General features: G+C 40.9%; 1 protein-coding gene across 1 annotated transcript; it reads right to left on the bottom strand.

The window, feature by feature from the left end:
• Nucleotides 1–33,948: 33,948 nt before the first annotated feature.
• NPFFR2 (neuropeptide FF receptor 2) lies at nt 33,949–45,562 on the bottom strand. Its single transcript, XM_053594466.1, has 3 exons — nt 45,235–45,562; nt 40,932–41,031; nt 33,949–34,780 (listed from the first exon to the last, which is right to left on the bottom strand). The coding sequence occupies exons 1-3, from the start codon at nt 45,560–45,562 to the stop codon at nt 33,949–33,951; spliced, it is 1,260 nt and encodes a 419-aa protein (XP_053450441.1).
• Between the last annotated feature and the right edge of the window lie 26,527 nt (nt 45,563–72,089).

Raw genomic sequence — 72,089 nt, 5'->3', positions numbered from 1 at the left:
GAAACTCCAGAATGTGGCAGTGATGCACTGTCATGGACATCAAGGAGATGCTTCCACCAGGCAAAAGGGGCTGCATCCAAATGGTACCAGGTGTTGTGAGTGGCTCCCCTCATCCTGTGGGTTCCAGAGCTCTCATTTATCTACTCCTAGGAAGAGAAGAAATAGTTAGCAGCAGAGAAGAGGTCTTGGCCAGGAGCCAGGAAATGGAAGGAGGATGAATAAAAATGCCAGATGAATGAGTGGCAGTCCCCCAGCTTCTAGGAGCCACAGCCCATGACAGGAGTCTTTGATGAAGTTGCTGGGCCAGTACCTCTACATCTTCCACCTGGTAGCCCTGGCCAAAACCACCAGTCTACAGTGTGTCACCTGCAACCAGTTCAACACATGCCAAGGACCGAGGGTACCCCCAGGAATCCAGTCATATGGGAGCAATGCCCTACAAGGACTTCCAGGTAGACTTTAATGAAATGCCCAGGTTTAGAGGAAACAAGTACTTGCTGGTGATGGTCTACACATAGTTGGAGTAGATGGTCTACACATAGTTGAAGTAGTTGTTCCCCACTGGGATAAAAAAGAACTCCTAAAGTAGTAAAAGTATTACCCAGAGAAATCATCCCATGATTTAGGTTGCCATTCTGATTTAAATTTGACAATGGGCTAGCCTTCATAACAGAAATAGTGCAAATAAGAAGCTAAAGCTTTAAATATCACCTGAAAATCATATGTAATGTATAGGCCTCAAAGTCCATGAACAGTACCAAGAGAACAGAAATTGATAAACGGTTCCAGGAAGCAAAGCTTAATAGGATATGGGCCTTGCCACTGGTGTTGTTCAAAGAGACCTCTGTCAATCCTCTGAAATTTAGCAGGGACTACTAAAAGAACTGGGAAAGACTGAACTGAATAGACAAACACCCTAGAAAGAGTAGCAAGGAAAATCTCTGCTTGGGTAATTAACCATGTTCTGTTTAGTCCTTTGTATCTGTACATCCTTTCTCTCTGGAGGATCAAGAGGACCAAGTCTAGGTCCAGAATCAGGACCTGGTCTCCCTCAAACCAAGACAGAAAAAACTTTATACCATCATCCCAACCACACACATGACAGTGAAGGTGAAAGGAATCCTTACCTGGAGCCATCACAGCTGGCTGAGTAGAGCTTCACTGCCCCTTGGGAAGTAAAGGTAACTTTTAAGATGGTCAGCGTGCCCTGCTCCAGCCACATACTGGGAGATGGCTGGTCAAAGCATGGCTGAAGCCTGAGAAAACTCCTTGAGGGACTTGTCTTAATTGGACTTTGGACTTTGGGAAAAGGAGGGGAAGGATGTCACACAGGAAAAAGTAAAAACTCATATGTATACGAGCCCACCACGACGGTACTGTTAAGGCCTGAGTAGAGAACCCAACAAGAGTCACAGTCCCTAAAATCTCAGTGCTGAAAAGTCATTGATATTGGCACCTGCAGAAGCAAGCTGATATGGAGACCCCAAATTAAAATATATTGGCATCACAAAAGGTGGGAATGAGAGAAGGGTGAGGTCTAGGAGAACAGGTCTTCTCAAGAAGACCACAAGGATATACCTGTGGGGTCCTCTCCATGGTGACTCTGCTCTTGTGAATTTGTAAACATGAAATCCTATAGTTCTGTAGGGGCTGTAATAGCATCTCCTGCTTGATTCAAACTGGCCAGTAAGAACGGTACCTATGGGTTGGAACTTTTTGACTGTTGATAAAAAGAGAAAGACCAAGCCAGTTGGGGAGCATGGCCATTTGGAATTCTTCTATGCCATAGCTCCTGGCCCGTAAATAAAGTCCTTCCCCTTATAAACATGTTGTTTGGGTGCTCTTTCTCTCTGTTGAGCCTCATCTTCCTGCAACATTTACATTATGATCTATTCCTTTGAAGCTACTGCTTATATAAGTAAGAGTTCATTAACATTATTTGCAACAATCAAACTATACAGAACTTTTTTTTTTTTTACTTATTTGAAAAAGTATACTTATGTAGAGAACACACAAAAATCTTAATAAAAACAAGGTATTTTAGACATTGATGGTAGCAAATTTAAAATGTGTCTGATCCCCATAGGAATAGTATCACAGTGATAAAACAGAAACACAGGCCGACGCTGGCTCCCCGGGCCAGGACTGCAAGCTGGGCACTGTTCAGGCTTTGGAGACTTGGGCTTAATAGTGCAATGTGGGAATAAGTAAGTTCTAAATAAGTACAAGAAATAAAAGGGACAAAGCAAGAAATGCTTTGGAAAGAAAATTTCATTTGAACTGTTTCTTGAGAGATAAGAAGAACATGGTTAAGAATGAGGAATTACTGAGTCACTGGTAAGCAGCATACCCCTGTTTCTTTATGCACTTTATTTTATCAATAAAATAAAGGCGAATGGAGTATTTGTCGTCACATTGCCTTCCTCACCTCCTCCTGGAATACCTTCTTCCCACAGTTTTAAATTACCTCTAAGACACACCTAGGTTCAAATCTTGGTCGTGCCATATGCAAATGATACTGGAATTTTGCTCTTCAGCAGGTCCTTGGTCTCAGGGATTAGAAGAATGAACCCATGGACCACAAATCAGTAGTAATATGGGACTTTTGTAAGGTGTTAGAAAGGAATACAGAAGAAGTAAAAAGCACCAGAGCTTCTGGAAGGGGGAACAAATGGAAGAACTCACTGGGGAGTCTGCACATGGGCTCTGTTATCTAGGGGTCTTAAGTCTAGAGGATTACAAATGGCTGGCAGTTGGTAGATGGAAAAACATCTTTTCAAAGTTAATGAGTGCATTAACAAATGAATGAATACAGTTCCTACTTCACTAGAGCGAGGTTATCAGGTCCTTTACAGTCTTTGTCCCTGAGAAGGGATTAGGGTGTATGCTCCTACGCAAGTTGGAACTACCCAAAAAACCATCTCAGGCTGCTTTGTTCATGATCTTATCAGAGCCCAGAGGGTGTGTCCCGAAAAAGGCAGTCTGCTCGTGCCTGGAAATGGGGGTCTGACTTCTGAGCTCACCTGAGCCTAGAGAATTGGGGGCTCCCTGTCTAGTCCCAAGTGGCGTAATCCTGTATCATAAACATTGTCACCTTAGACAAATACTAACTTAATCCCTCAAGGTTCATTTTCCTCATTTTTCACTGGAGATAATAATTTCAATATCAAAGAGTTAGGATGAGGAATATACGAAATAATATAAGCCAAGAACTTGTCGCTGTGTCACACATAAGCACTCAGCAACACACAGTTCATTCTGCCTTTTCCTCTTTTTCTCTTTATTATGTTATTATGATTGCTAAGTCAAGTCTCACACAAGGTGTTATGAGCCACACAAATTATTCCCACTGCCAGAGATTCATAAACTCTACTGAATGTGAGGGTTTTGGATTTTACTATCACACTACAGAGTCCTTTTGGAGGAGATTTTGATAAATTGAATTCACTTGCCGTGACTGATCAACACTCTGCTCCGCCCTCTGCCTCATTTCAACCCACATGTGTTGAGAACCAGTGCAGCAAAGGGGAGCAAACCAGAGTGGAATTGGTGGGGAATGAGGAAAATACAGCATAAGAGAAGACACAGAAATGAAAGATGGGATCAGGAGGTCTGACGGAGCTGATGGCTGCAGCCAGCACCAAAGCACAAAATTAGCTTTATTTTATAGTATCTGTACAGGATTTTCCAGGGGGGAGTAGCATAAACAAAAGACATAATTTTGGTCTTACAGTACAATAGGAAAATGTAAATGACTTTAATAAAGAGAAATCATCTTGTTAATAGTTTCTATTCAACTTCATTAACATATGACAAGAAGCGAGAAGGGAAAGATCATGAGGATCTCAGCATAGTTAACAAAACAAAGGAGGAACTATGATTTAGTGGTTACTACTCAACTGTGTTAGCATATGACAAGGAGAAGGAAGGGAAAGATGACAAGGGTCTCTGCATAGTTAACTAGACAAAGAAAGAGTTAAGTGACTTCTGGCAGAGGAAGCATGAAGAAAGGAATATGGCTGTTTGAGGAATGGAGGAGAAGCAGTGGAGGTTCATTCCCTGAATGTTCCCGAGGCTGTGGGGGCCCTGCCAATCTCACAGCCTGCTCTCCGCATATGTGTCCTGCACCACATATTACAGTGAGTTGAGAGTGATTATTCAGTGCCTCCTAGTTATTCAAAACCTGTGACTTACTACTTTGTAATTTTTCACGGCATTATACTTCTCCATTGCTAAACACCTCTTAACTTCCGACCACGAACCATAGCTAACTCATCCCAGCTAATGAGAATGTGTTATGGGTACTGAACTGCAACTCCCCATCCCAATTATAACCAGTATTCACCTATTGAACTACAATGCTATTGGACACAATAAAAGATCAGTACGTACTGACAATTTTGAGTAAATCAAGAGTCCTCTTCAATCTATGATAGGCCAACATCAAGATTAGAATTGATAAGAAAAAAAAGTGTGGTGGGGTCATCAAATGATGATTTATTTAGTATCTGGAAACAGAAACTGTGTTTGTCTTTCTAGGTTTTGATTTCCAAGTCTCTGTAAAGATCCACATTATATTTAACTTTTAACATTTTCTGCACCTAATTTCTTTTTTTTGAAAATATAAAATTATTTTCATTTTGCCAGATACCTAGTAAGAACTCAACAATAATTGAGCTAATATTTATATAGTACTTTTTCTATACTATGCACTATTTTTACTTTTTTTTTAGTTTCTACTAAAGTATCTTTTATTATTCTTGTTATTTATTTTTATTTGGGGGGGTTGGAGGCCATTTATTTATTTAAGTTCAATATACAAATATCCATTGTATACCACTAACAATTAGAGAATTAAAGTTAAGATGACAACACAAAATATGAAATGCAGAAATAATTCTTCAAAAATATATAGTATTTCTACATGAAAAACTTCTAATTATTATTAAAAATAAAAAAAGACACATGCCTGTATATACTGCAAAATTGAGATTAATGATTTTTTACATGAGTTATTGTCTTTTTAGGGATATCAGTATACCACATACCAAATTCACTTTGCTCTGGAGGTTCAAAGGCTTGTAGCAAACAGTTGGCCCACTGGGGGGCACACACATCTGATATTGAGTGTTATTATATATGCAAGTTCCTTCAGGCTTTTCTGTACATTCATAGAGTAAACCAATAACACAGTTTTGACAGTTTGTCTATTTTGGGTTACCTTTTTGATACATTTTTCGCAATCTCCATCATGTCTTACACCTAAGATTAAAGGAGGAAGGTGAAAAAGTCCAAAGCAAAGAATCAGTAATCAGTCCCACATCACTGCTTATCCTCAAGCTTCTCCCATGCCTAGACCAGTCAGCTCCTGGTATGTGACCGGGGCAGGGTTGTAGTCTTCTTTTTCATGGTAAGATGGTGGAGATGCCCTGGGTGTTGTTGGGCTGTCCACTCCCCATCACTGGCTGGTTTCACACGAGTGATGCATCCAGGCAGGGATGCCATTCACCTTCACTGCTGTTGGTGTGGACAGGATCACCAAGGAGGGGCCTTTTCACTGTAGTTTCACAGGCTCAGGCTCCAATCTTTAATCCACACCTGGTTACCTGGAGAGTGGATATGGACTGGGGGTGATGAACTAACAGGATTTCTATCATTCACCCATTCTGAAATCTTTTTTGTTGTTGTTATTTTTCCCAGTGACATTAGCTGGTTGGTAAATTAATAAGTTTTGTTTCTTCTAGTTCTCTCAGGTGCCTGGTAAATTTCTTAAAATGGGAGGGGTCTTGTGATATAGTATTTTATAGGGTGAGTAACCTATTTATTTATTTATTTATTTTTAGTTTTTGGAACCAGGTTACATTGATTGCATTTGTTAGGTAAAGTCCCTCTTATAATTGTGTTCTGCCCCCAAAAGGTATGTCACACACCGTGACCCCCCAAATCCCTTCCCTCCTTCCCTCTCTCTGCTCTACCCTTCCCTCACCCCTCCATCCTGTATTAGGTCATTAATTGTCCTCATATTAGAATGGAGTCCATAGGATTCTTGCTTCTCCACTCCTGTGATGCTTTACTATGGTGAAAGTGTTGCACTCTCATCCAGGTTAATACAAAAGATATAAAGTCTCAGGTGGTGCCTGTGGCTCAAAGGAGTAGAGCACTGGCCCCATGTGCTGGAGGTGGCGGGTTCAAACCCAGCCCCGGCCAAAAACTGCAAAAAAAAAAAAAAAGTAAAGTCTCCATCTTTTTTAATGGCTGAACAGTATTCCAGGGTACACATATACCACAGCTTGTTAATCCAATTTCTTTTGATATGTGCCATTTCACTGGACCAAATTCCAATTCCCTGTTTGAAATGTGAGACGTCTTCTCCCTGTTTGCTCTCAGTGCCTGAGAGGGATCCAGGTGAGTGGGAGAGCAGAGAACATGTGGAAAAGGTGGTAGATGTCCTGGCTGAACTTCAACATTTTACCCTTTCATTGTAATTACTATTGGAAGGAAGTGAAATTATAGTATTATAATTACTATTATAAGGAAATGAAATCTTCTCTTGGTAGCTATAAAAAATATTTCTGTAAATAATCATTTGCATCCTTTATTGCTTTAGAAGAAAGGCTGGAATTTTGATGAATTAGCAGAATATTGGTAGTTACGTCTATCCTAGTATGAATTTTTTTGCACATATTCATCCCCACCCTGCTAGGACACCGATCAATTATTGGGGATTTTTGAAGAATACATGTTTAAGACCAATTAATTTTCAACAAATAACAGTCTTTAGATTAAGTATACGTCTTAAAAATGAGTTGTCCACAAGTTCCAAAATTCCTCTTTTACTTTCAGCAGATAAATTACATAAAGGCCAAAATTAAGTTGTAAAAATAAGATGAAAATTATAAGAATAAGTGACATTTGTGACTATCCTTCTTTTCCGTTGCAAGACCTAAGATTTATCCTATGTGATTGATCAACTGATGGATTTGCTCACCCAGTGTTTACTGCACACCTCACCGCACCGTGCGAGGCCAGCAGAAAGTAACAGTGATCCCAGCAGGCAGGCAAGGGCCCTCCACGCTCCCTCACTAACACATCTGAGTCAGTTGTTTAACCCTGGCCAGCTCAGCCACACCCGGGAGTGCAGGATCCTGTGATACAAACGTGATGAGACTTTAAAGAAATACACTTAGAGGCATGAACTGGACGGATGGTTCAAAAGATGCACTGAATTTCCCATGAGACACTGCGGCAGCCTTACATAAGAGTCTTGAGTTCCTGTTCACAAAATATAAATGTGTAAAATCATAAAGCTGGTAAGGCCAATACAATATTATGAGGCTCAAACATAATTTACACACTCCCGTAACGGCCGTGAACAACATCTGAGTCATCGATGCTCCGTTACAATGAGGCTGTGTGTTGCCCCTGCAGGTCTTCTGTGCCTAAATTAGTAAATTGCAGTTTTAGGGATACTTAGTTTTGGAATTTTAAGATTGTGAACAGTAAATAGTGAACATGCAGAGGAAGGAACATTAGACTCCTGAGTGAGCTTCTACAATTCCTAGACATGGTTAAAGTAATTTAACACACTTTTCCCTAGGAAAATGGAAGAAGTACAGAAATAGTGACTAAAACAGTGTTAGTCTGAACTTTAAGAATGCCTGGAAGTATTTCCTTATGACAGTTACTGTGGTGAACGAGAATCTTTCTTGATAAAGCATATATTATCAAAATTAAATATGTGGTTTTGTCCCCAAATTATGAGATTTTCTTACAGCTGATCATCACTGCTACAGAAGCTATACTTTTATATTCATAATGGTATTTTTCAGAGACAGAAAAATGTTTTATTATCTGTAATGAATAATTATAAAGTATTTAAAAAAATCTCTTCTGGCATTTAACGTTTCTTCCTTTCTATGAAATGTTATTCACTATTGTATTCTGACCTTTGTTGCTTTTAATTACTAAATGTAATCTCTATATTTTAAGTACTAAATGTATCTCTATATTTTAGAAAAATATATTTCTTCTAAAAGTTAGGTAAAGTTTCTAATGGATTTTTTCTTTCTTTCTTTTTGCAGTTTTTAGCTGGGGCTGGGTTTGAACCCGCCACCGGGGCTGCATATGGGGCCGGCGCCCCACTCCTTTGAGCCACAGGCACCGCCCCTCTAATGGATTTTTTCCACTAAACAAAATAGATCTCCTAGACTGTGGGAATGGACTTTTATTGTGTTTATGTAATTTTTTTTCTGTGTGAGAATGAAATATAAATTATCATTGAAGGCCATTCTTTCCCATCTCCTTTACCCATCAGACGTTCTTTCTGTTTCTGTCCTTTAATTACTTGGGACGTGCTCCTTGCTTTAAAGATGAAATCAGTCCCCGTTGGCTCCTCGAATGTATTCATCCGTGGAGTTCACATCCAGAGTTCTTCAAACTCTCATCACAGGGGTAGCTGCATATTTGTACGTTGGAATCTTACGTCCCTGGACGCAGCCAGCGCTGGACACCTGAGTCAGGGAGGATTAGCGAGGGAGCAGGGAAGGATGTGACAGATGTGAGGTGGCCATCACCCCTGTATTTTGAGCATGGTGCATCAGAGAAAAGAAATGCCTTGTTTTTATTTTGGCTTTTTGAGAGAAACACCATTTAAAGAAATATTTTATGACCCATGTTGGTATTCTCTTTTCCATATTAAACAATATCAATGCCCTAATTATTCTCCAAGTAAAGTGGTTTCATTGTTCTCATCACATTCTTTTGGATATTCTAAAGTAGGTTCATGTTCCCTATGCAAAATGTAAGTGTGATTTTCCTCGGTTTGGACACTGGGTAGCCTCAGCTTACCATTTACCCGTATAAGTACATATAGAGGCCATATTGACTGTGTGCTGAGCTATCCTGTATTCATGTAATTCATATTTGTGCCTTTGTTAAGCTAACATGCTTAACATGTTTGATGTAATTTGTTTACAACACAAACCATTCTTCTATTCTGTCAAGTTTCTCGGTCAGTGTTTGAATAACTTGCAGCAACCTAATCTGATAGCCCATGAACAATATATTCAATTCCCTGGTTTAGTCACACATATATTTAATAACATCTCCAATGTTGACTTCTGTGTGTAGTTTAAGACGTGATTGGCCATCGGATTAGCCTAGATACGTGTGAACATGCACAGATTCAGCACGGAAGACTCCAACTTGGTATATCTCAGGCAGGGCCCCCGACACACGTATTCTAATGAAAGTTCCCTGATAAACAACTGGCTGCATTTGTCATTACATCTGGATATAAATACTAAATATATTGAAGAGAAAACAACCTAATGATTGTTAATTCATCCTTTTATGTAACTAATGAGGGAGATGCCAAAAAAGCAGCTTTATAACTTGTGCTGGGCTGGGATGACGTGGGCAGAGCAGGCTCAGGCCTCCTCCTTGCTGCCCGCTGCACTGTCAGGTGGATGGTTGCCTCGTGGGTGGTTTGTCTGACTAAGTACTATTTACTGCAAAGTTCAATTATGGTCATAATAACTTATGGGACATGTGCACATCTTTGACAATCCTAATAAAATCACCACATTTTCAAGTATTATTTTATGACCTTGCTAATTGATTTTGATTTATATGCAAGTTCATTCTAATACGTGCTTTTAGAATCACAGCCTTATATTAGGAGGACAGGAAGGAGGTGGGTAGGCAACTGGTCTGTCCTCCATCCTCTCTCATTTCTGGAGGGACACTCCAGGGAAAGTGAGAAGGTAGCGCAATCAAATCTCCCTGTAAACATGCCAACATTAGGCCTCCAGGCAAACAATCAAAAGATATTCACCTGCGGAAAATATATTTGCATCTTTCTGTTAATGCACCTTGTTATCCAGGATTGCCTGCTCTGGGCAAGCCTAGACCACAGATTTGTGGGGTCAACTCCCTGGATAATGTGCCGTGAGGTACAGATCTGCATGAGTATAAATGGAGACGCTGCCTTCTTTGTGTAAATTGTTTGATTATAATCATCATGTAAGAGGCTTTATATCCTAATCTGAGATGGAGCGACGTGGGCTCCATTAGGGAGCCGGAGTTTCTCCCTGTCTACTTGTGCTTCTTAATGATTGTACCCCTGAGATAATTAGCAATTCTTGATTTGGGGCAAGATTTCTAACTTTGTTGGTATTTGATGACCCAATCCTCGGAGTTAGATCAGGTTGGCAGTGGGCATGATTGTCTTTCAGACACACAACTCATAATGGCTAACAACTTTCAGTAAGAAAGGCACCAGCCACACACACCTGAGTTGGTGGGTTCGAATCCAGCCCAGGCCTGCAAAACAAAAATGACGGCTGCAACCAATAAATAGCCTGGCGTTGTGGTGGGCGCCTGTAGTCCCAGCTGCTTGGGAGGTGGAGGCAGGAGAATCACTTGACCTCAGGAGTTGGAGGTTGCCGTGAGCTGTGATGCCACAACACTCTACCCAGGGTGACAGCTTGAGGCACTGTCTCAAAAAAAAGAAAAAGAAAAAAGGTTGAGAAAACAATCGTATGTAAAAACACTGCGAGCCTTTGATGCCAGGATAGCCACCTGTCGACCTTTGGAACAGAGAGAAACCTCAAGGCAGATTGCTGGGGATAAATCTCATTTAGGGGATTTGGAGAAACTAGACTTACATCTGAGTGAAAGAGAAGGAGGGAGACAGAGCAGTTTAAAGAAAACAAAGTGGGGGACTTATTGTGTGCTCATGTTAATCACCAGGTTTTATCGTGTTTAGCAGCCGTGACAGGCTGAGTTGTGAGTCATCAAGACAAGAAACAAGAGGGCTGTGTCACAAACAGCCATGCAGGAAAGAGCAGTGTGAGCAGACGAACGTGGGGTGCAGGGTACCACTTGCCAGCAACTCATGCCAGGACTAAAAAGGGACACCGAGGCAGCGGTGCACCCAACCAGTTTACAGCAGACCGCTATTCCCAGACATAATAAGGCTTTCTTTTCTTTTCTTTCTTTCTTTTTTTTTTTTTTTCTGGTTTTTGGAAGTCTTATAACGATTATCTTTATTGCTTGGAGGTAAAATTTTCATAAATGAGATTTAGGTTAACATTATTGGGTAGCATTTTTATAAACTAGCTTTACTAAAAGGCCTTCTTTTCAACCCCAATACTTGTGCATTGTGGAATCAGCAAATCTGGCTAATTAATCTATCCATCACCTAATTTCTTGGTGTCAAAAACGTTCAAAATCTACTCTTTCTGCAATTTTGAAATAAACAATGTATTATCATTAACTCCAGGACCTTGATGTGCAACAGAGCACCAGAATTGACTGCTTCTAACTGAAACCTTGCATCTGTGACCAACACCCCCTTGCCTGCTCTCCCCATGAAACCCCATGTCCCTGGTAACGGCCGTCCCACTCTCCACTTCTGTGGGTTTCCACTTTCAGCCTATTTCAGTCAGCATAGCATCCCCTAACTCCCCCGAGTTGTCAGGAATGGCAGAAAGTCATTTTTTTCTGTGGCTGCACGTACCCCATTGTGTGTTCATGCTGCTGTTTTTAATCCGTTCATCACTGATGGACACTTGGGTGGTTTCCATATCATGATCATTGTGAATTATGCAGCAATGAACTTGGGAATCACAGCCAGCTCTTCGACCTGCCGATTTTGTATTCTTTGGATATATTCCCAGAAGTGAGATGGCCGGATCATATAATAATTCCGTTTTTAGTTTTTTGAGGAACCTCAATATATTTTTCCAAAATGGCTATACTCACTTACAAACTTATCAATGATGTGCAAGGGTTACCTCTCCTCCATCCTCACAACATTTGTCTTTCGTCTTTTTGTTGATAATCATCTGACAGGTATGAGGTGATATCTCATTGTGGTTTTAATTTACATTTCCCTGATGATTAGCAATGTTGAGCATTTCTTTTTTCATATAGCTGTTGGCTATTGTATATCTTCTTTTGACAAGTGTCTCTTCAGGCCCTAAACATTTTTAATAGGGTTATTTATTTGCTTGTTATTAAACACTTTGAGTTTCTCATACATTTTGGATATGAGCCCCTTGTCTGATGAATGATTTGCAAATATTGTGTTCCATTCTCTGTCCGTCTCTTGACTCTGTAGATAACTGCACAGAAGCTTTCACTTCAATGCAACAACATTAGTCTATTTTTTATCTTGTTGCCCCTGCTTTTGGGATCATTGCTAAGCAATTATTGCACTGATGACGCTGTGGAGCTTTTTACCTGTGTTTTCTTCCAGTAGTTTTGCAGTTTTAGGTCTTGTATTTAATCTATTATGAGATGATTTTTGTATATGGAGTAAAATAAAGGCCTAGTTCAATGTTGTGCACATCAACACCCTGGAGGGCAGATAAAGGGGCAACACCAGGCTCTCTGTGAGGGCAGAGAATCAAAGCTGTGCCATGACATCTGACAGCTGGTGTCTGTGGGACGCCAGGTATGATACCCTGTGTAGTTTATAGTTATGGCTACAAACAGACAGAATGCAGAAATCACTGGACAACAGCTTCCTGTCCCTGCCCTGGTCACTCTGGTGTCTGTGGAAAGCTGTGTATGATATAACGTATTGTTAGTTATATATACAAATAGACAGAATTCAGAAATCACTGGACAACAGCTTCCTGTCCCTGCCCTGGTCACTTGGGTGTCTGTGGAAAGCTATGTATGGTATTATGTATAGTTAGTTATATGTACAAATAGACAAAATGCAGAAATCACTGGACAACCGTTTCCTGTCACTCCCTTGGTCACTCTGAATATGTCCTATGTGGAAAATATTGTTTATTTGAGAAATTAAAAGATAATTTTATTTGATTATGATATGTCAACCATGATTTTAATGTCTCTGCCACAGCCCTGTGGCATAACAGAAGCTTTGTAGACATATATGGACTACAGTTTTTCAGTATGACACAAGACTTGGACAGGTGATTTAAAGGCCCAATTGATGTAATACCCATGGAAATAGATCCAATCACAAACAGGAACAAATTTGGTCTTAGAAAACTTATGCACTTGATAAAATCTCTCAGTAATACGTGGGAAAAAATTCAAATTACTGTGGCTGATGGAGGAAAAAGAATAATTGAACTGGTAAAACCAAATCAAAAGAACCATGAAATGAACGGACGTGTCAGGCTTAGTACATTTTGTAGAAGAAACCCAATTTCAAGGAAATATTTTGAAATACGTTATACATGGTAGGACAAATAATGAAAATACACCAGAGAAATGTGTGGCAAGGAGCTGGTTATGACAGTAAGAGGCTGGCCTGGAAAGTAAGTGGTCAGAGGCCAGCCTGAATTCCATTACTCCCCAGAACCAGGTGAACTGAGGTGAACAGGGTCCCCCCAGAATTCATGTGTCCCTGGAACCTGTGAGCTTATATAGAAATAAGGGTCTTTGCAGATGTAATTGAGATGCAGATGAAGGCAACATCGTATTGGCTTAGGCTTGGACCTAAAACCATTACCTGATGTTCCTACCAGGGAAGAGGCAGAGACACACAAAAGGAGACCTTATGAGGACGACAGCAGGTCGGCGTTATACCGAGGATTTCCAGAAGTCCCCAGAAAGTAGGACGGAGGCAAGGAACAGATCCACCCCCCAAAGCATGCCGAGGAACCCACCTTGCCAACAACTTTATTTCAGCTCTGTAGGCTCGACAGCTGTGGGATGGGACATTTCTGTTGTTGTAAGCCACTTAGTCTGTGACACCTGGTGACAGCACCCGGGAAACTAAGCCACCAGAAGAAACTCCGGGACGGGCCGAGGCTGTCGAGTCTCGTTGTGCAACAGTCACGGCACAACTGTCAAGTCAATGTCTTTGCCAGTGAGAAGAGCCCTTAACTACAGCATGCTTTAGCGAGATGTGCACGGTTGCTTAGGATCGCTGAGGGTTAACAAACCAGCATTTCTAGATTCATGGGGCATGGGTCTCTGGAAAATATATTATAGGCTGTGTAACTCTCTGAATAAAAAATTGAGACTTTCACGATCTAAATCCTCCCCTCCATGTAAGGGATGTGGTCACCCACATACTTAAAGATCAGATGTGTTGGTCTGGGGCATGGCACATTTGGACACTGCAGTTGTGGCTGCAGCCCCCTCCTGGGCTTCCCCTGGACCTCCTGAGTCCTCGTGTCCCTGGAGCTATTAGAGAAACGTATCAGGAGGGCCTCAGATCCATGCATGGAATATTTGGTTTGACAATCCAATCTTTTGTGTTATCTCAGATCATATCTTAAAAATTATCTTGCTAAATTCATTTGGTTATAAATAAACAGAAGCAAGAATATTTCTTCTTTGCTGCGTTAGAACTTTAACCTCCAGATGCATTATTTGTTGTTGCACAGGAGTAATTTTATTTATTTCTTATAAACAACCTGTGTCTGACTGCCATTTTGTCAGTCCAATCTTGTCATCTTGGTGAGGCACTGACCAGTTGGCCACCAGGTGTAAAGGTTTAAAGTTCAAGTTTATTACCCACATTCTATAAATTTACACCTACATTATAGCAGGTGTGTGTGAGGTCAGCTCAGTGGGAGAGCACATAGCAGATATGTGCAGGGTGCTGTTGCCCATGGCAGTTTGAAATTGCCCACAGCCAGCTCTGTGGGAGAGCAGGTAGCAGGTGTGTGGGGCCAGTTTACTGAGAGAACACATAGCAGGTGTGTGCAGAGTCAGCTCAGGGGGAGAGCATGTAGCAGGTGTGTGCGGCCAGTTCACTGGGATAGTACAGTGTAGGTGTGTGGGGTCAGCTTACTGGGAGAGCATGTAGCAGGTGTGTGGGGGGTCAGTTCAGGGGGAGAGCACGTAGCAGGTGTGTGTGGGGTCAGTTCAGGGGGAGAGCACGTAGCAGGTGTGTGTGGGGTCAGTTCAGGGGAGAGCACGTAGCAGGTGTGTGTGGGGTCAGTTCAGGGGGAGAGCACGTAGCAGGTGTGTGTGGGGTCAGTTCAGGGGGAGAGCACGTAGCAGGTGTGTGTGGGGTCAGTTCAGGGGGAGAGCACGTAGCAGGTGTGTGTGGGGTCAGTTCAGGGGAGAGCACGTAGCAGGTGTGTATGGGGTCAGTTCAGGGGAGAGCACGTAGCAGGTGTGTGTGGGGTCAGTTCAGGGGGAGAGCACGTAGCAGGTGTGTGTGGGGTCAGCTCAGGGGGAGAGCACGTAGCAGGTGTGTATGGGGTCAGCTCAGGGGGACAGCACGTAGCAGGTATGTGTGGGGTCAGTTCAGGGGGAGAGCACATAGCAGGTGTGTACGTGGTGCTGTTGCCCATGGAAGTTTGACATTGCACACAGGGATTGAGTCACACAAGAATGAGACTCCAGGAGCCAGGGGCCCTCTCTCCATTATGTGAAAATTGAGCTACATGATTAGAGAACCAAGAGTTCCTGGTTATCATACCAATTGAGCCCAGTGGAGCTCTACCACCTCACGCTCATTTGTGAGGATCATCAACCCTTTGACGTGATTGGAGGTCAAGTCTTGCATTTTAAGCTATTCAGCACAGTGGGCCAGTGGCTGATAGGTCATCTCAGTGTTCTTCCTGAATTAATGGCCTTAAGGATTTGGCTGTAGTGAGTTTCCATGGAACCTCTCTGAGTGAGAAGCATGAAGGGAATCAGTCACAGACAATTAACCTTCATCCACACTTTAAAAAATCTGTCCTTTGTGAGATACACTTTATCCATGGCTAGCAGTGCATGCGTTTGTTTATATAACCCACAATCTAGTCATCAAAATCTTTAAAGCTATCTATAAAAGCCATCCATATCTTCATTTTTTATAGTTAATGTTTTATCCCCATCAGGCATCAATTTATTAGATGAAATTTGACACCTTCTGATAATTGCTTCATGGTGCCGACACACAGCCCACTGGGCCCTGTCAGATCGCTATAAAGTGACACATACACTTTTATCAGAGTGCCTCAGTCCTTAATTATAGTCCCTAGCTCTTCCCTGGGGGCCAGATTGAAATATGCTTTCTGTTTGTTTATGCCTGGGAGACTGTGTTTCCTTGAGTAGAGTGTTCTATTGCTTATTCAGAATGTTTTTAAATTCTGATTGTATATTTACATCGCCTAAAAACTGTGAAAAACTATTACTATCCCACTACAGGCTAATTAGGAGGAATATATGGGGATGGGCCAAATATCACTGTTTTGTAAAATTCTCCTGGTGATTCTAAGGGACAGCCAGCGTGAGACCCACTGCTTAAACTCAAACACAAAGATAAAGTGAATAGGGAACAGCAGGGACTACATGCACCTGCCACAATATCCAGCTAGTTTTTCTATTTTTAGTAGAAATAGGGTCTCTCCCTTCCTCAGGCTGGTCTTAAATTCCTGAGCTCAAGGGGTTCACTGGCCTTGGCCACACAGAGTGTCGGGACAAAGGCGGGAGTCACCACTCCCAGCCTTTGAAACGTGTTATTCTGATTTATTACTTTCGTCATCAATATTCATCAAGTGCAAATTTTAGAACATGATAATTTCTCTCCCTCTCACTCATTAGAGAGCAACATTGCCTTGAGCTTCCTGCCTTTACACTGCTTTAATTTTAGAGTCGAAAAGAACCGTAAGAGTTTACAAAGTGAAGAAATCATTTGTTCTGGGTTTCTTGGGAAAGGATTCAGATTGAATAGGGTTAGAGGGAGAGGATGTGACTAGACAGAGAAAGTGGGGGCCCGCTGTGAAAAGGGGAAGATCAGCCTGGATCCACAAAACATGTGTCAGCTGTGCACCCACATTAAGGGGAAAGAAATAATTTCTGTGTCACACCCAAGCGTTGCATTGCCTGAAGCTTAGAGGCAGCTGAAGCAGACGTCCAGTGGGACTGCACAGGCAATGGGTTCATGAAGGAGGGACAGAGAGAAGAGACCGCTGTCCCTGCACACCCTCCGGGACAACCACAGGCAGCCCCCCTTTCTTCATTCTCTAACTTAGAAACAGAGGTGTCGGCAGATAACCAATTTAATACACTTGGGAGTAAAAATAAATGGAAGTGATTTTTTAACATCCTCAATACTCATGTCAGTTTCAAAACTCTAATGTCCAACTTCCATTCTATACAGAAAGGCACCTGTGACTTCTATAATGCCCTCGATCTTGGCTTTGTCCTGACACAGCCCTGCCAGATGGCATCTTTCACCAACCACCTTCAGTTGAGAGCTGACGATTAAAAGCTTCTAATTAATTCCTCACAGAAAATGCAGAAAAGAAAAGCTGAGGCTCTCTGCTGTGTTTGCCCTGGAGCTCTACCCAGTGTTGGAGGTTGCCAAGAAAGTATACTGAGAAAATTTACAAAGGTAAATTGTACCATTCTTTTGAAAGTTATAACATCGAATGACTTGAGTTTACTGTATAATGATGGTATCAATGACTCTCTATATGTTATCACAAAAGTCAATCAAAATTTATAAACATTTTTCAAATTTTAATTTAAAACCTGACCTACAGGATCACCTAAACCCACGACAAACCTCATAGATGGAATTTTAGGGCTGCTTGTAACAGCATCAACACGTATTCTAACCCAGATGATGAGCTGAAACTGCATGTTTCCAAAATCCTGTCCACAGAGATCTAGCAAAAGTTTGCCAGGTGTGTTGATTTCTTGATGCTAACTAAATTAGTTAGATTATAAAAATGTTAAGATTTAGAATTAATATTTTCAGGATTGTGAATTGCCTGAAAAGTTATTTATCTTTCATAAATTATGACTAATAAAAAAACCCCACGTATCTGTAGATTTGTAAATAGAAATTCATTCTAATTTTTTCTCCTAAACGGAGAATGGCGTAGGTGTGATGTGCGGTAGCCACTCTGGGCCTGGTTCTACCTGAAGAGCTGTGGAAGGACACAGGCTGTTCATGACATTTACAAAGTCTCAACTGATGCTGAAATAAACTCATCTGGCTTATAAAAAAGCAAAAGAATCACTTTCTTTCTTAAACTTGTCACGGAAACATTTAAGATGAAAGGTACAAAAGGAGCCCTCGGTTCACACTGTTCATTTGCTAACTCAACAGAAACACGTCCTATGTTCATCTCTGTGGCGTTTCTGCAGAACTGTCACCAGGGCATGATAAAGGCTGAGCACTGATTCTGTGAGGAGGAGAGGTGAGTCCACAGGTCGCTGGTGGGCAGAGTCTTCCCTCGGTCCAGTCAGGGTCCAGCTTAGCAGGGGTACTCAACGATTCCAATTCTTTAGCAATTTTAGTATTTAGGGATTCTGCTATGAAACATGGAACTCAGTTTTGATATCCCCTAGAAAAGAGTGGCCGTGAGGAATTTCCTTAAAAGAGGAGGCAGCAAGCCCTGAGTTTGCAAGAGAGGGACAGAGAGGCAAAGGGAACAGAAAGTGGGGCAGGACCCTGGACATGTTTTTTTTTTTTTTTTTTTTTCCTTTCAAAATGTCCTCTAAGTCTATAAATATGAGTTTATACCCACACGCTTTGTATGAAGGTGATCTGTTTCAGTTTGACTCGACATGTGTCTGCTGAGCAGCATCACGCCTACTAATGCTTCCTACCAGGGCGGCCTCAGTGTGCAGGAGACTGGCTGTGCATGCTCAGAGCAGAAACTAGGGCATCACACAGGCGGCCAGAGGGGCAAGGCCTCACATCAGCTGGGGAACCCCCACCTGTGTTCCATCTGACTAGCCGAGGACGGCATACCTATCACAAGGAAGGCACCCAACACCAGGTGGCAGTGCCATCAGGTAAGAAGTGTGTGCTCCTTCCCTCTCCTCCATCTTCAGCATGCCGGTTCCTGCACACCTAAGCCTGGAGGAGTCACAAGTCACAGCTGACAAATGGGGGGAGGGGGGACGGAGGAGGGACGAGGTTGCCCGTGCTTCCCTTGCCCACTGCAGATTTCTCTGCCTTGGGGGAACTTGAGGTGGGAGGGGAGTGGTTCAATTTAAAAGGAACTTAAAGTTGCACTTGACTGGATTAAAATTTTAGTGGCTTGGTGCCTGTAGCTCAGTGGTGAGGGTGCCACATACACCGAGGCAGGCGGGTTTGAACTGGCCCGGCCCTGCTAAACAACAATGCCAACTGCAACAAAGAAATAGCCAGGTGTTGTGATGGGCATCTGTAGTCCCAGCTATTTGGGAGGCTGAGGCAAGAGAATTGCTTAAGCCCAAGAGTTTGAGGTTGCTGTGAGCTGTGATGCTACCGAGGGTGACATGTGAAACTCTGTCTCAAAAAAAAAAACACAAAAAACATTACATTCCCAGAAATATAATTATTTACTGAGACAAGACGAGAGACTGTGGCTATGTAATATTCTAGGTATAATTTTAATCTATATACATATGGTATTGCATCAAATTTCCAAATGATCCTATTATTACAACCATTTTACAGATGAGAAAACTGAAATATTGAGAGTTTTAGCACCTGAAGAGACTATGAAGGCACTCTGGTGTTTATTTCTATTATTTATTTATTTATTTATTTTTGCAGTTTTGGCCAAAGCTGGGTTTGAACCTGTCACCTCTGGCATATGGGGCCAGCACCCTACTCCTGTGAGCCACAGGTGCTGCCCTCTGGTGTTTATTTTTATTGTTTCTTTTTTCCATTTTTTTTTTTTTTTTAAATTAGAACATACCCACAAATTACTTTAAAACATATGGCAAAGTTCAGTAACTTTGGAAAGAGAACTTCAATATAATCCTACACCAATGAAAATTTATTCTGTTGATGAAAACTTCTTGTTTTCAATTCTAATTTAATAAACCTCAATATTTGGAAAGATTTCATTTAACTTAAATAAATTCTGGCCAGGCACAGTGATTCATGCCTATAATTCTAGCACTCTTGGAGGCCAAGGCAGGAGGATCCCCTGTGCTAAGGAGTTTGAGAACAACCTAATCAAGACCTGGTCACATTTCAACTAAAAATAGGAAACATTAGCCAGTGGTCCCAGCTACTCAAGAAGATGAGGCAGGAGGATTGCACAAACCTCGGACTCTGAGTGAGACTGAAGCCACAGCACTCTAGCCCAGGTGACAGTGAGACTTTGTCTTTCTTAAAAAATAAAATATAAAATAAAACAATAAAAAAATTAAAATAAAATAAAACAATGAATTCTGTCACAACTTAAAGTTTTTTCTTTTCCTATCTTTAAAGTCTATGCAGAAGTTAAACCATGGACAGTTTACTAGCCCTTTCCATAGGTCACAAGTAACTATTTCTGTACCTCTAAGCCTTGACTTACCTGTATAAACTAAAAGCCTGCCTTCATACTATTTTGGAAATAAAAAAATGTAAAATGCTTTTAGTACAGAAAATGCTGTAGGAAAGTAAATTGTGCTTAGTTCCATGGTCTTCTGAACTGACTAGAACTCAATAATGTGCTTTGAAAACTGAAGGGGCTATACTGGTGTTCCCTAAAGGTCCTGCAAACTCTACTATTCTATGACTCTGTTTTTATGATTCAACTAAAGAAGGCACTCATTATGCACAGTTGTGATGAACACCCCAGAGGGACAAACACCCACAAGGGCTGAGTCATTTGTGTGAAGTAAAGCAAGTTATGTTTTCACTTTGTGGCAAAGCTGGGATTTGAACTCAGTGTCACTACAACAGACCTTTATCCACCCTTGACTTTGTATCACTGAGGTATCTTGATTAAAGTTTCTTTTACATTATCCTCTGGAAAGTTTTTATTTTTCCTTTATGTTTGAAGGATAATTTTGCTGGGTATAATATTCTAGGTACAATTCTAATCTATTTACATATGGCATTGCATCAAATTGAGAAAACTGAGATACTGAGAGTTTTAGCACCTGATATCTAGCTGTCAGGGCCCAGATGAAAATTCAGGCAATCTGAATTTTCAGACAATCATTTTTAATTGCCTTACTACTTTTATACTTAATATTTCTAAGCTTCAGCTTCCATGTCTGTCTGAAAATGTGGCTAATGACAACATATACCTTATAAAATGGAAGGATTATGAGAAGTAGCTATAAAGATCTCAGCACAGTGTCTACCTCAGGTAAGCTCATTAACTGCTGGCGTGAGTTAGTTTGGTTCTGTAGCTGACATCGTTTGTGATTTTGGACAGTTTACCTTACATTTATGAGGTCAGTTCCTCCTCTATCAAATGTGGTTGTTAATGGCTACTACATGGTGATGCTGTGAAGATTTACAGAACATCAGCAGTTCACAGCTCACAGCTCACAGCTCACAGCTCACCATTCACAGCTCACTATTCACAGCTCACAGCTCACTGTTCACAACTCACAGCTCACCGTTCACAGCTCACAGCTCACCGTTCACAACTCACAGCTCACTGTTCACAGCTCACCGTTCACAACTGACAGCTCACCGTTCACGGCTCACAGCTCCGGTTCACAACTCACAGCTCACCGTTCACGGCTCACAGCTCACAGCTCACCGCTCACAGCTCACTCACCGCTCACGGCTCACCGTTCACAACTCACGGCTCACCATTCACGGCTCACGGCTCACCGTTCACAGCTCACAGCTCACCGTTCACAGCTCACCATTCACGGCTCACAGCTCACCGTTCACGACTCACAGCTCACCGTTCACTGCTCACAGCTCACCGTTCACAACTCACAGCTCACGGTTCACAACTCACAGCTCACCGTTCACGGCTCACAGCTCACCGTTCACAGCTCACCGTTCACAACTCACAGCTCACGGTTCACAACTCACAACTCACCGTTCACGGCTCACAGCTCACCATTCACAACTCACAGCTCACCATTCACGGCTCACAGCTCACCGTTCACAGCTTGTACTGAAAGTGGTGTTACTAAGGGGTTTGGCTTGATCTCCTTATTTCAGCAAACTTAATAAAACTACTTGGCTTTTCCAGGAAAAAAGTTGTGCAGAATAGTGGATATCTAATGGCTATAGCTTTAAAACCAGCAACTATTTTATTGGGGCATTTAAAAATAATTTTTTAGAAAATTGAAATCTGTATTATATAACTAATAAAATAAAAATGTTACTAATTGAATTTCTGGCAAAATCCTTTATCCAAAGTTTTACTCATTTTCATTATACTTTGTTTGTAAAAAAGAAAATGGTCTCCACCTTTTTAATAGCTGAATGGTATTTTGGACATATACCACAGTTAATCAATCCATTTGTGTGTAGATGGGCACTTGGGTTGGAGTTGAAACACATTCTTCTTAGTGAAGTATCACAAGAATGGAAGTCCAAGTATCCATGTACTCAGAACTAATATGAAACCAATAGAAATACAACTACACACCCACATGAGAGAAAAACACAAGTGTACACAAGTGGGGGAGGAAGGCAAGTGGAAAGGTGAGCAGGGGAGAGGGTCGGTGAGCTGCCCCCTAATGGGCACAGTAGTGGGGTAAACAGCACCCCACGGGTGAAGGCTCAGCTATAACTTGAACCTCACCCATTAGAAACACAAACTATGGAACTTAATCATTTGTACTCTCCTATTAAACTGAAATTAAAAAAAAGAAAAGCATCATTGTGAGTCCTTCAGCAATACAAATATATTTGTTTATTATAAACATGTAACAGAAAACCAAGAATTCATATTGGGGAAATGTTTTATTTATTTTACTGGAACTCACAATCACAATCCATCATGTTTTATCTAAGAGACATTGAAGATAATAGAGTAAAAGTTCACAAGTAAGAATATTTTTTCTGACATTCAATTTACTTAAAATCAACTATTATTCACTTACAGGTTCAGGGTAACATGCTGAGCCCTGAAGACACAAAGATTAAACAAGCAGATCCCTTGCCTGGGAAATCCCACCGCATGAGAGAGAAAAGCAGTCAAGGGATGACACCCCCCAGATGTACACACAACAGTGAGGCGTGGTCCTGGCCCATCTCACCCCACTGCCAGGACTTGAGACTTTCACTGGCATTTATTTTCTTTCCCATTTTGGCTTTAACCCGGATTTGCCTGCTGCATCTCTGCAGCTCCTTTGCTGTGTGCCATTGTGAAAGCTTATGCCAAGTCACAAGGCTAGTCGGTCAGCCAAAGACACTCACTTAATTTTCTTCTCTAATATTGTAAACTTTGAATTTCCCTGCCTGATGTGTGGCATGTGTGACAAACTGCAGACAAGATCACATGAAGAATGAACACTGTTTCAGATGCTGTACATGACATAACTCATTTAACAACAGCTTTGTGAACAGACACTAACTTACCCCATTTTACACCAAGAGCTGTGACCCACAGAGGGACTAAGCGCCTGGCACATAATCTGGGCTGGTAGCAAGCAGTGAATCCTGGATTTGGACCCATCTGTCCTGCTCTAATACCTTTGGTCCTAATTTCCACAGGCCACTGCTTCCGTGCCACGCTGGGCATTAATCACCGAAAAGCATGTGGTGATCCTTTTTCCATATTATAATCAAAAACTATAAAAACATAAGACTCTGAAATTCATGTAGCTTCCTGCATTCTTCAGATTGCAGCTGTCTCAATCAGTTCATTGAAGCTGATTTTCTTGTGTTTTGTTAATGTATTTATTTGTTTAATGTCTGTTTTGCTGAACTGAACATATGCTTTCTCTGAATATGGTAGAATCCACGTGGCACTCCCAACACGCGATGATCAAGGGAAGGGGAATGTTCCATAGCACAATCTCTAGGCCAGAGAGCAACCCAGCCGGTCAAAAGGTGGGGCTGGTGTAGCGGGCACTTACGAAATGTTACCCAAGGGAGACGCATTTTCTAACCAGAATTTCTTAACTAATTAGAACGCAAAGCAACCAGAGATATCATTAAATGGAAAAACTGATCAAATAGTATTAAAAAGTTGTACCTTTCCTTTACAAATGTACACTTCAATGGAAAGAATTAATTATTAATATAAAAAAGAAAACAAGGTGTATTAGTTTTGTATTGCTGCTGTGCAAAACGACCAAATAAATTAGTGTCAAGGAGTATCACAATTCCTCTGCACCTGTGCAACTGGGAAACTAAAGAAGTAGGTTGCCTGATTCAAGTGATTAAAAAAAAAAACAAAAACGGCAGCGCCTGTGGCTCAAAGGGGTAGGGCGCCAGCCCCATATGCTGGAGGTGGTGGGTTCAAACCCAGCCCCGGCCAAAAACTGCAAAAAAGAAAAAGAAAAGTTATTTGGGGTCCTTGGGTAATTTTTAAGAGGATGGGATTTGGGGAGAGAAGTAGGTTTCCTGGACCCAAAACACACCGGTAGGAGAGGCAAGGATAACAGTTACCGACATTCCTGCTAATAAAGGCAGAAAATGGAAGGAAAAAAGTCACCAATCCCAACTGATTTTTAATTCGGCCAGGCAAATTCCATCAGGTCTGAAGCCCTAGGAATAATGTTAAGTACCTTTTGGTTTTGACATCTAGGCTCTCAGCTCTGCCCTCTGAGCTCTCCCTCTACCCACTGGGCTCTTGGCTGAGCCCTCCTCCTCATCATTTCTTGTTCGTGAAAGGCACCATCGGTTGGTTTTAAAAAGTTTTGTGAGGCTGTTTCTTACCTATAGAATTTTGGGGGTCTGATAGCCTCGTCGACCCTTGCAGTCCACAGTGTTTAGTGTGGGTTTTCTGCCTATGCCTGGGATCCCTTCTCTTAGACAAGGAAGCAGCTCCTCCGCACACCTGCTCAGAGGTTGTTCTGTCTCCATGTTGGGCTTCTGTTTCTAGGGGCAGCTACAAGTCACAGGCTTCCGCTCCCAACACTTGGATCTTTTGCTTTTCTTTGAAATAGTTCTTGCCACATTCTAGGTTTTTTCTATAGAACATGATTTCGTGATAGTGAATCTCGTAATTTTATCATCTTTTGTAACCTGGACAAGGTGAGAATTTCCCATATCCTAAAAAAAAGTTCCCTCACTTTTAAAAACAGTTCTTTATTTTTCTCTTTCCTCTTTAATTTTACTACGAGCAGCAATAAGCCACCAGGTCACATCTACAAAACTTTGCTGAGAAATATCCTTAGCCAAACGTCAAAGTTCACTGTTTACAAGTTCTATCCCTACATACGCACAGGTCCCATCTGCTGCTGGATAAACAAGGTCTCTCCACATGGCAGAACCATTCCTCATTTCCTTCTGAGCCTGTAACAAGCAGTGTATTCAACATCTAATTTCTGCTGACGGTCTTTGTGGGATGGTCATCTCTAAGGCAGTGTTTTTCAACCCCTTTTATCTCATGACACGTTTGAACCTATAGTTAAACTTCCACAGCACACTTAAATTATGTTGATCAAAAAGAGTTAAAAAAATGAACATACTTACTGTGCTTTGAACTTCTTTCAAAAATAATGATTTTCTCTTTTTTTGAGACAGAGTCCCATTTAGTTGCCCTCGGTAGAGTGCCATGGCATCACAACTCACAGCAACCTCAAACCCTTGGACTCAAGTGATTCTCCTGCCTCAGCCTCCCAAGTAGCTGGGACTACAGGCACCTGCCACAGCACCCAGCTATTTTTTTTTTTTTTTAGAGACAAGGTCTTACTCTGGCTCAGGCTGGTCTCGAACCCGTGAGCTCAGGCAGTCCACCTGCCTAAGCCACCCAGAGTGCTGGGATTACAGGTGTGAGCCACTGCACCCCGCCTAATTAATGATCTTTAACATTTTTCATGGCACATCTACCGTCCTCTCACAGCACACCAGTGTGCCTCAGTGTACCAGGTGAAAATCACTGCTCTAAGGGGATGTTTGTCTCTGCCATTCCTCTAGTTTTCTCAGTCCTCACTAGTAGAATTGTGAATATTTTTACTAACAGTCTGTTCAATTCAAGGCAACCTGGGCTTATTTTATCAGGTCCTAACCATCCTTCTGACCCCTCTCCGGTGCTGTTTCAACCCACTTGGACACATGTGAAGTGTCTGCCACAGCAGTGCCTCACTTCCAGGCACTAAGAGCTTTGGTTTTCTCTTCTGATCACAAGTTCCACAAACCCAGTGGACTAAACAAGGCAGTGTATGTTCCTACAGTCCTGCAGCTCGTCTGTCCAATGCAGGTCTCTCGGGGCCAAAATCAGTCACCGGCAGGGCTATTTCTTGCTGTGACCTCTAGGGAAAACCCATCTCCTTCCCTTGCCCATGTCTACAGGCCACTCACATACCTTGGTTTATGCCCCCTTCCTCCAGCCTCGAAGACCGAGGTTCAGCCCTTGTCACATTGCATGACCCTGATTGGATTTCCCCCCCCTTCCCTGTCTCTCCTGTTCATAAGCACCTTTGTGATCATGCTGGGTCCTCCTGGGAAATCCAGAACCATCTCTCCATTTGTGGATTATCACTCACATCTGCCATGTGACCTTCGTCAAGTAAAGCAACAGATTCACCAGCCACAGGGATTCAGGCAAAGGTGTCTTGGGGGTGGGGTCACTATCATTCTGCTGTCCACAGAAGGCAAATATCTGTACACAGTCCTAAAAGTAATGTCTAAAATCAAAACTAAGAGTGATAGCAAAAATGAAAAAAAAAATTGTCTCTTTAACCATACAAAAATTGTGTTTCTTCCATAGTAGCAGAATTCGGCCCAGGCATATGGCTACACAGCTGAAGCCACATTTATCAGGAGGCCTTGAAGCTTGGTGTTGCTATGTGAGTGCATTCATCCAATTGTATACAAGTGGTGGTAACTTGTGTACCTTCCAGATGATCCCTAAATTAAATACAAGCTCGCTTCCCTAGAGCTCTGCCTCTTCCCTTCCTGTTTTGGATACTGGGATGTGCCCATCACAGCCGTGGCTGCAGAGACAGGACAGTGCTCTCCAGGGTGTTGGCCACTTTTGCAGAGCGGTTCAGCTACTAAGTATTTGAAGCTTTGTGAGCTCTGTGTTTCCTGCCTCAAATATTTGGCTCTTCCATTGTAGCACAAACATAGCCACAGACAATATGTGAAAAATGGGCAGAGCTGTATTCTAATAAAATTTTATTTACCAAAATAGGTGGTTGCCTGGATTTGATGACCTCTGCTTTAGAACAGTCGTAAGGAAGAAATCTGTGTTCTAGTTCTAACTAAAGTCTCCTCTAAACTGGACCACTGACATCAGGTATCATTTTAGGAGAAAAAAATAAAGTCTATCTCCTTTCTGCCATTGTCTTTTAAAACTATTCTATAGTATCTTAACCTTTGCTCTTATACACACACAAAACACACACACAGGCACATACTGGGGGGGCGGGGAGGGATGTTGTAATCTGCCAAAAATCAAATAATCTAATGAAAACACAGACAAAGGATGGACAGGGAATTGAGTAAGAAGAAAATGCAAGTGAATTCAAATGAAGATAAAAGAAAATTAATAGAATTCAATATAGATTATCTTTCTCTTTTTTTGCAGTTTTTTTGGCCACGGTTGGGTTTGAACCCACCACCCTCAGCATATGGGGCCAGCGCCCTACTCTTTGAGCCACAGGTGCCTCCCTAGATTATCTTTTAATTCTCACTTATGTAACAATGAAATGAAAACAGAGGTGGGGATATAAGTTCCCCTTTACCAACTGGCAGGAACAACTAGTTTTACAGAATGTGAAGTGTCCAGAAGTAAGTAACAAACTCTGACATCACTGAGCGAAGATGAGGAAGATTAACAATGCACATTGAAACACCAGAAATGAACATGCACTCCACCAAGCAACTGCAGCTCTGGGAAGTCTGTTTTAAGATGATTATAAATACACCCAGTATTATGTAAGGTGTAAATAACCACATCATTTTGTAAGGTATAAGAAATCACATTTCTAGCCCCAGAGAGGGTCAATAAACAATGGAATGACATTAAAATGAATAGAATATTTTGACAAGTATGGAAACATGTCCTTGAGAAGCAAAATGAATAGGAAGGTTATGAGGTGTGCACCCCAGAATCAAAACCTTATAAAGAAAGCATCACACCTGCCCAAAATGACAGCAAGAATGGTCATTACCAGGTGACAACAGGGGAAGAGATGACTTTCATTTATTTCACCTGCTTTTGTATATTAGCCAATGTTATTATATCCTAAATTGTCTTCAATATCTGAAAATAAAATAAGCCTCATACTCATAAAAAAATTATACTGCAAATTAAAACTGTAAAATATTTACAACCAGTTAATTAGTTAATAAATATTTACCATGAGTCCATTCTATGCCACAACAAAACTCTGGCCCTTATGGGGTTTGCTTTTTGGCAGGGGATATAGATACTAGACAAGTAAATAAACAAATCCTGAAAATAATTGTGGATAATGAAAATTGCTATGGAAGAAATAAGCAAGGCTCAGATGGGGTTTGCGGTGAGCCTGGAGAATGAGAGGGAGCCGGCATGTGAAGGGAGACAGGGAGAACATTCTGGGCAGACAGGACACGTGTGCAGAACCCAGAGGCAGGGAAGACCCTGCAGGTGACAGAGGAGCAGACAGACAGTGTGAACGTGGCACGGGGTGCCAGAGGAGGTGAAGAGGCAGGGAAGACCCTGCAGGTGACAGAGGAGCAGACAGACAGTGTGAACATGGCACGGGGTGCCAGAGGAGGTGAAGAGGCAGGGAAGACCCTGCAGGTGACAGAGGAGCAGACAGACAGTGTGAACGGTGGCACGGGGTGCCAGAGGAGGTGAAGAGGCAGGGAAGACCCTGCAGGTGACAGAGGAGCAGACAGACAGTGTGAACGTGGCACGGGGTGCCAGAGGAGGTGAAGAGGCAGGGAAGACCCTGCAGGTGACAGAGGAGCAGACAGACAGTGTGAACGTGGCACGGGGTGCCAGAGGAGGTGAAGAGGCAGGGAAGACCCTGCAGGTGACAGAGGAGCAGACAGACAGTGTGAACGTGGCACGGGGTGCCAGAGGAGGTGAAGAGGCAGGGAAGACCCTGCAGGTGACAGAGGAGCAGACAGACAGTGTGAACGTGGCACGGGGTGCCAGAGGAGGTGAAGAGGCAGGGAAGACCCTGCAGGTGACAGAGGAGCAGACAGACAGTGTGAACGTGGCACGGGGTGCCAGAGGAGGTGAAGAGGCAGGGAAGAGCAGAAAAAGTAAATGTTAATGAGAATTGAAGTTGGATTTTCCTATAAAGAGGAAACTTTTGATGGTTTTGGAACAGATGGGCTATATCTAACTTATTTTTTAAAAAGATCCAGGCTTCCTGGCTCACACCTGTAATCTCACAACACTGGGAGGTCAATGCAAGAAGGTGGCTTGAGGCCAGGAGTTTGAGACCAGCCTAGGGAATATAAAAAAATTAAAACTTAGCAATGAATCCCCAACAATACAAAAAAAAAAAAAAAAACTTAGCCAGGCCTGGTGGTGCACATCTGTAGTCCTAGCTACTTGGGAGATGCAGACAGGATTACTTGAGCCCAGGAATTTGAGACTGCAGTGAACTGTGAAGGCTCCACACACACCAGCCAACAGGGTAAGACCCTCTCTCAGAATGAATGAATGAAATCATTCTGTTACTGAGAGCTGATATGCCTAAAATACAAAAAGTGCATAGTAATGAATAAAAAGCAAAAGATAAAAAATTACTGGAAAAAAATGGCCACAGAATGACAAGAGGAAGAAATACAGATTAACAAGAAACAAAACGTTCATTGACACTAGCAATCAAAACAACAAATTTATTTATTTGACTTTGTTTTTAATTTGGTCTTCTGCACAGGAATCGGGACAGTGATCAGTTCTATGAGAAACAACTCTGACCCACAACAAATACATCCAAATTCTGCCTAACACCTTATGACCAGTCACTTTCCCTAAGAGGGAGGGAGTTGAAAAGAGACTGATTTAATTGACAATTAAACACTGAATTCCTCACTGAAATCCTTCTAATACAGTTACAGTGTTCAAAGTTCCAGGAAACAAAATCTGAAAGAGAAAAGCTGAACAAAGATCTAAAATTGAATCTTCCAGGAATTTATTTTCTACTCAGAAACCTGCCTAAAAAGTATTGATAATTACTAATGCTGGATGATGGTACATGGGGGTTAATTACACAATTTAATCAACTTTTGTAAACAACAAATTTAAATAATCTTTTACTTATTAAAGTAGCAAAGAAAGAAATTCATATGTGTTAAGGATATTCTAAGATAGGTGACCACAAAATTGGGATTATACTTTAATATATTTTTTAAAACAACTTACTGGGATATATCAAACGTGTTACAAAAATGCCCTTCCTGGTAATTTGCCCGTTAGAAATCTGCCTTAAGGAAATAATCATTAATGGAAAAAACGTATGTACAGAGTGTTGATGTGTTAGTTAAAATAAATATTTTCAGTGTTTATTTTTCTTCTTGGTAGAAGCATTATGCATAATTCTATTCTCTTCTTTGTACTATTCTCTACCTCTCAAAAATTCTACAGGAAGATGTTACTTTTATAATCAGTAAGATGATTATTAAAGAAGTAGTGAAGACATAGTTCAAAACAAATTCATTACGACACATCAATAATACGATGTAGAAAAAAGGAAAATTAAAATGTTTTGGAATTATACATATCTGAGTCCCAAATTTGTTTTTTTATCACTTTCAAGCTTTATTACTTGAGCAAACCAACTTTTTCTGAGGCTTGGTGCTCTCTTCCATCTACTGGGGATAATACAGGCCCCCAAGCCCTCTTTGGGAGTTGTCACCTAGTATGGTGCTGAGACTTTTATAACTATTACTTCCATTAATTCTTCCAGGTGAATTAAAATAGCAGCAACAATTTAGCCCTTAGCTAACCATAGTTACCCTGCTTTTCATCTTATAACATTCCCTTTCCCACTGTGTACACTCACACCCAATCCAGAGGAAGGGAGTATTATTGTTCCCATTTTACAGATGAGAAAATGTAGGCATAGGAAATGTATCTGTCCAAAGCATCAAGCTAGCAGGTGGTAAGTCCTGTCTGATGCGAGAATCAGAAATCTCAGTGACCACACATATTTTACAGACATTTTAACTTTCTTTGTCTTTTTCCTTTGTTGTTTCAGTTTACAGAACAGCTCCCTCTGTATGTAATAATGGTCTAGAACCAGTACACAGAAATCTACTCACTCAGCATTAGACTTTCCACAGAAGTGACCTGACAGGTGTCTTCTGCCTGTGGCAATTATCCAGCATATTTGTATGTTGCACATGACAGGAGAATCTAAAGAGAGTAAGACCTCAATCATCATTTCCTGAGAAATTTATCTTCTAGCTGCAAGGATTAGACAGACTAATAACAACACAAGTTAAGTTGTCATACAAGAAAAACACAGAGCTTAGGGAAGGAAGTGATCACTTCTGCAGTAAGAACACAGACAGGCTTTCTGAGGGAGGTGGCTTCTGAATAGCCCTTGGAAAGGAAGGATGGAAAAATGGGAGGGTGACACAGAGAGTGAGTAATATATGAAGAAAGGACACAGCATTGGCTGACCATCTCTGTTGGACTGGAGTTTAGAGAACAGTCTGGATCAGAGACATAACCCTGAGATGCCGAGTCAGGCCACGGCAGGCTTCAAGAGCCTTTGAATGTTTTAACGGCCAGAGAGCTTCCAAAGGCATATCACAAAGGAGTGAGAATTAGCCCTGTACTGCAGGAAGATGCCATTGACAACTGTGGGGAGAATCGAAAGACATAAGACTGAACATCAGGTTGTTCAGTGAAGGGAGTTTCGCAGCTATTAGGGAAGAGGTGATAAGGAGTTAGAGGTGATCCCAGGCAGGTGGAGGAAGGAACTGGTTAGGACGAGTTTCATTTGTGCGGAGAATGTTTATCCACATGAGGACGCCTGCCAGAAAGTGACAGTCTATCACCAATAACCTTCCAATACACCAACTGCAAATAGTTTTCCAGTATACCAGGGTAAAAAAAATACACTTAAATTTGATACCTACAACTTCAAAACATTTCCTTCCATGAGTACAGGAAATAGTCACTTGCATATTCAAATATCACATAGTGCAATTCAAATAAAAATTTAACAATTATTTCCCAAAGGCTGAGATTGTTGAAAAGCTGTCTTAGTCTGTTTAATGTTACCACAACAGACTACCTGGGGCTGGGTGATTAATGAAGAAAAGAGGTTTATTGGACTCACAGTTTGGTGGCTGTAAAGACCAAGAGCATGATGCTGGCTCTGCCTGGCTTCAGGGCAGGGCCACCTGCTACCTCACGACCTGTCGGAGAACCTGAAAAGTGAGTGGGAAGGGCAGGGGACGTGGAGCACAAGACACAGCCCACTTCATGACAGCCTGCTGTGTGGTGGCTGTCCACTGCAGTGGGGGGGAGGACTCCCTCTCATGAGATGGCATTGATCTATTCATGACAGTGGTGCCCTCCAGAGCCAAATACCTCCAAAGTAATCCCCAACTCCCAACTGTGCCATATTTATTGCAGCTCAATTCACAATCGCCAAGATGTGGAATCAACCCAAGAGCCCATCAACCCAGGAATGGATTAACAAACTGTGGGATATGTATACCATAGGGTCCTATTCAGCCATAAGAACTATGGAGACTTTGCCCTTTTGTATTTACCTGGAAGGATTTGGAGAACATCCTCTGAAGTATCACAAGAATGAGAAAGCAAGCATCTAATGTACTCAATACTAATATGAAATTGGTAGATGAACAACTACACACCCACACAAGAAATAAAAGCAATGAAATCAAGAAGGTGGAGAGGGGAAGGACGGAGGGAGAGGGAGAATGAGGGGGGCAGGGAGTTTGGTGAGCTCTCGAAAAAAAAACAACAACAAATTTTAATGTGAATTTTGATAGGGATAAAACATATCTAAACAATAGTGAAAGCTTTTAGCTAAAACCACATAACTGGCTGGAAAAATATAGTTTCAAATACAGAGAGTTATTTTTATTCTATTTACCGAACTATTTTCTTATAATTCTCCATTTTCTAGGGACTTACTTTACCCTAAGATAAAAGTTGGAATTACAGCTTTCGTCTTTATATAGTTTTAACATAGCTGAATCCAGGGATGCTGATTTCTTAACGACAGTACTAACCCACTAAGCCCAGGGTGCTGGATTTAACCATTGGGCTCAGTAGGAAATTTGAAATAATTGTTCTCTCTCTGCATACACTTTATGGAAGGGAGTCTATGATGATTGTTAAATATCACTGATTAAACACTTCAAAAGAAAGGTGCCGTTTCTCTGCGTACTACTGAATTATTAGAGGGTTTGTTCCTCCATATCAGATATTCTGTTAGAAAAGGGGGCTAGATGGGGTCCTGAAAAGGCTTGTACAAATGTGAGGTCAGCCAGGGCATGAACTTCATTTATAAAAATATTAAAAAGTCTACAATATCACGTATACAACAATATTATGATGCTCCTAACTTGCTCATATTAAAAAAATCAGCTTTTAAAGACAAAGAAATGTGTGTTCTGTTTTGCTGCTGCTGCAGTTTAAGGCCGCCTGTGGCGTCAGTGCCCGAGGCCCCACAGCATCTCGCTTCTAGGTTAGCCCAGATCCACCAAAGGAGATGAGAAGATCAGTGGCCGTGAATTTCATGTGAAATGCACTTCTTTGAAAACCAAGTACATTTTAAAAACACAAGCAGATTAATAACTCTGGAGTCTAAAATTTCAAATCCAAAGTCAAAGAGAGAATTGACATGTCACATGCAAAGAACTGCTCATCTGTCACCATTTGCAGGAAAAATGCGCACATACGTGCTTGACTTGACTCATACTGAAGTGTTTGAATTGGGAAAGGCAAGGCTTTGAGAACCCTAGGAATGGACTTATTCAGGCAAACATGCGTGATGACTGTGCATATTTTCTATCAGCCATTAGATTGGGTATGATTATAAGACCATTTTAGTTTACTTTTTTTTCCCTTTTTTTGGGCAGGGAGTGCTTTCTGTAACTGTTTTCTTTACAACATTTTTAGAAGTAACTGAAATACAAAGCCCCAGAAAGCAGCAGTACCAGGCATGTAATACACAGTAGGGTTAGGGCGCTCACAGCAGCTTTTGTTAAGTCTCGCCGCTATTGGTGGCTTCTCTCAATTCTTCCATCACTAAGCCCTGGCTGGGTTTTTCCGCACTTTTCCCCTGAAGCACATCTTCCGGGCCCGGGTTCTGCAGGGCCGGCTCCGGGGCCCGCTGACCGGCGCCCGCGGCCACGCCGCCCCGCGCCGCCAGGGGGCGGCCTTCCCCGGGCCTCGCGCGCCGCCGGCAGAGCCGCAGGCGGACGGCGTCCCGGAAGCCGCGGCGGAAGTTCCGGTTGAAGAAGCCGTAGACGATGGGGTTGACGCTGCTGTTGCCGAAGGCCAGCCAGTGCGCGAACGGGTACGCGTAGACGTTGATGAGCCGCAGCGCGCGCGGGGACAGCTCGGCGTAGTCCGACAGCATCATCAGGGTCCACAGCGGCAGCCAGGAGAGCACGAAGAGCAGCGCCACCACCAGGAGCATCTTCAGCGCCCGCCGCTTCTGCCTGGACGCCGCGGGCCGCCGCTCCCGGGCCTGCGGGGCTCCCCGGGGCGCCGCGGGCCGCGACAGCGCGACCCCCATGGCTCCGTACAGCGCCACGATGAGCAGCAGCGGGGCCAGGTAGACGCTGGCGAGCAGCACCGTGGTGTAGACCCTGCGCATGGCCGGGCGCGGCCAGGCTTCCCGGCACCAGCGCACCGGGCCCGTCTGGTTGTGCGCGTCGAGCCTCACCCTGTAGAGCTTTTCCTCCTGCACGTGTAACATCACCGCAGACGGAGACATGATGGCGACGGCCAGGACCCAGATGATCCCGAGAACCACGCACGCTGTCTGCACCGTGAGCTTTGATTTGAAAGGGTAGACCACGCTCCGGAACCTGCAAGCAAGGGCAGATGTGAGCCCAGCGCTGCTCGTGGCTCTGGCCAAGTTCATGTGAGGAGTCGCAAGCCTCCCACCCAGCTTCCCTCAAAATACAGCAGGTAGATAGAGTGGAGGAGAGAGAATTGACATGTGAGATAAATTTTAACTCAGAATTTGAATAAATGGAGTGTGTCAGTCACTAGTTACAATAAAAAGTAATAATAACTAGCATATATTAAATACAAACATTTTTAAAAGAGGGAAATGATCTTTATTTAGCTTTAAAATTTCTTTCCGATCTGTCGAACGGTCTATAAAACTAGTGTATGGTGCCCCATGATCACATTAATGTACACAGCTATGATTTAATTAAAAAAAATAAATTTCTTTCCGTTACCTTTAGATGTTTTCCGTGTAAACATTTTTTTTTCATCTTTTGTGAGATTAATTTTTGATGCTACTGTCAATGGTATTTTACTTTTTAATTTCAGATTAGTACGAGGGTACAGACGATGAGGTTACATTGTTTGTTTGCATTTGTTAGGTAAGCTCCCCGTTGTAGTTGTGCCCCACACCAGGAGGTGTGCCCCATACACTGTCACACTGTGCCCATCAGGTGACAGCGCCCCAATCCCCCCTCCTCCCCTGTCCCACGGTCCTCCTGCCCCCTTTCCCGTCTCTCCTCTTCCTCCTCTCCCCAATTTGAATTGAATTGAGTTTTTCTCTTATTTGGGCATGTATTAAATCATCTACTGGCTTCATATTAGTATTGAGTATTTGCTTTTCCATTCTTGTGATACTTTACTAGGAATGGTCAGTTCCTCATGTTTCAGCTCCATCCAGGATAATACAAAAGATGTAAAGTCTCCATCATTTTGTGAATGAAGAGTACTCCATGGTGTACATGTACCACAGTTTGTTAATCCATTCCTGGGTTGATGGGCACTTGGGCTGTTTAAATGTAAACATTGAAAACTCTGTTCCACATACTATTCTATTGATTTGCACGGTCTCTTTAAGCCTCTCCATTTACAAGAGGGGAACACAGGCTTAAAAAGGTGAAAACCTTGCCCATAAAGATACAGGATCTTAACACAGATGGTGCAGCTCCAGCTCTCGCGCTTCTAACCTCTGTGGTGTGCTCAGCAGACTGCTGCCTCTCCCCCCCCGCCCCCACCCCCGGGGCTGCGGCAGACAGTTGACAGCCACTACTGACGCCTTTCCACTGTGCTGGTGTGTGCTGCTTACGGGCCAACAGGAAGCACAATGCAAGCAAAACCTGTTTATACGCTTGGACACTGGGGCTTGTCCTTTTGGAATGCTTCTTCCTCAAAGCCAGCTTCGAGGTTCCACAAAGCTGGAATTAGATGAGAGGCAGGCGGAGAAAGGCCACTTTCCAGCTCCCCTAGCTGCTAGGGAGACAGCAGCTCCAGAGATCCCAGCTCTATTGCAGAGAGCAGGAGGACCACACAGCATGCCCAGTCAACCCACAGAACCATGCGAACTGATAAAGCATTACTGCTGGAAGCCACGGTGTTCTTTGGTGAAGGGTCTCACAGTTGCAAGGGTCTGAGGTTTTCATCATGCGTTTTGATTATGGCCTTCCCGACATTCTTCTTCCACCGCTGAGCATGAAAATTTAGCTTAAGTAGATGAGTAACCCAGGTTTGTTTCACTACTAGTTTGTTGTTGTGAACCTTGTTATTGTGACTACTGAGGTTCATTATGTTAATTATAATTGCATTATTATGCAACTGTATGTATAACATTTTATATTTTTTTCATTTATTTTTATTTTTTTATTTTTTTTCATTTTATATTTTTTAAAGTACTATCACCTATTTAATTTTCTTTGACTTCTAGACTGAAATGTTACAAAAATAGTTACTTTTCAGATCTGAAGATCAGAACATTTAGAGCTGTAAGTGGCTGAGTAGCAACTCCAGGTTAATGCAGAGACTGGCTAGTTAGCTTGGGCTCTGCCCAATGTCCATCTCTGTGACTCTTTATCATGAGGTCTCTCCACTTAACCTCCAGAGCCCCAATCCTCTAGCAAGTGACTCCTCCATTCACTCACCCTTCAGTTATGGGTAATTTCATAGGCACAATTTTAGGTGTTTTGTTCTTTTGTAGACCATCTCAGGGGGGTTTCAAATATTATTTTTTAATTTATTCATTAAACAAATATACCAGGGCTGTCAGCAAAGTATCCAGGCATATGATATAAAAAATAGTATTAACAATGGCTGGATACTTCCCAGACAGCCCTTACATATATATGAGTGTGTGTGTGTTCAGGCAGGCAGAAATGAAAAAGATAGAAATTAGAGAAATAGCCAATGGAAATATTAAACGTGTAATAATTACTAAAATTATACTAAAGAGTTTGCACCAGGGGTTCTCAACCTTCCTAATGCCTCCTAATGCTGCAACCCTTTAATATGGTTCCTCATGTTGTGGTGACACCCAACCATAAAATTATTTTCATTGCTACTTCATAACTGTAATGTTGCTACTGTTATGAATCATAATGTAAATACCTGATATGCAGGAGGTATTTTTATTGTTACAAAGGGGTCACAACCCACAGGTTGAGAACCTCTGGTTTAGACTTTATCCATAGATGGATGTGAATTAAAACATTGGTTTGTATTCACTGAAGGATTTTACATGGCTAAGGGAAGGGTCACTTTTACAATTCAAGAAGCTGATATGGGCTGCTATGAGGAATACGATGGGAGTTTGGCTTGACTGAAGACCCAGGCGAGTGTCCAGACAATCTCAGTGTCTCAAGTGACCAAGGAGAGTGAGAACATAGACGGTGGGAGATTCCAGAATAAAGCTCAGGATTTCCACTTGCAGTGGGTGAGTGACCCGGCCATTCCCTCATGTGGGGAGCACGAGAAAAGGGGCTGCCATTGTTCTGTTTCTGTGAGAGTAAAGATGAGTGCAGTTCTGAGATACGTGTTGTTGATGTGCTGGTGAAGTTATCCCTGGAGCACTTTTGACCATAAATGTAAAACTCAGGAGAAAGATTTGTCAGGACAAATAGGTTTGAGAGGTGTTTTTTCTTTCTTTTTTTTTTAACTTGGCTTTCGGGAACAGATAACCTTACAGGAAGCATTTGAGTGTAAATTGAGAGATAAAGGCCTCCTCTGCGTGCATCCAAGTCACTGCACGAGATAATGTCCAGTTCCTTTCTGTGGCTGAATAGTGCTCCATGGGGGGTGTGTGTGTGCGCGTGTGACTCTGCTTTATCTCTCATGAACTGGTGGGCACACTTAAAGCCCTGACTTAAGCATTATACAAGGTATCTACGTAACAAAAACATTTGGACCCCTTGAGATTTTCAAATTAAAAAGAATAAAAAAGCATTTAGAACTTAGGATGCTACATGACTTTTGCTGTCATGCTCTTTGGGGACACAGGCCTTCAGAGCCCTGAACTGACATGGAAGGCGTCCACGTGCCAGAAGCTCTCCTGCTCGAGGCCCCTGTGTAGAGCCCAACAGAGACAGTCCCCAAGGAGCCCTATTCTTCCAGCATCCACCTCCCAGTCTTCCTTGTCTAGGCAGCAGCATGGGAATGAGGGCGACTCGGCCAGTCTTGGGTTTGCCTCACCTGATGCCAACAGAACAGAGACAGGGTGTGCTTGAGTCTGTGCCCATCACAGATTTATGAGCATAATAAATGTCACTGTCATTTTACCCTACCAGTGGGTTTATTTAGTGGGTGGCTTGTTACATAGCAATAAATAAGGGAAAGTATAGAAAACCGAAGCCTGTGTAGGAAGGTAGGTAGTGAAGGACGAGGTTAAACCTTTGGTTTCAGAATTATCCCACCTGAGAGGAGAGAAAGCTAAGCCTGGCTACATCAGGTCCCAAGAGATCTGAGTTGAGGGCTGCTCCTGTGGTGTTAACTCTCTGGTGCTTCTGGCCTGTTCTGCTCAAGAACAGAGAGGCTTTCTCCAGTTTGGACGGGGAGACAGAGGTAAAGACACACATGCTGACAGGTGATGTCAGGCAGGAGATACGGGCAGGGCACCCGTAGCACCAGCTGTGGGACTGTGATGGTTGATCTGTGTGTCAGCCGGAGTGGCCAAGGGGAGCCCAGAGTTCAGGTTATTTCTGATGTCCCTATGAAGGTGTTTCTGAATGAGATTAGCATTTGAATAAGTAGACCCAATAAAGTAGGTTTCTCTTCCCACTGTGGGGGTACATTATTCCATCTTCCGAGAGCCTGCATAGAACAAGAGGTGGTGGAGGAAGAAATTTTCCCTTTTTTTTCTCTTGCCTCACTGCCTGAGCTGGTACATTTGATTAATTTTCTTCTGCCCTTGGACTGATACATCACTGGCTTTCCTAGGTCTCAGGCTTTAAAATAGTTTATAGGAGTATGAAATTTGATATACAAAATGGCATCACTCTGGTTCACAGCTCTAAAACAGAGTCGGGAAGCCATTCCAAGAAAGAGTATTTGTCTGAGCTGCAACCCCACAAAACAGGAACTTTGAATAGGGCCGAACCAGCACCAGCACATCCTGGAAGACAGCTGAGGATCCCCAGCTCTCGAGTCCTGAATGACAACACCCATGACTGTGGTTCATGTGCTCAGCCAGCCTCCTCCACCAAGGATAACTCTTTCAGAGCGACTTTCACACCTGCACCATCCTTTTAACAATCCTAACTCCCACAACACATTTTGGCTTCCAGCCAAATCCCTGTCTCTGAAATTGCAATTTCTAAGACCCAATAGACACTTGGTCTCCCTACATTGCAATGTGGTCTACTGTGTCTTCTTGGCCAACAATAGTAGTAAAAGGATGTAGTAACTTTTGATACGATTAATCTCCCAATTTTAATGTAAACCTTGTATCTTTGGTATACGGTGATGAGCGTATGTTTAAATTCTGTTTACCTATAAACCAAATAAACAAAAATCTATAGATAGGTTCTAGAAATAGATTGAAACATTATGTAAATAATGATGTGAATAATAGATCAATATTAAAATACAATCTACCAAGTTATTCAGCAATCCCATTGCATTTTATAATTTTATCCTTGTTCTTGCTTTCTCTTTCTTTACACACACACAGCACAGCACACACAAAATATTGCTGTTCAGTTGCTTCCTTTATCAAACCAGACACCATGGGGAGAAGTCTTCCAGGCCATTGCTCAGTTTGCCCTCAGCCCTGCTGTAGTAGACGCCACCCTCCTCTCCCATCCCTGCTGCCCCAAAGGTCTCTCCACTGACCCCCTTTCCACTGATCCCACCCTCCTCCAGGCCCTTTAATTTGTTGCTAGTTTTTCTAAAATGAAAACTAGTCATGATTCCCCTGTTGAAAGACTTCAGTAGCTTCCTGTTGTTTTCAAAACGAAACTCACCCTCCTTAAAATGGGAGATTTTAAGCCACTGAAAACCCAGCGTCCTCCAGGGGCCCTGCGCTGCTCCACCTTTCCTGTTCAGCTGACCTGACCAGGGACAAGCACCTCCTGTTTCAGGTGCCCTGTGCACATGTTTATCTTAAGGGATGCCTTTTCTCCAGTTTCTTCCCATGGTAAATTTCTCAAGATTAGAAAGTGACCTCTTCTGCAACCCCGCCACTGCCTGTCCTGACAGAGAGCTGTGATACAGTGGGTCCCTAGCAGAAAGCATCATCTGTAAACATTTGTTAGTACATCTGTCTACTCCACCAGACTGTACACTTTCTAATTTTGCAGCACTTCATCTAATTTGTTTCCATGCTACACAACGAGCCCAGTACCTGGCATAACGTAAACTCTCAATGCAGTGTGTAAACATATGAATGGATAAGAATGACTAACAATCACAAAATCTGAATGAAATTTAAGATTTCATTTAATTTCAAATTAAGTGAAAAAATAAGATTTCATTTATTTCATCACATTTGCATTTCTACCATGAGAAAATTCTAGATTCTGGTATGAAAAACAGTAAAAACTACCATCTCTAATTATTTAATTTTAAAATATGGAAAATTCAGGAACATATTTGTCATTCAAACTTTACTAGGTGTACCCTTTGCTCTTAAAAAGATAGATATTATTAATTGGGGAGATATGTGCCCAAATTACATATTTCTCTGGTGGATTGAAAGCAGCCACGCCCTGTTTCTAGATGCAGATTTTGGCGCCGACTCACCTGTCCACAGCTATTGCAACCAAAGTGAAGACTGAGGCTGCGACGGACACCCCCTGGACCAGCCCGCTGATCTTGCACATTGCGCTTCCAAACGGCCACCCTGAAAGGGAGATGGAACAGCCTTGTAACAGATGAAGATTTTTTCCTCATTAAAAATATAAACAAAAGTTGAAAAATCAAAATAAATGCCACTGTTTTCTGAGTGGTCACAAAAGAACAATCAATGTTTTGCAGCATTTTCATCTCCAGAGCTATATTTTTAGTATATTAATGTCAAAACTGACATGGTAGCTGCGACATTGCAGGCACTGTTACAGGTGGTCTCCTCTGTTAATATAATCCTCACAACAAGATTCCGCTTTATTATTCTCCCCACATTATACACGAGATAACAAAGAAACAAATACCACAGACCTTGCCCAGCTAGTGAGCAGCTTTTATATACTTGAACCTGGGCAGTAGGTTCCAGAGTCCAACTCATTAACCCTTATGCAGTAATGAACTTTAAAAGAACAGTCAGGTTGTTGGTTTTCTAATTTGAAAATGTGCTCCCTCAATTACGTTGAGGAGTTGCATACAAAATAGATTATGTAACAAGACAGTTTATCTCATAGGTACTTCCAGGATAAAGAGCACTTTGAACGAAAATTCCTCTGAGGTAAATTGTTAAATGAAATACATTCGTTTCATATTCTAATTTCCAGAGAGTAGTCCTACTCTTTTTTTAATTTTTAATTTCAGCGTGCTTGTTCATTCTTCTTCGTTTGAAGTACTCTTTTTTTGTTGTTCATTTTTTTCTTTCTCTGGCGATGCTCTTTCCCATTGTATCCCCAGTAGCTGGGATCACAGACGCCCACCACAACGTCCGGCTGTTTTTGATGTTGTTAGTAGAGACAGGGTCTTACTGTGGCTCACTGCTACTCATACTGATCTCGAACATCTGAGCTCAGACAATCCACCCGCCTTGGCCTCCCACAGCGCTGGGACTACAGGCCCGAGCCACCACGCCCGGCCCGAGAGACTACTTTTGAATTACTTCCTAACTGAATCTCAGCTGCTAGGAATTAGTAATTATTATGGCAGGTGGATATTCTAAACGATCATCTGCTATTATAGGAAGGAAACAATATCCTTTTTCTAGCAAACATTCTAGTTTCCAAAAGATGAATACTACATATTTCTCAGGTTTTTTTAATTTATCTTTTAAAAAGTTCTGTTATTTATTTTCCCCAAACAAAATATTCTTAATAATATAAATATTTCAAATAAAGTAAATAATCCAAGTATACCTAAAACAATTTACCTAACTAAGCCATCTTAAGTACCTGGATTACTTTGATGACTGAAAACCAAGAGAGAATGTCTCCCAAATATTAACATTTAGGTTGTAACAATGCTATTTCCAACAAAAATGCGTGAGTGTGCAATGCCCTTGGCAGAACATGGAAAAGTAAGCATAAGTTTTATCTTATCTCATTCACCCAATTCCAGTGAAATCACAGCTCTTGGACAAAAAACCATAGACCCACAGATACGGAGATTCCAGATACTGCAGAACATGAAGTTGGACACAACACAATTGGTGGGAATTATGTAAAAATCCAATCAGTCCCGGCTCGGTGCCTGTAGCTCAGGCTGCTAGGGTGCCAGCCACACACACCAGAGCTGACAGGTTTGAATCCAGCCTGGGACAAAATATAGCCGGGCGTTGTGGCAGGCACCTGTAGTCCCAGCTACTTGGGAGGCTGAGGCAAGAGAATTGCTTGGGCCCAGGAATTTGAGGTTGCTGTGAGCTATGATGCCACAGTACTCTACCCAGGGTGACAGCTTGAGACTCTGTCTCAAAAAAAAAAAAAAGAAAGAAAAAAAATCCAATCAGTCCCCACGGGCATTTCCCCACTGACAGACAAATGGAAGTTTACTCTATGAGAAGGTGGAAACACAAGACTCCAGACTCTGAGAGCACTGGCCCAAGATGCAGAAGGGCTGAGTCAGAGATACCAGGGGCAACACTGCTGGGCAGAGAAGCTCAGCTCCCACCTGTAGCAGCCAGCACAGCATCTCCTTCTGGGAAAGGGATCTGTTCAACAGCACTGACTAGCAGATTTAGACAGTTGTGGATTTCCCAGTGAATACTCCAGGTAAATGAAGAGGTGGGCCCAACCACAGCCTCCCTGCAAGCAGAGCTTCCAGGAGGTCCCCAGAGCCTCCGTCTGGGACACCAGCAGCTCAGTTGCAGTGACACAGGGAAACCCCAAATATGAAAGAAAGAGACTGAAACCAATCAGAAGAGAGACATTTATGGGGAAACAAATCTGAGTCAGATACTGAAAAATGAAAAACAGACACAAATATTACTAATAACCTCGGAAATATAACAAAAATTTTATCCATGAAATGTGTGCATGTTTAGAGAAAAAACATGGAGAGAATCAAAACAGCTCCAGGATTTAAGATTCGACAGCAGAGTGAGGAACTCTATATAGAGACTGAAAGAGAAAGTTGAGAAAATCTTTGACGAAAGAACAATAAGGGGCAGAAGATGGGAGAGAAAAAATACATGAAATGTCAGCCAGGAATCTCCAGTATCTGGTGAGTATGAAGAAGAAAGGAAAATGAAACGGACTCTGTAAAAGTCTCCCGGCGTTGAAAGGCGCGCAGGTACCTGCTGGGAAGGGCGTCATTCGTGAAGTCGAGAAACTAGGGATAAAGGGAAGGGCTAAAAGCTTTTACTAAGAAAAAATATACAAATTCAAGAACAAAAGAAGTGAGAATCCGATTTTTCAGTAGTAATACCACTGCACTTCACAGCAGTAAAAATAGAGCAATCCCTTTGAAATTGTGAGGGAAGAAATTTTCCAAGGTTGAATTCTGCATAAAGCTAACCACAGTCAAGTTCAAGGTGGGGTGAGGTGCTTGCAGACACACCAGGTCTCACACAGACATGTTTCCTCTCAACGCACCATTTGTCAGGAAAGAATAAACGAAGAAGGAAACACGGCATCCAGAAAGCAGGGCTGGAATGCGAGGAGAGGGGACGAGAATTGCTGGAGGGACGTGGGAGCAGCAGCAGGCTCCATACCGGCAGAGAGAGAGGTGTGGTGAGAACAGAGGGCAGGGCGGACCAGGAGAGGAACCTCCGGGGAAAGACGCCAGCACAGGTCTCCCGGTGTCTTAAAGGGGAGCAGTGCTCCAGGGACAGCGTGTGAGGACATGTCACTGATAGACCCCAAACCAAGAAAGTCGAAATACACTCTCAGTAAATCCAGGAAAATTAAGACCATTTTATAAAAGAGAAATTGATATCAGCACCATCCAAGGCTCAGCAGGGGAAAAATACATATAAAATAAGAATGTACACTCTGAATATTGATTTTAACAACACTTTTCATACGATCATATTGCCATAACGACAGAAGGTATGTTTGTGAATGTACATTTGTGTTTCTGTGGTGGAAGATGATTTTAAGAACTAAATACAAGTCTATGACAGCTTGAAGACAATATACAAAAAGTATGCCATAGAAATATGGTAGTAATTACCAAAACTAAAGGCAAAAATGCTGAAAGTGGCTGCTTCCTGAGAATGGAAATGAAGAAATTAGGTGGTACAAAAATTTAAATAATAAGTTTTAAGATTTATGGGGGAAAATATTGAGAGTAATTTTTATTGGCAGAACAACTTGCCTGAGAACAATTTTTATAACCTTTGTTTTGTCTAATGAAGTTATCTTCAGAATGTTACATCCTTATTAAATAGTTTTTTAATGATAAACATCACAAAAAACTCAGAATCTACACTCTACATGCCAGATGGAATGGGCACTCTGAGCTCTCTTTGGCTCCTGCTCAAGAGTTCCTTAAACTTTATAGTTCATGGTAATAATAATGCTACCATGTTACACGTGCCCTGAACTCTGTTAAACAAATTCAAAGGTTTCAGGTAAGAAGTATTCAATCTTGTTTCCTGAGGACGTTCAGTGAACATTCTGTGAAAATAACGAATCCTGCATCTCTGTCACTTTTATTTTTCTCCATAATTATTCTCCTTCTGTGACTAACATGCCTATTTGTTTCTGGTCTGATCCTCCTTCAGAATGTGGATACCAGGAAATCTTGTCTGATCCTCCTTCAGAATGTGGATACCAGGAGAGCAGGTGCCAGTTCCCGCACACCCTGGGGACTCCATAAACATGGATGAATGTTTATATTCCTGGATGAATGCACGGACAACCCTATGGCTGCAGGGACATGGTGCAAAATTTTTCATATGGTTCCTGTCACTGCGCACACATCAACATACCTGCTATGATGTTGTCTAGCAGTGTGATAGGCATGCAGAATATGCCAACTAGGAGATCACTTATGGCCAGGTTTAAAATGAAGAGATTGGTGACTGTGTGCATGTGTTTGTTCCTCATCACAATAAAGCAAACCACGGTATTTCCCACTATGCACAAGAAGAAGATCAGGAAGTAAGAGCTGATGAAGACTGCTGCCACCGGAGGCTGGTGAAGGTAGTAGTTCACGTAGGTGATGTTGACCTCCGAGGACAGAGGGTGCGTGGTGTCATTGACACTCCAGGGGGGAAGCCAGTTTTCTGAAGAGTGTGAGTCCCATTTCTCATTCATGATGGACCTTCACAAAGGAGAAGCAGAAATGAGAAGCATAATTAGAAACGAGTAGAAGGTACGTTCTGCATTTAAGAGTTTATGAGGAACATTTAAAAATGTCATGGAATTTTAATGGACCTTCTGTAATCGTCCATAAGTTTTGCAGGGAACAGAGTTATAAATAAAATATTCAAATGCCTCTTTGTGTGATGAGTAACAGTCATTGTCATGCTTTATTTTCTTTCTTTTTTTTGTAATTTATTGTTGGGGATTCCTTGAGGGTACAAGAAACCAGGTTACACTGATTGCGTTTGTTAGGTAAAGACCCTCTTACAATTGTGTCTTGCCCCCCAAAAGGTGTGTCACACACCAAGACCCCACCCCGTCCCTCCTTCCCTCTCTCTGTTCTTCCTTTCCCCACCCCTCCCTCCTCCTTTCTCTCTGCTCTCCCCTTCCCCCACCCCCACCATGTCATTGTCATTAATTGTTTTCATATCAAAATTGAATACATAGGATTCACGCTTCTCCATTCTTGTGATGCTTTACTAAGAATAATGTCTTCCACTTCCATCCAGGTTAATATGAAGGCTGTAAAGTCTCTATTTTTTAAAATCGCTGAATAGTATTCCATGATATACATATACCATCACCAGCTTGTTAATCCATTCCTGGGTTGGTGGGCATTTAGGCTGTTTCCACATTTTGGTGATTGTAAACTGAGCTGCAATTAACAGTCTAGTGCAAGTGTCCTTATGATGAAAGGATTTTTTTCTCCTTCTGGGTAGATGCCCAGTAATGGAATTGCAGGATCAAATGGGAGGTCTACCTTGAGTGCTTTGAGGGTTCTCCATACTTCCTTCCAAAAAGGTTGTATTAGTTTGCAGTCCCACCAGCAGTGTAAAAGTGTTCCCTTCTCTCCACATCCACGCCAGCATCTGCAGTTTTGAGATTTTGTGATGTGGGCCATTCTCACTGGGGTTAGATGATATCTCAGGGTAGTTTTGATTTGCTTTTCTCTAATAATTAGGGATGATGAACATTTTTTTCATATGTTTGTTAGCCATTCATCTGTCTTCTTTAGAGAAGGTTCTATTCATGTCTCCCGCCTGTTGATATATGGGATTGTTGGCTTTTTTTATGTGGATTAATTTGAGTTCTCTATAGATCCTAGTTATTAAGCTTTTGTCTGATTCAAAATATGCAAATATCCTTTCCCATTGTGTAGGTTGTCTCTTTGCTTTGGTTATTGTCTCCTTAGCTGTACAGAAGCTTTTCAGTTTAATGAAGTCCCATTTGTTTATTTTTGTTGTTGTTGCAATTGCCATGGCAGTCTTCTTCATGAAGTCTTTCCCCAGACCAATATCTTCCAGTGTTTTTCCTATGTTTTCTTTGAGGATTTTTATTGTTTCATGCCTTAAATTTAAGTCCTTAATCCACCTTGAATAAATTTTTGTGTGTGGACAAAGGGGTCCAGTTTCAGTCTTTTACATGTGGATATCCAGTTCTCCCAGCACCATTTATTGAATAGGGAGTCTTTCCCCCAAGTTATGTTCTTCTTTGGTTTATCAAAGATTAGGTGGTTGTAAGATGTTAGTTTCATTTTCTGGTTTTCTATTCAATTCCAAATGTCTATGTCTCTATTTTTGTGCCAGTACCATGCTGTCTTGACCACTATGGCTTTGTAGTACAGCCTAAAATCTGGTATGCTGATGCCCCTGGCTTTATTTTTATTACTAAGAACTGCCTTAGCTATATGGGTTTTTTTCTGGTTCCATACAAAATGCAGAATCATTTTTTCCAAATCTTGAAAGTACGATGTTGGTATTTTAATAGGGATGGCCTTGAATAGGTAGATTGCTTTGGGAAGTATAGACATTTTAACAATGTTGATTCTTCCCGTCCACGAGCATGGTATGTTCTTCCACTTGTTAATATCCTCTGCTATTTCCTTTCTTGGGGGTTCATAATTTTCTTTACGGAGGTCCTTCACCTCCTTTGTTAGGTATATTCCTAGGTATTTCATTTTCTTTGAATCTATGGTGAAGGGAGTTGTGTCCTTGATTAGCCTCTCATCTTGGCTGTTATTGCTGTATACAAAGGCTACTGACTTGTGGACACTGATTTTATATCCTGAGACATTACCATATTTTTTGATGACTTCCGGGAGTCTTGTGGTTGCGTCTTTGGGATTCTCTAAGTATAAGATCATGTTGTCAGCAAAGAGGGACAGTTTGACCTCCTCTGCTCCCATTTGATTCCCTTTATTTCCTTGTCTTGCCTAATTGTATTGGCTAGAACTTGAAGCACTATGTTGAATAATAATGGTGACAGAGGACAACCTTGTCTGGTTCCAGTTCTAAGAAGAAAAGGTTTCAGTTTTACTTTGATCAGTTTCAGAAGTGTGTCACCTATGCCTATACTCCTCAGTGTTCTAATTAGAAAAGGATGCTGGATTTTATCAATTGCTTTTTCTGCATCTATTGAGAGGATCATATGGTCTTTGTTTTTGCTTCTGTTAATACAGTGGATAACATTTATGAACTTGCGTATGTTAAACCAGCCTTGCATCCCTGGGATGAAACCTACTTGATCATGATGTATGACTTTTTTGATGATAAGCTGTAATCCATTGGCTAGGATTTTATTGAGAATTTTTGCATCTATATTTAGTGAAATTGGTGTGAAATTCTCCTTTTTAGTTGCGTCTTTTCCTGGTTTTGGTATCAGGGTGATGTTTGCTTCATAGAATGCACTGGGGAAGATTCCTTCCTCCTCAATTTTTTTGAATAATTTCTGCAGTACAGGAATAAGCTCTTCCTTGAAGGTTTGATAGATTTCTGGTGTGATGCCACCCAGAGCAGGGCATTTTTTTGTTGGAAGATTTTGTGTTGTTTCTTTAATCTCAGTGCTTGAAATTTGTCTGTTCAGGAGCTCTATGTCTTCCTGGATAAGTCTAAAGAGAGGATGTGATTCCAAATATTGATCCATTTCCTTCACATTGTCAAATTTCTTGGCATACAGTGTCTAGTAGTATTCAGAGATGATCTCTTATATCTCTGTGGTATCAGTTGTTATTTCTCCATTATCATTTCTGATTAAGGTTACTAGAGATTTTACTATTCTATTTCTAGTTATTCTGGCCAAAGGTTTATCTATTTTATTTATCTTTTCAAAAAAACCAACTTCTTGTTTCATTAATTTTCTGAATGATTCTTTTGTTTTCAATTTCATTAATCTCTGATTTAATTTTGGATATTTGTTTTCTTCTACTGGGTTTAGGCTTAGATTGTTCTTCTTTTCCCAATTTTATAAGATGGTTTTTGAGTTTGTTAATGCACTCTCTTTCTGTTTTTCAAATGTAGGCATCTAAAGTGATGAATTTACCTCTCAAAACTGCTTTTGCAGTATCCCACAGGTTTTGGTAGCTTGTACCTTCATTGTTGTTATGCTCAAGGAAGTTAATGATTTCCTGTTTTATTTCTTCCTGCACCCATCTGTTATTCAACAGAAGATTGTTTAATTTCCATGCCTTTGGGTGGGGTCGAGCATTTTTGATAGAGTTGAGTTCCACCTTTAGTGCCTTATGGTCTGAGAAGATACAAGGTAAAATTTCAATTCTTTTGATTCTGTTGAGGTTTGTTTTACGTCCTAGGATATGATCAATTTTGAAGAATGTTCCATGGGGTGATGAGAAGAATGCATATTCTGTATCTTTGTGATGAAGTGTTCCATATGCATCTATCAAGCATAGTTCATCTAGGGTCTCATTTAAGTCCCTTATATCTTTGTTTAATTTCTGTTTAGAGAAATTAAATTTCTGTCCAGCTTGGTAAGAGGAGTGTTAAAGTCCCCTGTTATTACGGTGTTATAGGATATCATATTGCTCAGACTGAGTAAGGTCTGTTTCAAGAATCTGAGAGCATTTAAATTGGGTGCATAAATATTTAGAATTGAAACATCTTCTTGTTGTATTTTTCCCTTGACCAACATAAAGTGACCATCTTTGTCTTTTTTGACTTTAGTTGCTTTAAATCCACATGTATCTGAAAATAAGATTGCAACTCCTCTTTTCTTCTGAATTCCGTTTGCCTGAAAAATTGTCTTCCATCCCTTAACTCAGAGTTTTCATTTGTCCTTTGATGCTAGGTGTGTTTCCTGCAGGCAGCAAACAGATGGCTTGTGTTCTTTAATCCACTCAGCCAATCTATGCCTTTTCAGTGGGGAATTCAAGCCATTAACATTTATTGAAATAATTGATAAGTGTGGTTAGTGTTCTAGTCATCTTATTTTGTGAGAGTCCATTGCTTAGTTTTATCTTTTGCGTCATTGTGGAAGTTAGGTTTTTAACTTTAATTTCTGAGTTCTTACTTTGCTGCTGATCCATTGTGATGGTCAGTGTGTTGAACAGGTTGAAATATTTCATGTAGAGCTGGTCTTGTTGCGGTGAATTTCCTCAATGTTTGTATATCAGTAACTGATTTTATTTCCCCATCAATTTTAAAGCTTAGCTTAGTGGAATATAGAATTATGGGCTGGAAATTGTTCTGTTTAAGTAGATTAAAGGTAGATGAACATTGTAATCTGGCTTGGAAAGTTTCATTAGAGAAGTCTGCAGTCACCCTGATGGATTTGTCCCTGTAGGTCAACTGGCACTTACTCCTGGCAGCTTGCAGAATCTTTTCTTTTGTCTTGACTTTGGGCAGGTTCATCACAATGTGTCTTGGAGAAGCTCAGTTAGAGTTGAGGTGACCTGGGGTCCGATATCCGTCTGAAAGGAGTATGTCAGCATCTTTGGTGATATTTAGGAAATTTTCATTTATAATATTCCCTAGTATGGCTTCCATTCCCCCAAGGCATTCTTCTTCCCCTTCTGGGATTCCTATAACTCATATGTTTGAACAATTCATAGTCCCATAATTCTGTCAGTGAACATTCTGCTTTGTCTCTCTTCTTTTCTGCCTCTTTAACTATCTGAGTTATCTCAAGAGCTTTGTCCTCTACCTCTGAGATTCTTTCTTCTGCATGGTCTAATCTGTTGTTGATACTTTCTATTACATCTTTAAGTTCCCTAATTGACTGCTTCAGTTCCTTCAGCTCTGCTATATCCTTTCTATATTCTTCATATCATTCATCTCTTATTTGATTATGTTTTGGGTTTCCTTTTGGTTATTTTCCACTTTATCAGCAGTTTCCTTCATTGTTTCCATCATTTCCTTCCTTGTTTTCATCATCTGTATTCTAAATTCCCTTTCTGTCATTTCTAACACTTCTTTATGGGTGGAATCCTCTGTAGTAGCTACCTCACAGGACCTTGGGTGGGGGGTTGCTATGGACTGGTTTTTCGTGTTGCCAGGATTTTTCTGCTGATTCTTCCTCATGAGTGATTTCTTTTATCTGTTTCCTTGCCCTAATTTTCCTTCCAATTCGTCTTGCTCTTTAAGTTACCGTGCCTCTAGACTAGGGTTTCAGTGAGTTCCAAGGTCTCCCACCCAATCCTTGCTCTGCAACCCTGAGGCAGAGCTTGCTGTGGCAGTTCTCCCACAATGGCTCCACATGGCTCACAGCCAAACACTTTTAGCTCCGTTTGGCTCAGTGGCTCAGCCTGGGGCCCTAGACAACGCTTAAAGTCCTCTGCACTCTTGCCCAAGTTCTCCCAAGGTAGTTCAATTGAGTGCCAAGTCCAAAAAAAAACAAAACAGCTCAAAGGTAAGGCCTTTCCAGTTTGGAATCTCACTGCTGCCATACTTACAGCTGCCTGTGGGATTAGACCGAACGAACACATGAAAACACTTGCCAGTTCTCTACTGCTTTTGTCTTCCTCATGGGGTCCAGAAATCTCTCACTGACTCCCTGTGTCCTCACAGAGATATTTCTGGGCAGATCCCACCAGCCAGAGATGCCTAGAGTCTTCTTTCCTCAGAGTCACCATGTCTAGTTACAAGGAAGCTGTTACTCGGCCACTATCTTTCCCCGTCCCATCATGCTTTATTTTGTAATGCATTCCATATTTCACTTCTTTAGATATACACATTATCTATTGCAACATTTCCCTTACCTTCCAAAACTCTTCTTCTGATTTCTTTCAGGCGTCATAATCTGCCAAGACCCATTTTAAGGCTAATCTATATACTGCTGTCCTTCCTTATAATCTGGGCAAGATGAGGTATCCATGTCTTCAAAACTGCCATAGAAATGAGCTTCTTGGATTTGCCTTATTGTGCTCCAACTCAGTTAACTGAATATTCTTTCTACACCATCTGAATGCAGACAGTAGCCACCACATTAGCAAAATTCTATTCACATAATTTCTATCAATACATTATTTAGAATGGGCATCTTATGATGACATTTCAATCAATTCTTGTGTCAGAGAGAGGTCCCACAGCTACTCCAAGGCTCAGTGGGCCCAGAATACTGGGCATTCACAGGTTGCAGTCACCACACTGCAAAGAATACAGAGAAGAGTCAGCCATGGGAGAGTTACAGGGAGTGAGCTGGCAAGAAACCAGGCACAGGTTCCCCAAGCCCTCTCAGTGGAGTCAACAAGACATGGGTAATTTTTTCAGCAACAATTTATGACAACACGTAGAAAGTATTGTCTACCAAGCAGTGTTCACTGAACACTTAGCATATAGGGTTTTTATTAGAGATGTTCGAATGGGGAGCTTTTTCCTAGTATATATCAAAATTCCTGACTCCCACTAGAAAATAGGTATTCAGTGTAAAATATGTTGTTTGTACAAACAGTCTGGGTATAGCAAGTCACTCTTAACCATTTAAAGAGATGGGTATATCAGCATAGGAAACTGTTTGCCATTTAAGTTCCCAGACTCCAACCACGGACACCTGGAAGCAAGCTTTATAAGGGCAGCAGTCCTGGGCCCTCTCATTACTCTTTCTGCACACCTAGTTAACTAACTGGACAGAAGGTTGTATGTGTCCATGAATGAAAGTAAATTTGACAATAGGCTTATCCAATTGATCTCCCCACACTGTTATTATGTTCCAGAATAGAATTAAAAGTGTGTGCTTAAGTTAGTGGGCAAAACTGTGATAAGATAGTTAAGAGATAAGATAGTTATATAGGATGAAATTATCTACCCACAATACACACATTAATTTCAAAGTAAAAATTGTAACTTTTCAGTGGAGAAACCTCTCAAATACTACCTTGGTTAAGTGATCAAAATTGAAATGCTGAATTATGGAACAAAAGCATATCATATACCCTTTGATGAGATACATGAGAACTAACATCACTTCAGCAATATCTATTTTTTTCAGGCAAAAGATTTTTTTTTTTTTTAATTTCAGGCTAATGTGAGGGTACAAACAACCAGGTCACAATATTTGAATTTGTTAGGTAGAGTCCATTTTGTAGTTGTGTCCTGCACCCAAAAGGCGTACCTATACACCTACATTGTGTCCACTAAGTGGGAGCACACCAATCCCTCCTCTTTCCTTCTTCCTCTTCCTCTCCCCCCAACTGAATTGAATTGAGTTTTACTCCTATGTGGGCAAGTATTAGATCATCTACTGGCTTCATGTTACTATTGAGTACCTTGAATATTTGCTTTTCAATTCTTGTGACACTTTACTAAGAAGAATGTGCTTCAACTCCATCCAGGTGAATACAAAAGATGGAAAGTCACCATCTTTTTCATGGCTGAATAGTATTCCATGATATACATGTACCACGGTTTGTTAATCCATTCCTGGGTTAGTGGGCATTTAGGTTGTTTCTACATCTTGGCAATTGTAAATTGAGCTGCAATAAATAGTCTAGTACAAATTTACTTACAATGAATGTTCCCTTCTCTCCACATCTGCTTCAGCATCTGGAACTTTGGGAATTTGTAATGTGGGCTCTTCTCACTAGGGTTGGGTGATATCTCAGGGTGGTTTTTATTTGTATTTCTCTGATGATCAGGGAAGATCAGAATTTTTTCATGTATTTGTTAGAGAAAGAGAAGAATGACAAGAGAGAACTTTCTCTCTTTCTTAGAGAGAAAGTTCATGACTTTCATGACTGTTCATGACTCTTGCCCAGTAATAGATGGGATTGTTTACTCTTTTTTGTTGATTAATTTGAGTTCTCTGCAGATCCTAGTCATCAAGCCTTTGTCAGATTTGTAACATGAAAATATTTTTTTCCAAGAGTTAGAGGTTGCTGTGAGCTGTGTGAAGTCATGGCACTCTACCCGAGGGCGGTACAGTGAGACTCTGTCTCTACAAAAAAAAAAAAAAAGATAATATTTTTTTCCCATTCTGAAGGATGTATGTTTGCTTTAATTGTTGTATCTTTAGCTGTGTAGAAGCTTTTCAGCTTAAGTCCCATTTGTTTACTTTTGTTGTTGCAATGGCCACTTCTTCATAAAATCTTTGCCCAAACAAACATCCTCAAGAGTTTTTCCCACACTTTCTTCTAGGATTTTTATCATTCCATGCCTTAGATTTAAATCCTTTATACATCTTTTATACAATGTCCATTTTTGGATGTGGTTATCTAGTTCTTCCAGCACAGCATTTGTTGAATAGGGATTCTTCAATGATGTGCTTTTAATTTACTAAAGGTCAGATGACTATAGGAGGTTGTTTCATCTCTTGGTATTCTATGTGGTTCCAAATGTTTATGTCTCTATTTTTGTATCAATACCATGCTGTTTCGATCACTATGGATTTGTAATATAGTCTAAAGTCTTGGTAAGGATGCCTTCCGTTCTTTTTTTTATTATTATTACTAAAAATTGCCTTGGCTATCTGAGTTTTTTTCTGGTTCCATATAAAATGAAGAACCACTTTTGCCAGTTCTTCAGAGTATGATGTTGGTATTTTAATGGGGATTGCCTTAAATCTGTACATTGCTTTGAGTAGTATAGACATTTTAATAATGTTGACTCTTCCCAGCCAGGAGCATGGTATATTCTTCCATTTGTTAATGTATTTGGCTATTTCTTTTCTTAGGGTTTCATAATTCTCTTTCTAGAGGTCCTTCACCTCTTTTGTTAGGTATATTCCTAGGTATTTCATTTTCTTTGAAGCTACTGGGAAGGGAATTGTATCTTAGATTAGCTTCTCAACTTGGCTGTTATTAGCATATACGAAGGCTACTGATTTGTGGACATTGATTTTATACCCTGAGAGGTTATTGTATTTCTCAACCAGGAGTATTATGGTTGAGTCTCTGGGGTTCTGTCAGTATAAGATCACATTGTCAGCAAAGAGTAAGATTTTAACTTCTTTTGCCCCTATTGATGCCCTTTATATCTTTCTCTTGCCTGATTTCAGCAACATTTTTTTGTCAACAATGTGAAATCTTATCCTGAGGGTATATCAGATAATCTTCAAATTAGGAAAAATTATATAAATGTAATATATAACCACCTGAAAATGAATATTTAGTGTCCTTGGCTATAAAATTTAAACCTCCTCCATTATGTTGCTGATTTATGGTCAGCAACATAATGGCTTCCAAAATGTCTCTATCCTAATCTCTAGAACTTCTGAACTAGGTGAGGTTGTAGTACAGAGAGGAATTATGGTAGCTAATCAGCTGATCATAAAACTGGATATTATCCTGATCATGTGGATGGGCTCAATGTAATCACAAGAGACCTTAAAAGTAGAAAAGAAATGCAGAATCATCAGTATTAGGGTGATTTGGTGAGGAAAGATGGGATGGACCATTATTGGCTTTGAAGGTAGAAAAGGGTTATGAGCCCAGCAATGTGGACAACTGTGGAAGCTGGAAAAGAAAGGTAAGAAAACAGATTCTTCCACAGACCCTTAAGAAAAAAAAATGCATTTTACACCAGTACCGTGCAGTTTTGGTTACCACGTTCTTACAGTATAATTTGAAGCCAGGTAATGTGATGTCTCTAGGTTTGTCCCATTTGTTTATATTTCCTTTTGGCTATTTGGGCTTTTTTTTTTTTATTCCATATGAAATTTGAGGTTGTTTATTCTATTTCTATGAAAAATGATGTTGGTATTTTATGGAAATTGGATTGAATCTGTAAATCACTTTGGTTGGTAATTCTTCCAGTCCATGAATATGGAATGTTTTACCATTTCTTTGTGTCATCTATGATTTATTTCATCACTGTCTTGTAGTTCTTCTTGTAGAGATCTTTTCCCTCATTGGTTTAGTATATTCATAGGTATTTAATTTTCTTCATTGTTGTAATAAATACATTGGTTCTTAATTTTACCCTCAGCTTGACTGTCATTAGTATAGAAATGCTACTGATTTGTGTATATTAATTTTGTAACCTCAGACATTACTGAATTCTTTTATCAATTATAGGAGTCTTTTGGAGAAATTTCCAAGTAAATATTATTGACAAACAGAAATAATTTGACCTCCTCTTTTCCAATTTTAATGCCCTTTATTTCTTTCTCTTGTCTAATTGCTCTGGCTAGTACTTCCTTTATTGTGTTCATGGTGACAGTGGGCATTTCATCTTCAATGGAACTAAATAATGAACCCAGAAATAAAACCATATAGCTACAAGCAACTGATTTTTAGTGAAGCAGCCAAAAACATGTGCCGGAAGAGTGACCTATTCACTACATGCTGCTGGGAAAACTGAATAGCCACATGCAAAAAAATGAAACTAGATTTCTGTCTCTCACCATATACAAAAATTAACTGGAATGAATTAAAGACTTAAATGTACACTTGAAACCATAAAAATGCTAGAAGAAAATGTAGGGAACACTTCTGGACATTGGGCTAGGCAAAGAATTTAGGACTAAGACCTTAAAAGCAAATATAGTAACAACAATGATAAATAAACAGGTCTCAATTGAACTGAAAAGTTTCGGCTCAACAAAGGCAATGATCAACAGAGTAAATAGACAACCTGTGGGTGGGAGAAAATAGTCACAAATGATACATCTGACTGAGAACTAACATCCACAATCTACAAAGAACTCAAATCAACAAGAAAAAGAAAGAACTCCATTAAAAAGTGGGTAAAAACCATGAACAGATTCTCTTCAAAAGAAAGTAGGCAAATGGCCAAAAAACATTGAAAAAACGTTCAACATCACTAATCATCAGGGGACACCAATTAAAACCATAACTAGACACCACCTTGCCCCCATCAGAATGGCCATTACTAAAAAGTAACACAACACTGGATGTTGATGTGGGTGTAGTAAAAAGAGAACATGTATAACCTGCTTATGGGAATATAAATGACTACTACTTCAAAGGAAAACAGCATGGAGATTTGGCAAGGCAGTAAACAGACACTTAACATTTCACTCAGCAATCCCATTACTGGTGTCTACCCAAACAGGAGGAAATGACTATATCAAAAAGACACCTGTACTTGAATGTTTATTGCAGCACAATTCACAGTTACAAATATATGGAATCAACCTAAAAGTTCCCATCAATTAATGAGTGGTTAAAGAAAATGTAGGATGTTATATATACACACACCATGGAATACCACTCGTCAACAAAAAGAATGAGAATATGTCTTTTGCAGCAGGTTGGATGGAACTGGAGACTATTATCCTGAGTGAAGTATCTCAGGAATGGGAAAACACATACCACATGTTCCTACTTACAAGTGGGAACTAAACTATGGGTATAAAGGACATTGGAGACAAGGAAAAGGGGAAGAGTTGAGGGGAGAGGGGGAGATCAAAAATTACTCATTGACTACAATGTACACTATCCTGGTGACCAGTACACTAAAAGCCCCCACTGCAGCCTTATACAATACAATTCATCCATGTTAACAAAAAACAATCGCAACTCCCCAAATCTATTGAAATTTTAAAAAGAAAGAAAAATGCAGTCTGTCAACATCTTGATCTTAGTTTAATAAAAACCATTTCAGACTTCTGACCTTCAGAACTACACGATAATAAATTTGTACTGTTTTAAGGCACTAATTTGTTACAGTAATAATAGGGAACAAATACATCTTTTCTAATTTTTGTAGCATTAGCTGAGATTTTTTTCTCTACTTTGTACACACATAGTTGTGTGGGGTTTTTTTTCTGTAATTATCATTCTTTTTCTATTCTGCAATTGTATTTTTTAAGGCAGATAGGTTCATTCCACATTTAGGGTCATTCAATACCCATTCCTATCTTCTTGTAAGGTAGCTTCTTCGTGCTCCAAATTGTTATATTACATTTAATTGTATTATAAACAATTATAATATGTATATAATTGCAAAGTTTCTCAGGAGGTTTTAAAATTGTTATATCTGCTAAGTCCTTATAGATGAGACCAACTTATTGTCCCTTTGACAGGAATAACAACCTTGGTACACAATATTTAGATCCCATTATTATTATTATTATTGTTTATTTTTTTTTCTCAAATCTCTGCCAACAAGGTCCATTACTAGAAGTCTCAGGGTAGGAAACTTGAATCCAACCCAATGTTTCTGTTCACTTATAGGGGCTATATGCATTTTCTGCCTATGGTCCAGGAGAGATTTTTAACCCCCAAAGCTTCTTAAATATATCAGCACATTTATTTGCTACTGATCTTTCCTGAAAGAAGATAAATCCTCTTAGGTTGCCATCTCAGTACTTCATGTTGGAAGTATCACCTCCTCCGCTGTGATATTCTTTACTACAGAGACCAATTTTCCTAATGTTGATACGCTATATCCTGCCTTCCAAAAGTACTGTTTTCTAATTACATTAATTTTCCGCTGAAGATTTTTGCTGCCTTGGCCAGCTGCATCTCCATTTTGTTAATTCATTTAACACTGTCTCAGCCAGCAGAGTCTGTGAGTATGGAGACCTCTAGTTCCCAGCTGAGCTCTCAGTACTGAGAAGCACCACTGAACCAGAACCGGTGCTCAGTAAGCAGCTGGTGAATGAATTAACTAATCACATCATTTCAGTTTCTGCTTCCTAGTTTGTAATTTTTCTCTTTCGGGATTTCTTAGTTTTAAAGTATTTGCTGTCTAAAGTTGTTTTCTGCTACAAGGCACACAGATCTTCTTGCAGTAACAATGTTTGAGAGCATAGCCTCTAAAATCTAATCACTTGCACTCAACCCCCACATCTTACTTTCCACTGACATTTCCTGGAAAAAGAGAACTGATTGATTAAGAGCTGTGTGACTTGAAATAAATCTCCTTTGTTCTTCAGGCTCCTTATTTAAAAATTGAAAATAATAATTACATGAATTTCATAGTGTTATTAGGTTTTCATAAAATAATTGTAGCTGTGTGTTTTACTATATGTCAAAGTCATTGCTTCGGATTTTTATGTGTATTTGCTCATCATATTCTTACAATGGGACTGTCATGTAAGAAACTGGACAACAGCCAAATCAGCGCATCTGCAAAGGCCACACGGTCAGCGCAATGCAGGGGTGGGGCGTTAGGGGGAGCAGCGGGCTCCCGAGCTCGAACTCGAAGCCTCGCGAGAGAATCCACGACCCTGGGGATTACCCTCCCCTCCCTCCAGCTGTGCTTTTCCTCTCTCGCTTCTCTCCTTGTTTCTTTCTTCCTCTTTTCCTGTTTTAATAGAATTCTTAATAAATCCCTGGTCCTTTTTTGTTGCCTTACCCATATTGTGTTCAGAGCCAGTACTACCAGAACACAAAGAAATATTTTTTATTTGTTTCTTTTTAATGAATTAATGTTAATGCCATTTCTTCGGAAAGTGATCTCAGGGACCAGATCCTGAAATTATTTACATGCTGCTGCTCTGCTGTGCTCATGAAAGGGACGGGAAAAGCAGCCCTCCCATGGGCCTCGGTCAGGGAGACGCCGCACCATATCCTTTCTTGGAATTACGGGAGGACTCTTTGTTCATCCAGTGATTGATTAAACAGATGTTTATTGTACTGACAAGGGGGTCGGTGTTACTCTAAGAAGCAGGGACGTGGCCATGAAGGAGCCCAGTCCAGGTGCTCATTGTGGCGGGGTGCGGACAGGTAGCCGGGCACGGGCAGGTAGCGGGGCAGCAGCAGGGAGCGGGGTGCGGGCAGGTAGCGGGACGCACAGCCGCCCAGGGCCCGCAGGGGAGACAGAGCATGGCTCTTTCCAAGGGCACTGTCGCTGAATTCACTGTGACTACTTGAAATGGACCATTATAGGGGTATTTAGCCGTGAACACAGGCAAATTCTACAGATGAGGGCTTTATTTTCAAAAAATGGTCATTAAACTTTTATTAATATGCTAGTGGGCTGCACCAATAAGCATCTAGACACAGAAACATTTACTGATGAAGCAATGTAAAAGTCCAGAGGAACAATATCTGAACAAAAGATTTGACCCGTGAAAGAAATAGCTCCATTAATTAAACAGGTGTTATACTTCATGCCTCAAGTCTAGTAGAGTATACTGGCTTCTCTCTTAATTTCATAGTGAATAAAATAGCTCTCTTCTGTTTTTCACTTCAAAAATCCTGATTTTCAAATTAAAGTTCATTAACTTTATTTCTATGATAAAATTAAGGAAGAAATCGCTTCTCAGTTTTTTGACTAAGATCAAGTGTAAAATTAAGGAAGAAAACAGATTAAGTTTTAAGACAAAATTCTACATAAAGTATAATAATAAATTTGGATACAATCTATTGAAATAAATATATCTGTAAGTAAAAATACATAAACAAGAATATTCATTATAACTTTTTAATGAAAAAAATAAAAATTTGTTATAAGCATTAGTCAAAGTTTGATATCTGTATGTAATTTGTGCAGTTAATTTCAACACAATAAACAAAGGTAATGACTATCTCTATGGTGCCTCCTTGGGCTTTATTCCCTGGAACACTATTCAGCCATGAAAGGGATGGAGAATTTACATCTCATATTAACCTGGATGGACTTGAAACGCATTCTTCTTAGTAACATATCACAAGAATGGAAAAGCAAATATACAATGTACTCAATACTAATATGAAGCCAGGAGAGAATCTAATACAGCCCACATAAGAGAAAAACTCAATTCAATCAAAGGTGTGGGGAAGGAGAACAGGGGGTGCAGAGGGGGAGAAGGGCAGGGATTGGTGAGCTCCACTTGATGGGCACAATGTTAGGGTGTAGGGCACACCTCCTGGGAGCAGGACGCAACTGCAAGAGGGACTTTGCCTAGCAAATTGTAACCTAGTTGTTTGTACCCTCCCATTAATCTGAAGACGGTTTTAATAAGTGTACAAAGGGATGTATGAACGTGGTTATTGGTCCATTAGAACATTCCAATTTCATTGCCGTTATGAATCAGGAAATATTAATATTTGTCTCAAACTAGGATGATCAATTTTAGGGACTTGTTTGAGGCTGAGAACCATTTTAATGCAATAATATATTTTTTGTAGTTTAATATATTTATTTATTTATTAAGTCATATACACATAGATCATGAATACATTTATCCATATGTGGGGTACCATCGGTTGATTTTTTAATACAATCTGATGTGCTTACATCAAACCAATCAACATAGCTTTCACCTCATTTACTTGATTATTGTGTTAAGACATTTATGTTCTACACTTGACAGATTTGACTTGTACCCTTGTAATATGCTCCATAGGTGTGGTCCCGCTGTTTACCCTCCCTCTATCAAACGTTTTTGTAAAGTCTAAGTTGAAAATTCTAAGGAAGAGTCTGAGAAGAAATCTACGGCTACATTGGGAAGCCAGGGCTCCTAGGGGCTCAGGAGTTTAAGGAAGGCCTGAACACAGAACGCTGTTGAGGTTGAACAGAAGGAGAAACAAGGCTGCAGGAAATTTTAGGGTAAAACACATCCAAGAAAGAGCTGCCATGAAAATGGAGCTTTAGGAGGACAGCTTCAGATCAGGGTCCAGATATACAGACACAGGAAACAACCCAGAGGAGTTACTTTTGTTAAACTGAGAAATTGCTGTGAGATCAGCTCTGTCTGGCAGTACCTTGAAAAGATCCTATTAAATCATGTAATGTAAAGCATAAGGTAATTTTTATCTATCTTTCTATGGAAATGTTTTTTATCTTTCTATGTCTGTTCATAGAGATATATCCAGTGGTATGTGGGCTTATACGTGTTTATTAACTCTCAAAAACAACAACAAAACAAAACAAAAGCTCTTTGGCGTAGCCTATTTTCATGCTATAAACACTCTCATCAGGACCGATTTCCATCTGCCAAGGTATTGTCCCTGACCTCAGACCTGGGAAGAGATGAGCAGAGCTGGTTCTCAGCAGCCAGGGTGGCCCCTGCAGCACCCCGCTGGGGAGATCTGAATCTATGTGCACCAGATGCTAGCAATCGAGCTTCCGGGGGCCGAGATCTGGGATTTTCTTTCTTCTTAGTACTCTTCTGAATACTAACTTTATGGTTAACATGGTTTTTTTAATTTTTTTTTTCAAAAAATGATTCATTAAAGAGAAAACTGAAAAAGATAAGCCTCTGAAGAGAAGGGATATGTGTAAAATATGAGAACCAGATGCGTGAATGAATGGGGAAGAAGATGCGCTTCTTCAAACACATGTGAGCAAACGTACACATGTGTGCGTGTGCCTTATAGCCACATCTATAGACACATACATGTTATTTATAGTGCACATAAACTATCTTTACAATGTAAACTATATTATTTACTTTGAGTGATTTTTTTCATCTATTCCTTAAAATTCATCTTCCCTTAAATGTCAAAAACTAGTCATTTTTGTGAATATATTAGAGACATTTGGATAAGGAAATAAAAGAAAGATGTTGTCGAATTGAAGAGTTAAATAAATATGCAACTCAGTTCACAAATCAGGCAGTTCAGGAAATTCACTCACTATCTAACCTACCGACAATCACACAGATAATAGGTGTACTTTATTATTACCTGTACTTCTAAGATAAGCTTTTATGTTAATGTCTATTTTCAATGGCCATTATGCTGTTCTGTGGACTATGACAATTATTTTCTCTCTGGCATGGAGTGATGGATGGAAAGGCACTTTTTTTTTCGAGACCAGGTCTCACTGTAGCCCTGGGTAGAGTGCTGTGGCGTCACAGCTCACAGCAACCTCAGACTCCTGGGCTGAAGTGATTCTCTTGCCTCAGCCCCCCGAATAGCTGGGATTTACAGGTGCCTACCAGAGCGCGGGCTAGTTTTTCTATTTTTAGTAGAGATGGGGTCTCGCTCCTGTTCAGACTGGTGGCTAACTCCCGAGCTCAAGGGAAAGTCCCTCCTCTACCCCCCAGAGTGTTGAGGTTAAGGCGTGAGCCCCTGTGCTTTTTCTTCTTTCCCCCAATCTGGTTCTCACAGAATTCTCCCCTCCTTTTGCCTTCTTTTCCTCCCCTTAAATTTTTCAGGGTGCATTTAGTAAGGCTGCTTAATTTGTGGATGATGTCAGAGAATTGCAGCAGAGTCAGAAACCTTAAAAGGAACTTTAGATACTGTTTTCCATAAAGCCTCTCAGTTGTTGCTGCCATGGCAAAGTTCTTTCTTCAGGGGAAAATTTCTTTTTTTTTCTTTCCTGCAGTTTTTGACTGGGGCCGGGTTTGAACCCACCACCTCCGCCATGTGGGGCCAGTGCCCTACTCCTTTGAGCCACTGGCGCCACCCTGGAAATTTTCTTTCTTTAATCTCAGGGCCTGGGAACTTTCTTCACTTTCACTTTCCAATCCATTCGGTTTCACCTCCCATTTTGCCCACACTAGCCGCTCCTTTAAAAAGCAACCAAACTCTCTTCTCCTCAGCCTTAGCCAGGGACATTTTCCAAATTCCTGTTAAATTGATTGCTCAGAAATTTAGCTTCTTTTTCCAAATTTTCTGCTTTCAGATTCTTTACAAGGGCTGCCAGTCTTCACAGATGGAAAAAGGTGACTTGCACAAAATTGTCATCTGTTTAACACTTAGATGCACAGTAACTTAATAACCAGAAAGATTTTAAATTTTTGGTTGAAATTTTCCTACATAAAATGTTTAGTCAAATCTACCTCTCCTGTAGCAACTTCTGTAAACAGAAAATGTAGAAAGATTGCATTATCTGCCTTTCCAGCAGAAACCCTAGGGCCCATAGAAATTTCCTTTTATTTATAAGTTTTATTTGGACTCTTCCCATTTAGCATGTGAAATAGCCAGGCTTTTAGTAAAGCAATTCACAAAACCTCCAGTGGGTCTTAGTCATCTTTCTAGCAAGCTGCTGCATGGTCCATAACTCAGAACGTTCAGTGCTCAGAGGTGGATGTTCAATCAGGCTCCTACAAGCTGGTGTGTACCCTCCGGGCACAGGCCTCACATCAAATGCTCACATACATCACTGAAATAATCTCAGCATGAAACAGCTGTTTTTCTCAACCCCAGACTTTCCGATAAAGTCTGCCAGTCTTTTAAGGCTCAATTTTAAAAGAAATGTCTTATTTTCTTTTTCTCGACACCTAGAAGCTCCACTGCTAGCGTTTGATGCACTTAAATTCAGATCCCCCCAGAGGGGTGCTGCAGACTTTTTGTCAGAATGTTTATGGGGTAATTACAAACTTGAAAAAATGTTTGTCCTAATTTTATTATCATTAAATACGTAAATCAAGGTTTATCAAGAGTTCAGTCATCTTGGGAGATATATTTTTGTGCATAACTCTTTATAAAACCCATGTCATCTTGGACTTTTTACATTCGAATCACTTTCTACAACATTCACTTTGCTATTTATTCTGCATTAGCAACAAAGTCTTCCAAAATATCTTTCTGTATCCAAAATATCTTTCTGTAAGAGAATCCATTATTGAAGATTATCAGACAATACAGTTAATTTGACTTTAAAGTATTCTGGGATATAGGATGGTGGGCTGGTAGGATGACAGATGAGGAGGAAGACTGCTTTTGAGGAAGAAAATGGAAATTGGAGGGGCTACAGGAGGAGACAGGGTGAAAGAAAGACTGTTTTCTAAAGAAGTGAGATGTATGATGTATGGCTTTGGAGATGACCAGAATCCTTATACTGAGTCAGCAGATCTTCTTGAGGACCTTGTCATAGAGTTCATTACTGAAGTGACTCACAAGGCCATGCCTATTGGAAGACAAGGTCTAATCCAAGTTGAAGATACCATCTTCTTGATTTAAAAAGGACCCCAGGAAGTTTGCTAGGGTTAAAGACTTGCTTACTATGAATGAAGAATTGAAATGGACTATGTTTTTATTATTTTATTTCATAATAAATAATATATTTTATTATTACATTTGTAAAATTTATAATAGCAGAATTGTATAAAGCATACACCTAAAATAAACTTGAGTTAAAATAAGGCAAATATGGTCAACCAGTTTCACAAGAAGAGCTAAAAAAATAATTTAGTGATTAAAAAAATTATATCAGTATCTCATGTGGTTTTGTTATTTGCCTCCATTTCAAGTGGGACTTTATATCCCATTAATATAAACTCACGGGGAACAACATACAGAGGGACACGGATTTTGAGTGCTGCTTCTCTGACGTCTTCAGCTACGAGTCTTACTTTCGACCTTCAACAGCAGGTGACGATTGCTGCCTTGGTCACAAATCAAGTGTAGGGGTTACCAAGAAGATTTTTGTTTTATATTTACTATGTACCTGGCACTCAATAATCTTATATCCATTATTTAATATAAACAATGCTTAAGTGACCTTGATAGGTAACAGTCACAACCAGTGGTCCTTACTGAGGCGTCTTTGTACTTATCACACACGTCAGACAAATCCCCACTGTGCTCCAGGTTATGAGATGAAGAAATCCACTTTCCACTCCATGGTTTCCTCTTGGATTTTGGGTGTTGTGACATCATGTGTGTACAACTTAACTTGCACTTTTAGGAATTACCTAAAAGGTCATTTGATTAGTCATTAACCATTAATTTTGCTTAAAATTTTTGGTTTTCTCTAGTAAAAATCATGCGCTACAGTGTGGTGGAAGAACAGTTAGTGTAGCAGGGTTCAGAGACGTTTTAAAACTAGATAAATAACACTTCTTCACACCTAGATCATCATGTCAACCTGATTACCTGAGCCTGACATAATTCAGTTGCCTCCTGCAACAGTAATGACGTCTATGAAAAGCAAAACACTTTGAAAGTAGAATATCACTTTCCTGGGCAATTATGTAGAAACAATAACTCTGAAATAAACTGGTTTAGGCTATGATGATCTCAACATGATATACTTCCAGTTGAACAAAAAAGAAAGTGGCAAATGTAAGGAATCAAAGAAAGTAAAAATTTGGTGGAGGGGGGAACCTGTGGCTGAATCTTGAAATGCAAAATATAAAAACACAGAATTCCAAGTAAAAAAACCCTTCATCCCAGTAGACTTTCTTTCCTTCTCTTGCACGGCTAAAGATTATTCCAGTGTTGTGGGAGTGTGCCATAGCAAAGGCACTAATATGAAAGCGGGAGCAAGTGTTAAAGACAGTAACTCCATGTTCGGCTGGGGCCACCTCGTCTCAGCTGTAAGAGCTCCAGGGAGACCGACAGGAGCTGCTGAATGTGGAAAGCAGCATTAACGACCATTGGAGTCTGTCTTCTCTGTCATCCGTGGGTCTCTAATTTTCTCTTAGAAGATGCGTCCTTGCTCTCTGTATGTCTTCTTAGTGCATTTTTAGCACATCGCACATTGAATGATGGGTCTGTTTGCCATTTTTGGAATCCACCTACAGCAGAGCCTAAAACAAGGACTTGGGTGCAGGCAGTTCATTCAAAGCACTCTCACTTTCCAGAATTGTGAATGAGCAAGTGAAAGAAGAAAAACCAATAAAGGTGAGCTATCCAGCTGGCTAACCCTGTGGGCAAAGGGGACCCTCTCGGTAAAAGTGTTGAAATCAGAACAGATGGGCAGGGCATTCACTTACTGGCCCAGACACCCTCGAGGCATTAAGGGTCCTGCATTCCAGTCTGAGGGACCTGCAGGGTGTCATTGTGTGGGGAAATTGTCCACCGCAGCTGTAGCTAAGGTCAGACGAGGGCTGACAGAATAAGTAGGTCACCAAAAACACCTGCCACAGGCTGAGTCTGACCACTGTTATTATCTGAGACAAAAGTTAGTTTAGTACTGGTCAGTTGGTCTCAAAATTGCTAGTGCAATTTTTGATCTAGTCATCTTATTTCTCAAATTCTTTGAAGAATATCTGAACTTCTAAGTTTCTACATTCTTCCTCCTTCCTACATGTCCAATCTTATCACCTTCCAAATTTTCACACCTACTTGTATCCACAGCCACACTGGAATTTTGCAGTTTCCCACCTAAAACATTCTGTTCCCTGTTGTTTTGTGGAGTTGAGGTAACAGAGGTTAAAGACTGAATCAGGTACCTTACAAGCCAAGGTACAATGAATGAATTTCATTCTAATATAAAGAGTTTTAAGCTGGAGAGCAAATTATTCTGCTTTTTGTTTATAAAAGATTTTTCTGATTGTCATATGTAGAATGGGTTGGTCAGAAGAGGGGAGCCAGGGTAGAAGCAGGAATGTCATTAAGTGATTCTACCCAAAGGAACAGCAATTGTTACATCGAAAGATAACTACAGCAGATGCTCATTGCAGCAGTGTTCACAGAATAAGGAGCCAGCCTGCGTGTGCATTGACACACGTGTAAAGTGGGGTATGTACACGTGATGGATATTTTGAGCAGAGTATAGACAAGATAGACATTTTGGCCAAATAAAGGATGAAATCATGTCTTTTGCAGCAGCATGGATGAAAGTGGAGCACATTATCCTCAGTGAAACATGTCGGACACATAAAGACAAATATCCCAAGTTCTCCCTCATAAGTGGGAGCTAAATAGTAGGAACACATGGACATAGAGCGTGAATGACAGACCACAGAGATTCGGGAGGGAGAGGGGGTAGCTGATGAGATGTTACTTAACGGTACAATACACTTTATTCAGGTGATAGATGCCCTAGAAGCCCAGACTTGATCACTGTGCCATCTATGCGTGTTAAGAAAATTGCACTTGTACTCCATAATTTTATAAAAGCTAAGTGAATGTATAGTTCACATGGAAGATGCTTGTAGCTTAGATGTCGGGATACAGAGAGAAGGATGGATCGGTGGCCTTTGGTTCTGGAGTCACTGACTTTGGAGATGAATTGGGGAGAAGGAAGGAGCAGGCAGGCAGACTCCCACTGAATGGGATGTAGCGACACTCACATCAGAAAGAAAGCCTGGTGCACTTCAGAAGTGTTAAATGTGAAGGCCAAGTGAAGACACAAATAATGGGCTGTACAAGATATGAGCTTAAAGGAGAAGGAAATCACTGTGGGAATTTTAGCATATTGATGGTATCATACGCTGTGCAATCAGATAGCATAACACGTGAAAAGAAAGTAGATAGGTTTAGATTCAAGCTCTCACAGTCCTCCAATATTTAGAGTTTAGTCAAAGGAAGTTAAAACCACAAAGCATAGTGCTGACAGAAAGTTACTGAATAACAAAAAAAACTAGGAAAACGTGATGTTACTGAAGGCAATAAAGGAAAGTATTTCAACAAGAAGAAAGAAGCCATTATGTCAAATGCTTAAACCCGCCAGGGAGCTGAGACGTGCTCACCTCACCTCACTAGTTATCAGAGAGAAGCACATTAAAACCACAATGAGCTGCCACCTCACAAGACAAGAGAAAAAACGTCAGCAGGGACGTGAGAAAAGGGAACACTTGTGTGCCATTTGTGAGAATATAATCAATACAGCCATTATAGAAAACAGTATGAAGATTTCACCAAAAAAAAAGAAAACTGAAACTACCATATGATCCAGCAATCCTGCTTCTGGGTATACAGCCAGAAGAAATGAAATCAGTATCTCAAAGAGATAGTCACAGGCCTGATTCATCAGAACATTATTCACAGCATCTAAGATGTAGAATCAACCTAAGCGTCTGTCAGTGTGTGGATACATAAAGAAATGTGATACCGGTGGGCTGTCATGAGGCTTTTTTGAATTGGTCTGGGTCAGGCTGACCTGGGCTATTACAGGAATAGTGCTGATGGAGACCTTGCAGGTGGGCTGTTTTCAAGACTCTGCAGGTGAGTTGTTTTGAGAACAGAGTTAATTAAGACCCGGGGAGGCTTCCAAGAAGCAGCTGATACTCCTCAAAGTTGTGTAAAAAAACCCAAAACTGTGCTTTTCACAGGGACTGCAGTTACCAGGACCAAAAAAGAAAAGAAACTTTATTTTTCTTGCTAAAACGTTTCTTGCTCTTTTCAGTTATTTCAGCGACTACTGTGAGCCAGTGTGTTGCTCTCGCACACAGTGAAATAGTATTTAGCTCTAGAAAAGAATGGAATTCTGTTGTTAGCAACAACACAGATGAATCTGAAGGATATGAGGACAAGTTAAATAAATCAGGCACAGAAGGACACATATTGGTGATTCCAGTGGTCAGAGGGCTCTAAAATGTTGGATTATGGAAGTGGAGGGTTGAATGGTGGGGGTGGGGCGCGGCATGGAGAGCTGCTGATAAAGGGCACGGAGTTCCCTGCAGAGAGGAGGACTTCTGGACATCGCCCTGCTAAGAGCTAAGGATCAAGTACCACACACTTGAGAAGCACTGAGAGAATAGATTTTACATGTTCTCCCCACAAATAATCATCAATTATTATTTGAAGTGAGACATACATCAGTTAGCTTGATTTAAACACCGTGTGTGTGTGTGTCACGGGCACCTTTACCAATATGTGAGTGGATTAATAAAATGTGGTATGTACACCACTGCTCAGCCATAAAAAAAAAAAAAAAAAAAGGTGAACTAATAATATCTTTTGTAACAACCTGGGAGGAACTGAAGACCATTCTTGTAAGTGAAGCATCTAAAGAATGAAAAAACAACCACATGTACTTCATGTGCTCACTATTAAATTGGAACTAATCACCGACCAATACCCATGTGCACATTTGGTAATAAACTCAACAGGAAGCAGCGGGTGGGGAGGCAGGTGGGAGGACACCTAACAGGGACCATGCACACTATGTGGGTGACAGTCACACTCAGAACTGTAACTCAGACTCTGCAAAAGCAATTCATTTGTACCCCCATCATATTCTGAAATAAAAAGCATTTGTCAATGACTAAATTCACTTGACTTGTATGTTTCCTGGACTCTTGGAAAAATGAGAAATACACAGAAACATGCTTTTGGTTATGAAAGCAAATGCTCTAAGTTTTTTCTAAATTATTATGTGTTTGAAAGCATTACATTATACATCTATAAAAAGAATCAGATGGGAATGCTGCTTTTTTGATGTTGTTAAGCAAAAATACTTATTGAATTTAAATGTGATTATTGCTGTTTTCTTCCTATTTATGCAGCTAGTATAACCTATTACTAGAGTGATTCTGCATAGCAAACAGCCACATAACCTCAGAGGCCCACAATAGTACACGTTTCTTTTCTCAACAGGCTACTGAAAATTCTGCTAATCTGAACTGGGTTTGGTGGGGTTCGCCTGTGTGTCCCTGGCCAGTGACAGGCTGGCTTTGCTCATGTGACTGGCCTCCCTCTGGAACCTGAGCAGGCTCTGCCCACCTGTCTGTCCCAGTCTCATTTTCTAGCAGGCTTGCATGGGCATGTTCCTATCACAAAGGCAGAGAAACAAGGCAGAATCAAATTCACAGGTTTTAAGACTTGGAACTCCATCACTTGTTGACAAAAACCATCTCACAAATAACAACTACGTTCACATAGGGGAGGACTCCACACCTTGGTGAGAATTTATAAGTAAGTTTTTATTATGGCCATTTCTGGTGACAAAACTGTACAAAATATAACCTCTGGAAACAAAGTGAATGTTTAGTATGTGGGGAAGAGTTGCACTTATTATTTCTTATCCATATCATCATAGGATATTATAGAGCTATTTAGAATTGAGTAGAACTAAACTGCTAATACAGATTGCCTCTGATAAGGATTTCTAAGATCACAGGGGTTAAATGAGAGAATGAATATGAAGTTATGTTTCAATAAAGATTACCTTGTCTGATTTCATTTGGCTGTGGAGAATGTGTGATGTTTTCATAATTTTGTGGGAATGCAGCCAGAACTATGATATTCTGATGTGCTTGGTACATGAGCCAGAATTCTGCAAACATGTGTCAACTGAAACTTTGCTGAGGGATTGGAGAAAGACACGTCAGTGCCAATGGCAGGTCTTTAGTCTGTAAGTGCCACAGTGGAACCCAGACTTCATGAGCTCTTTTCAATAGCCCAAGAAAAAAAATAGGGCAGAAAATATGCTTTCATAATATTAGGAAACTTTACATTTTGAGTGACAACAAAGTTAAGGGAGAAGCAATGTTTTAGCATGTCAGGGGTTATTTTCTGGGGGTGTCTTATTACTGCCTTTTTTCTTTAGATTCCTGGTGTGGAGCGATCTGGGCTGTGTGTTTATTCTGGTGGCCATTATGCAAGCTGTCCGCAGGGTTACTTAAACGTAACAGAGAGCTGAACTTAGTCTGACATGGGCATCTATTCTAGGATGTGTCTTCTCAGTTTTGTGTAGCATTCATTTAATTTAGTTTTTGTGCTGTTCTGACTCACTTTAACTTTGAGGGGTGATGGGAGGCAGGGGAGGTATCCAAGAGGCATTCCTAATGCTCAGGACTCTGACCCTCTTTTTTCTGGTCCCTGATGCAAGAGCTATGCGGGAAGATGGCCACCTGCAGATGGGGCACCTCACCCTCTGCCACAGCCAGATTGCCCTTGAGATTTGTTACAGATGAGTACCTTTAAAGATATTGTGTGTATCTTCTACAAGCCCACACTGCATCCAGCACACCTATATACATCATTCCGTAACTACTTTCAAACAAGCCACATCACAGGGAAGACACTAGTGTTGTAGAATTTTAGGGCCTTGTCTGAAGGCAGAGGCTCTCAAGAGGCAAAACCGGGATATCTGAGCTTTCTAAGTCCAGATCCTCTGAACTCTACCATGGAAACAGGAAACCTCAAGGGGGAGAAAGGATTTTGGAAATCATAAGACTCAGCCTTTTGTATTTGAGGATGCAGAGAAGTCACTCCATGTGCCTGAGGCACCCAGCCAGTGAGAAGCCCGCTGGGGAGAGAACAGCACCTTTTTACTTTGAGAAGTCGGGCATTTCACAACTAAACGAAGCACAGCAAGGACAGGAGAGCCATTCTAAGTGCTGCCCACTGATGACCACTGAGCTGATTGCAGGGCCCTTTGGGTTCAGTAGAGAGAAGGGCTCTCTGGATCTTTAATGTCAGTTTCGAGACAACTGGAAAATTCATTTAAGAGCTGGTTTATCTCACAAAGCTAGAACTTAAAACCAAAAGGAAATAGAAAGGAAAGAAAAATCAGCTATTAACACTGGGTTAAAGCTAAGCATAAAATTCATATGCTTAAGAGCACAATTATTAATATCATTACAATAGCATACAGACACGTTTTAGGAGGTGATATTGATCCTATTTTCTTTGAGTATACATGCCCTGATAGTTTTAAAATATTTCCCTAAAATCAATTCTTTCTTTCCATAATAAGGGGGTAGTATTTTTGAAAATGATTACTTGTAAGTATATGAAGCTTGGAGAAATGAAGTTCTCCTTATTTTGTGCCCCGGGTTACAGCTGTAAATTCAT

The sequence above is a fragment of the Nycticebus coucang genome, chromosome 1, assembly GCF_027406575.1.
Source record: "Nycticebus coucang isolate mNycCou1 chromosome 1, mNycCou1.pri, whole genome shotgun sequence".
Taxonomy (NCBI): Eukaryota; Metazoa; Chordata; class Mammalia; order Primates; family Lorisidae; genus Nycticebus; species Nycticebus coucang.
Note: the sequence above shows the minus strand (reverse complement) of the source record. Positions and strands in the feature narration are given on the sequence as shown.

Bases quoted from the DNA above. Each gene is read 5' to 3' on its own strand.
- NPFFR2 (XM_053594466.1), bottom strand. From the start codon at position 45,562: ATGAATGAGAAATGGGACTCACACTCTTCAGAAAACTGGCTTCCCCCC. The intron at 41,032-45,234 runs GTATGTTGATGT...TCTCCCTTTCAG, and splicing joins GCTAGACAACATCATAGCAG to GGTGGCCGTTTGGAAGCGCA. The intron at 34,781-40,931 runs GTGAGTCGGCGC...CCTTGCTTGCAG, and splicing joins GTTGCAATAGCTGTGGACAG to GTTCCGGAGCGTGGTCTACC.